The 72089-nt window shown below is 32.9% G+C and overlaps 3 protein-coding genes and 1 pseudogene across 5 annotated transcripts; all 4 read left to right on the top strand.

The window, feature by feature from the left end:
- The first annotated feature begins 12505 nt into the window (after positions 1-12505).
- On the top strand, positions 12506-27210 carry LOC124820421 (cysteine synthase, chloroplastic/chromoplastic). Of its 3 annotated transcripts, none has more exons than XM_088104398.1 (10): positions 12507-12952; positions 13496-13605; positions 14386-14443; positions 15531-15794; positions 17144-17281; positions 17503-17554; positions 17654-17733; positions 24185-24297; positions 25642-25701; positions 26019-26091. In XM_088104398.1, exons 1-9 carry the CDS (start codon positions 12725-12727, stop codon positions 25679-25681), a joined length of 1083 nt encoding a protein of 360 aa, XP_087960524.1. In that variant the 5' UTR covers positions 12507-12724; the 3' UTR covers positions 25682-25701; positions 26019-26091. The 3 variants fall into 3 exon arrangements, with proteins under 3 accessions (XP_087960523.1, XP_087960524.1, XP_087960522.1); XM_088104396.1 differs by lacking the exon at positions 24185-24297 and adding an exon at positions 26837-27210 and having other exon boundaries at positions 12512-12952; positions 26019-26099; XM_088104397.1 differs by lacking the exons at positions 25642-25701; positions 26019-26091 and adding an exon at positions 24400-24567 and having other exon boundaries at positions 12506-12952.
- A 16852-nt stretch (positions 27211-44062) lies between these two features.
- On the top strand, positions 44063-51672 carry LOC148206591 (uncharacterized). The gene is made up of 8 exons (XM_088108161.1): positions 44063-45233; positions 45737-46673; positions 46746-46830; positions 46907-47531; positions 48690-48889; positions 48981-49085; positions 49165-49354; positions 51614-51672. The coding sequence occupies exons 1-8, from the start codon at positions 44063-44065 to the stop codon at positions 51670-51672; spliced, it is 3372 nt and encodes a 1123-aa protein (XP_087964287.1).
- A 6684-nt stretch (positions 51673-58356) lies between these two features.
- Positions 58357-60647, top strand: LOC124841266 (NAD(P)-binding Rossmann-fold superfamily protein). Its single transcript, XM_047317513.2, has 4 exons — positions 58357-58626; positions 59048-59315; positions 59456-59641; positions 60064-60647. The coding sequence occupies exons 1-4, from the start codon at positions 58580-58582 to the stop codon at positions 60472-60474; spliced, it is 912 nt and encodes a 303-aa protein (XP_047173469.1). The 5' UTR covers positions 58357-58579; the 3' UTR covers positions 60475-60647.
- Positions 60648-61718: 1071 nt separating this feature from the next.
- LOC148206590 (BTB/POZ domain-containing protein At5g60050-like) lies at positions 61719-65629 on the top strand (annotated as a pseudogene).
- The last annotated feature ends 6460 nt before the right edge of the window (positions 65630-72089 follow it).

Raw genomic sequence — 72089 nt, 5'->3', positions numbered from 1 at the left:
CCAAGTTTGATAATCGATTATCTTAAGCTATTGTTGTTTTTAAGTGTCTCAACAATAATCAATTATCTTAAGTTGATAATCGATTACCTTAAGCTTCTTTAAAAATCACTTTTTCATTCACAAATAATCGATTATCACGACTAATAATTGATTATGTAAAGTAGTCATGCAACACATGTCCTTATATTTGCGGCAATAATCGATTATCCAAGATGGATAATCGATTATCCTTCAATTCTGAAGCACACTTAAGATATGATAATCGATCATAATAAATAATAATCGATTGTCACGCATTATTGTATAACGTCCACTTCAAAATTAGCCATTACAACAGCTATAAACGATTGCTTTCCCCTTAAAGAAGTCATTAGGCTTCATGGTGGGTATATATATATATATATATATATATATATAATCGATTATTTAACACTATAATCTATATGAGCTATCTTGATCCCCTACATTCCTTTCTCTTGTTCCTAAAACTTCGCATTTCTATGCTTCCCCTAAATGGTTGAACCATCTAGACGCAAGATACCTACTAGGTGAAGAAGTCGTATACATCCTCCTGCAATGGCTCTAAGACCCGCAATCCTTGAAGGACAGGTCTTTGATTTAGAGAAACACGAAAAATTCATTAATTTCTAGAAAGAGCGCAATGGTGGCTCCAAAATTCATCAATATCAATTGGTTTACCAATAATGGCTTCATATTCCCCAAAATTCTAGACAATATAGGCATGCAACTCGTTATGGAGCACAAGGATGCCTTATACCCATATTTAGTTCAAGTATTATATTATACTTCAAATTCAGAGATGAAGTTGCTTACGCAAAGGTGAAAGGAGTAGATATCATTCTTGACAATGATATCTGGACCAATGTTCCTCACCTTCCTGTACGAGATGACACGATCAAGGTACATCTTAGAGTTGAAGGATTCAACCGCATCCTTGCTTATCGATCCTTCGTAACCTTCTACCCATATTTAGTTCGGGTATTCTATTATGACTTCAAATTGAGAGATGAAGTTGCTTACACAAAGGTGAAAGGAGTAGATATCATTCTTAACAATGATATATGGACCATTGTTCCTCACCTTTCTCTACGAGACAACACGTACATCTTAGAGTTGAAGGATTCAACCGCATTCTTGCTTATCGATCCTTCGTAAGGAACCCGCAACAACGCATCAAGTGAAAACAACTATTGGTTAGTGGACTCAAGATGGATGAACGCCTCATCCATTATCTCGTTGTTTGGATTCTTGCTCGTTGTACCACTAACCATGTTCAATGTTCTGACAAGATTTTCTCTTTATATATTGGCTGCTAAACAAAATCATTATTGTTTGGCCCAACCTCATACTTGACAATATGCTTAAAGCTAAGAGGTATCCTGCCTATAGCCTTCCATACACCTTGCTCATCTCTCGCATATGTGAGTACAAAGTGTCAGAAATAAATCAAGTATAGCACCGTTTACGGAAAAACTCAAAACTGAAAAGCTGCTGACAAATCACGTTATGTAGCTTTCTTTGTGCTTAAGAAACATTTACTATTATTATATTGTAATTGTAACCTATAAAATAGGCAACTCTAATGTACGGAAATGCACAAGTTTGTCAAGTGAATGAAATATCCTGAGAGAGTTTAAGTTCTCTTCCTCTGTTTCTTTACTTTGAGTGAGTGTCTTTAGAAAATATTAATCCCACTGATATCACAAAGGGGCGAGTATTGAAGGAAAAAACGTCTCACAAACCTTGGCCACTCGTGAGATTGGCAACCAACCTTAAGAAAAATTAGCTTCATTCCACAAGAAATACCTTCATACATAAAGGTGATGTGGCTGCTGGAAGATGATGATATGATGGACGCTGCCAACATTGTTGGACCTTCAAGGGCTCATCAAGGCTCCTTCTCCTCCTCCATGGAAGAAAACATTGCAAACATAAATGGGAGGATGGAAGAGATGTTTACAGTCCAAGCAGCTAGACATGCAGAAGTCTGCGACAAACTTAGCAAACATTGATGTAGCTCATTCTACCCATATTTTGTACGGTTTATAACCTTCGCTTTACTATAATTACTTACTTAGTGTATATTAACCTTATTTTGTGACTTCTACTTTTACAAACAAATGATAAGATCTAAAATAAATAATTATTTTTAAATGTTGTTTGTATTTCTCGAATCCATTTTGAACGGGATGACTAAAAGATTTATATAGATTTGTCTATCACAGTCTCAATAATATATATTTACCTTATTATCTTTGCTGAGGCTTTATGGTACTATATTCTTTCAATTGTTAACTCTTAATAATACATTATTTCATCTTATAATTTTATCCTTTACTAAATACAAAGTGACTTATTTATTTAACAAAAAATAATTTGTCTTTATTTCAAAAGGATTGAATAACTTTTCAAAAATAATAGTTACATATTTTATTAATTATATAATGTTTAAATTGTATTATTTTTCTATTTTTAATTAAATATTAATAAAAAAATAATATTGTGTATAATTTTTAATATAATAAATAATTGAATAATTTTATTTATTTTAAAATAAGTAAATAAATTTTTAAATAATGATCACATAATTTTTTAATACTATTTTTATATATTTATATATGTATTTTTTAAATTGTATTTTTTTTAATATTTTAATTGATTATCCATAAAATGTATAAAATCATAAAATTATATATACTCTAATATATTAAAAAATGTAAGTACATATGTGAGAAATGTTTTCGCTAGTGTTAATATACAAATTCGATCAATTCTTTTAAAACACATTAACAATAATATATATATATATATATATATATATATATATATATATATAAAGTAAGAATTAATTTTATATTTAGAAATATAAAATTGGAGATAAAGTTTAATAAAATATATTAAAAATAAGGGTAAAATTTTATTAATATTTTCGTAAGCTTTCAAGTTTAGTTTATTAATATTTTAGTGAGATTCTATTTTTAAGTTACTAAATATGTTATTTTATATATTTAATTAAAAATAATAATTTATTATATTTAATATTTAATTCAGTATATTAGATATTTAAATAGAAATTAAGTAGCTAAAAAGTAAAGATGTTCATTATAAAAATTAATATACCAAACTTTAACATATATAGTTTTAAAAAAATTAATTAAAAAATATATAATATATTGAAAATAAACTAAATTTTACTTTTAGAATATATTTAAAATTAAATGTAAAGTTTCTTAAATAGTATAAGTTTATATAAAGTATAAAAAAAATGAAAAGAGAAAAATCAAAGAAGAAGAGACTGTGAAATTGAGTAAAAAGAGATAGAGAATTAAGTAAATTAGAGAAGACTTTTAACATGTAAAGTAATTTAGTATTGTTTTATTATTTATTATATAATTTTATATGTTCTGATTATGACTTTTATTCATTTTTAGCATGTTTAATTTTATAAGATTTCATATATTGAAAATATAACATTTTTATCTGATACAGCATTGAGATAAATAATAATTGAATACAAATTATTGATAGGTCATAATTTTTATATGAAAAAAGTTTTTAACTTTATTGAATTAGTGTTTAATGATTTTGAGGAAGGAAAGATATTTCGTTATTATCTATACAAATGTAACAATAAATTAAACCCATAAATTGATTTTCAAAACCTAAATAGATTTATCCTTTCTTCAAGTTTTTTGAAAGAATTTTTTATTATGAAATTGATTTAAAGACCTTTGATAAAAACTAATAAAAGGAGGAAATATTACAAAAGACATTTATATTAGTTTAGATCACCTCTGATTTAATCTCAACTATTCACCCTTAAATAACTGAAATCTACTATTGTTATATGTTAATACAAGCATTCACCACAACTCAACTATTCAACCTGGAATAACTGGAATTCATTATTGTTATGTTTATACAAGCATTTACCACAAGCAAAATATACACAAGACAACAAACAACAGAAAATCAACTCTTGAACATGTATTCTGTAGGGTCCAATACATCTAGGCCAAGATGGGTCTGATACATCTTGTCTAGGATGACTTGGTAAGTTTGGGATATAAGGCTGGATACATCTTGGTCATATATTGACTATCCTGATCAAGCCTAGTATGCAAGGTAGAAATCTAATACAGGAGACCAAATATATGAGACGAGAGTATCTAAAATAGGGACTTGCTAGCTTAAGGTAGTAATTTGTCTCTTTAAAGTTATGATAGTTACAACAAAGTATTCATTACTATTTATAAAGGATTTTAAATGTCTCTAGAGGTGAATTAATGAGGGCTAAATATATAAAGGTGACTCAGTTTCAAGTAAAGGGTATCTTAATCTTGTTATCATCACTAAAGTTACCATATAAGTGTCGAAGTAACTTAAGTGTCAAAGTACTTCCAGGTACCTGCTCTCCCGTGGTTCATTATATTAGACTTGGTGATGACATCCCAATCTTGAAAAAAGAGTACATCTCGACAAGTAGTAGAAGAATAATATCATACCTTGTAGGACAAATTAGTTCCATACAAGAACATAATACAACCAAGAAGATATGTTTTATCCTTGAATAACACCAAGAGTAAACTTCACTAAATCAACTTTTTGAACACTTGAGAGGATATACATTGGAAACATTCTAAGAACTCAGAAAAGGAAATATGTTGAAATTAATCACAATATCAACATCTTAACAAAACCTTTGACAATTTTTTACAATCTTGAAAACACTCTTTTAACCATGGAAAATAACTTTGAAAGATTTCAAATGAATGTTGTGAAATTGTTTTTCAAAAGTATATTAGATGTACGAAAGAGTGAATAAAAAAATTATTTATAAATTTTTAAAAATTCTAATTAAAAAATAATTCAAATCCATTTAATTGATTATCTTAAGTTGTTAATTAATTATTCTCAATAAAATTTGAAAAATAGTTAAAATGTTTTCTATTTTAGTCCATTGTTACATGATTTAATTGATTATTTTAGTTTTTAATCTATTTTAGAAAACAAAGTTAATTGTTATTTTATAAGACTAATTTAAAACACATTATCCTACCATCTATGTTAATGAATTAAAAAGCAAATAATTGTTAATCAAGAATAATTTAATCGATTACTTAAAGTCTTAATCTTACACAATCATAATGTAAGAACCTAGAAATTTGAGTATTAGAGTTGATAGGTGTTTTAAAATAATGAGACCGAGTATTTTAGTTTTAAAATAATTCAATAATATATATAGAATTTCTTAAACTCGTCTCATTACTTAAAACACAAACCATCTCTTTAAAAAAAACTCTTCTCTTGAGTTCTCTACCTTCTCTCTACCTTTTCTAACTCTTAAGTAATCTCTTTGACGATCAGGAAGTGTCCAAAGAACCACAACAACGAGGTCTACGTTTCTACCCGATCAATTTCTTTTATAGAGCAAGTAAGTTTATGCTCCTTTTTCCTTTCACTGTTTTGTTCTTAAAATCTCTAGTTTAAGGGTGATGTATGTGTTGCTCACCTCTCTTTTCTTGTTTATTGATGGTCAATGGTCCTAAGGACTCACTTTGATTTCAATTTCACGATTTGCAGGCGTTTCTAGGATTCCTTGAGTTGGAAGCAAGGACTTCGGCGTTTATAGAGCTCAGTAGCTTCAGTGTAAGGTAAGGGAAGCTAATGTTTATCTTTAAATTGGATTATAATGTGTGAAATTGTGACTGATGGTATGTATGTTATTGTATACGATTGACTATGTCTAAAATGCTCGTTTGGGTGTGAATTGTGTTTGATTAAGGATAATGAATGGTATGATGCTTTATTCTTTGTGTGAATTATGTGTGAACTTGTAGTAACCTTGTGAATGCAGTTGGTATTGGTGTTAAATTTGGTTGAAATGTTAAGAGGAAAGGAGTAAGTAGAATTATAGGTCAATTTTGGTCTAAAATGGATGTTTCAAAGGTGATTTTTTGAAATACTAGTCTAAGTAAGAAGTTATTGTTTAGGACAGTTAATTTGGTCATTTGTAACTTGTTTGGGATGAGAATTAACTTATATGTGTTTTAGAATGGAGTGGTAGTCAATTTTGCGTGTTTACAAAGTTGTTTAAGTGTTTTTTAGGGGTTTGGAGTGAATTTTAAAATCAAGAGGGCTGAGGCAAAATGGAGTGTTTAAGGTCTGTTTTTAAGTCATTTGTGACTTGGTCAAACCCCTAAATAGTTGATTTATGTGTTAAAAGTGGTAGATTTGAGTTATGGTCCATATGTTGAGGTTTAGTTGGTTTAAGTTAGAATTTCCTTACAAAATGAGTATAGAATTGGTTATAGTTGAATCATATACGCTTAGATAGGTCAGTTGTAGCTTAGATTATTAAATGGAAGTGTTGAAATTGGAAGAAGTACCTAAGAGAGGTCAAGTGAGGTTGGGAGGGTGCTTTTGGGGAAGTTTTGAAGTTCTATAAATTATGCAGAGTCGTTAGACGAACAAATGACTCGTTAGGCGAATAGGAAAGTGTTTTTCCATAAAAAAGTTTAGGTTGAATGAGTGTATACTCACTGGTGACTCATTGGGCGAGTAGTTGGGAATGAAATCAGTGAGTTGTAGTGGTTGAGCAAGATAGTTTGCTTAGCCTGCAAAACTCACTGCTTCTTGGCTCGAAGGGCGAGTTAGGGAGTCCTTAGGTGAGTTGTTAGAGGGTTTTGGCAGTGCGTTGCAAGGGCTAGGCAAGCCAGCTCGCTAAGTTGGAGAAGTTCCTTGGAGAGGCTCTCGTTAGGCGAGTAAACCTGCTCGCTGGGTAAGTAGGCTTAAGTTTTCTTGCTTGTTTTGCTTTCTATTTTCTACTGTCTTTGGATATAATTGGTGTGATGCTCTATTATATATTCAGTGATATGGTTTGAACATATGAGGGTTACAAGCATGGTTTATCAAGAGTTTCTAAGGTGGAATTCTTATGGTCATCTATTCTCAAATAGAGAGGTGAGACATGTAGCTGAAGTAGCAATGGGTCCTAGTCTAGAGGTTTTACCTGACCTTAACGGACTAACCATCTGTGGTAGCTTGGGGTGGGCTAGTTGTTTCACCAGCATAAACCACCATAGTTCTACAATAACACATGTATCTAGATGGTCTAAGTCAATAGGTATAATTTGATTGAGGTGTGATGTGGTTTCAAGATAAATAATGTGATATGTTTATTTGTGAAGATTATGTTTAATTCTTTGAAATTAGCTTACCCTTGTTGTGTTATTTTGTTTGTTGTGTGTTTTGGTTTTGGTCACTTGATTGGTGAAAGCGGTAGAAGATGAGGTATTTTTGGAACATCCTGGACGATGATGACCCTGATGCATTGTTCTTAGTTGTAGCTATTTTCCTTTTAAATATTTTTTTTTAGTTTGATAGTTTTGAAGGACTATTTGTAAATAGTTTTGGTACAGTGATTTTGAAAATGAAGTTTTATTTATACTTACGTGTGAATAACTATAATGATACTTTATATTTTCTTTATTTATCAATTCTTTTATCATATTGGATTTGTGAGACTTCCTTAATAGTATTTTTAAACTATTTTAATGGAATGTACACATAAAACCTTTTTCATATATTTTTAACCTTTTAAAAATTTGTTGATTAATTTTAATTTTGTTTGTGTCTGAAACTCTATTGAATATGTTGGCTGTAATAATTTCAAACACATACATCCGAAGTTATAATACTAAAAATTCACATGTCTCATTAATCCTCAATTTATGTTTACTATCAATAAAAATATATTTATATTTTTTCTTTTTTGTATACTTTTATTTGGAACACATGTCCCACCAATCACATGTAAATGAAATAACATTATGAATAATTGCTTTTATATATTATAATTGTATGGTGAAAAAAATATAAATAACAACATATGAATGAAAAAAAATCATACAATTAAATCTAAACTAAAAAATATTTAATATTTTTTGTCACTAATATTTTTAAATTTTTGTAGTACTAATATGTTAGAAAAATTAATCACTTATGATTTTTTTTTGTTCTTAAAGAACATAAACTTTTGCCATAAAAAGTTCAGAAAATCCAAATTATGAAATTGGCAGGGGCGATATTCCACTATTGTCCCACTAGCAAAACGCCCCATTGCTAACAACAATCATTGATATTTCAATATTAAAATTTTAAAATTTCAATGTTTAAGTTTATTTCATAAAATACTATAATGGCTACTCTGTAAATCATCTTTATATTTAGTATATGATACATTATTATACAGATTTGTCTAAATCATGAAGACTATATTGCTATACTCCTATAATATTGTTGTTCCCTTTATTATTCATTAAAACGAATCAAAATTATTAATGACGTTTCTAAGTAGTAGTATTAATTAAGCAACAAAAATGTCTGGTTTCGCTTTCTTGTTCTGTGATAGATTCTGTCTTTTAGTTGGGGAAAAAGGAAATACTTTTGTCTTGTATATATAGAAAAAAACGATTGTTTTACTTCCACACATATTTTTGTTTCCATACATTTGTTTCCTGGTCCCCATTCATTTGATTTATTTGGGTGAACCTGGACACTTTCATTGATTTGATTTTTTTTTTTGGGGTGCTTTTTAACTTTTCTTATGCAATTTCTTGATTTGTTTATAATTTAAGTAGTCGGATTCTCTGTATTGCATGTGATTTTTTTCTTCTAAATATGCGATATTAGTATTTTTAAAGCTCAGATATATTACTTGGATTTTTTAATTTTATTTTTTGCTGAAATTTGACATTAATAACTCACTCGCATAAAAAAAATATAGTTAATCATTGAAAGAAAACTTAATAAGAAAATAGTATATAAAAACACTTAAAATTGTGTATTCAATTTTTCAATTTAAAAATTGCATGTATATGTGAATGCGTAAAATTTTGACTTAATATTTATAAAATATGTTATCTTATTTATAGTAAAAAGACACTTTTACACAAGGCTGAAAATTAAAGAAAACTAAAAGGATAAGTGAACTTTACTAATAGTATGTAATATTTATTGTGAAGTCATATGTTATATATGAAAAGATAAAAGTCCCATATTAACTGGCTCACTCTTCAACATTTATATATTGATATGTTTTATACTTTCAAGATGAACTGCGAATCGTATACGTAGACATTTATGTGATTGAGCTTCATTTAAGTTTTCTAAGTAGAGTTTGAAATTTATTTAATTTTTATATTTTTAATATATTTTCTTATTTTATTTTCTAAATATATAATTATTTTGTTATTTTGAGTTTTTGTTATACTAAGCTTAAATTTGTTCACATAATGTTATTAGGATTAATCACCCTATCCTATCCAATATATTATTCATTTCGGAATTCAAAATTTTGTTACAATTTTATCTTTAGAAAATGGTTTGAGAAGGTTAATAGATGAATGTATATTTAAATTGTCTTTGGTCATGACTTTTAAGTGATATGAGACTATTAAAGATATAAAAAAATTCTTTCATTGAGATATAAGGGGAATGATGTTTCATCTTTGAAGTCACTTTTCTATTTTTATAGACGACATTAATGTTTTAATCTCAATTCCATTAAGATAATATTATTAGAATCAAACATCGCATATTCACTTTGAAAGTTGAAACTCTACCATGATTTTTTTTTCTTAAAAGGTGTATTACATGTTGAGGTTCAATTGTTTTTGAACTTGGCTTTGTGATGTATTTTTGCATATTAGAACAAACCTCCATCAAAGTTTAAGGAGAATGAGGTCTTGATAATTTTAAGACAATTCTAGTTTCAAGTAAGAAAAATTTCTTATAAAGCTTGCATCTCAAAAGAATCTTTGCTTTAAGTGACATGCTACATGTTTCCTCACTTAGAGTTAATTTAGTATGTGTAGCATCCTTGTGAAAATTGGGGTTAAAGTGTCATTTTAGTTTAATAAGATTGTTATGAAAAAAATAGTATGTTTGTGGAAAAGAAATATTGTGATCAAGTCCTATTTTTTTATTACTTTTTGAAGTTATTGATTAATGTGAATTCAAATTTTTTGCTTATATTATTAACTTTTATTGGTATGTTGCATGTTATTTTAGAAAACGTGAATATCACAAATAAATTGAAAAATGTGATATTTGTGAAACTAAACTCTAGTTTAATTCATATGATTTTGTTAACTTGAAACATAACATATATTGAAGTGATTAATTCATTTTGTAACCTTTGTATATGATTATTTTAAGTATGCTAAAGAGTACTTAAGTGTTTGACATATTTTTAACTTACAAAACAAAAGTAAAAAATCAATTAAATAGAAAAATTAATGATTTAGATTGGAAAATGATGATGAACTAATGACTATTGTGTGAAAGAACACATTATTAATGAAGTAATAATCCATACCATATTCATTTGAGTAAAACATAGTAACTTGACACTCTTATGGTAAGTATTATGCTTATTATTTCTATTGTTTCTTATGATTTTTATAAAGAAGCACTTTTCTTACAACATGTCTTTTTTACAAAAAATAGGACACCACTTATGAAAATTTACACAACACCCTATGATATGTGAAAAATTACCAAATTAAATACCTAAAAGTATGGGTTGCTTAACTAAAGTAATGTTAATTGATCTTAAGAAAAGATTACACATTCTAAAACTTTTGATTTGGTTACATGTTTTCAGGGTATGTAAAATATAATATTGTCTATAAGTTTATTGTTCTTAAAAATGATGTAATTGAGGATAATATAATAATAAATACGATGAATATAATTTTATTCTCACTTAGCACCTTTAATCTTAGGTTATTGGAATGTATTTATGTTTAAACTCATTATTTTAATTGAAATTGACCTAATTGGATTTATTTGGATTTTAATCAAATTGTTGTTTAATTCCATATTTTAAGTTTATTGATCTATTTGTTTTGTTGATATATAGAGATATAGGCTGATGATTTTGGTCATTGTAATAAATTTGGAAAGAATAATGAATATAATAGTGAGTATAAATGTCAGAGCATCTTTACTTATTAAATACATGTGTATTTATTTCTTTTATGTCTTTATGTAATTTAAATAAACTTATCAATTTGTTGATATATAGGATTAACATAATGAATATTAAAATATATAATAAACTGACAGTAATGAATATTTATTTAACTATAGAACTTAACACATTTAGGTCAGATATACACATAGTCATAAAATATAAATATTTTTATCAAATACATTTAAAAATCACTAAAATGTTATTTTCGTTTATTTCTTAAAAGTCAAAATATTGCCATTTTTATAGAAAATATCAATAATTTTCGTGATCTCTATTACGTCATCAACCCCGCGTCTATCCAATATGTCAAGACTTTGGAACAAGTCAACAGGTATATAATTTCAGGGTATTTATTTTTCCGTATAATGTTAATTTAGGTTTTAATTTGATAATTTATTCTTTGATTCCTTAATTTAAAAGAATGTTCTGAAGTGTTGTTCTACGCAGAGAATATCTTACCTCTAATTAAATCACTTCTGTAGGAATTAGCTTTTAGAAAATTTATAAATCATATTTATTTATCATAAAATATATGTTTATTTCAAACAATGTTCCATTTTTTTTAAAACGTTTAGTAACTTTACATTTAATCCCCACTTAAATAATTACTATTATGACGGGAAGCTTTTTTTTAATTAATTTTTGTCAAAATAAAACAAAATCACAATTTCCATGTCGCTTTTTTAATGAATGGTTTAAAATTTTCTGTGCGAAAAGTCTACTAAGTTTTTCTATTTTCTCCTAGCTTTTTCAATAATATTGAATTCTTAAGCCATTTTTAATACAATTTTGTTTGTCTTCTAACATGACAAAAATGTTGGACTTTTTTTTAATTAAAAAACTAACAAAAATGTTGGACTTTTTCTTTTAATTAAAAAACAACATTAAAATGAAAAGGTAAAGATGTACCAACAATAATTATTAGAATTTTCAAAAACACTTGAAAATTATATTTGTAGGTTTCTTCATCTTTTTATTATGTTAAAAACTATATAAGTAATTATCTGTGATTAGAAAATAATATAACAATTTAATATTATGCGAGCATGATCACTACATTTTAATTTTTAAATATAAATAAAATTTTACTTCTGCAAAATATTTAAAATGTTGATTTTCTACGGGGTAAAAATTTATATCCTTTTACTGTTTACATTTATCAAAAGTGATTTCAGTTATTAAAAAAATGAAACACATTTTATTTGGTATAATTGGTTTGAAAAACTTGAGTGATTGATAATGATTAACAGAGTTTTTCTCCTGACTATATGATTTTTCAGCTATTAAATATTTGTATTAGACTGATGTAATTCTTATTAGCCAGTAAAGTAATAATTAAAATCATATGCAGTGTGACAGTGAAGAACAATGGTGATATAATTACCACAGTAGTTGCGTTAAACGTTGATTTGTCTGATTTATTATATTTGCAAACTTATCATTGGCTCTTCTGCCAAGCCAACGGACCCTGCAATTGCGACCCATCTTCCAATGCCCATTCGTGGGAGCAACTACAAAAGGATACTGTGAAGTGAGTCCGAGCGATTCTGCAGTAACTTGCCATTTTCGTTCGGCAAATCAGTTTCGACTGCGCTCATCAAACGTCGTCGTTCTCCACTTCCTAACCTTCTTTTCGTTGTGACATTTCCCCAATCAACAACAATGGCTTCTGCTTCCTTCGTCAACTCGTTCACCTGTTCTTCGCGTGCTCCCACTCTCCACCCTTTCACCACCGTCTCCACCGCCACGTCACTCAGGCCCGGCAACGGCCGCTCTTCGAGACCACTCGTCACGAGGATCTCGTCGCCTTCCCCCGTTGTCTGCAAAGCTGTCTCCGTTAAGCCCCAAACTGAAATTGAGGGTCTCAACATTGCTGAAGACGTTACGCAGGTCAGTTTAACTGAATTTTCAAGCCTCTGAATGTGTTGCTGGAAATTTCTTCACCTTTTTTTCATTTTCTTTGGGATACACTTGCTTAGATGAGTTGCTTAGATGCTTTTACCGTTGTTCTTAATTAAAATTGGAGGTCTATTTTATCTCTCGTAGGGTCTGTTTGGAGGGTTGGCATTTTTGGAAGAGAAAAAAAAGAAGTAAATATTAAATTAGCTTTTGCATGAGCTAAATCACATGCTCCATGAGATGAAAACCAGATTTTTTATGAAGCTATCAGTCAATAACTTTAACAAATTAGCTGAGGTATGAACTAATTTTTTATCTTGGAGAAAATGATTTCATTTTTTTTTCTTTCCCCCCCTCTTACAAGTGCCTACGAAGAAGTTTCTCTAAACAGGCACATAATCTATACAACATAGCTTACCGAGGAGAAACTTTTATTCTATTAACGAACTTTTGTCGTTTGATTTCTGTGTGTGAAATCAACTTCAAGGATAAATCTTAATTTGTTTGGTTCTTTTTTCTGTTGACGTGGCACAGCTCATAGGGAAAACGCCAATGGTTTACCTCAACAATATTGTGAAGGGTTCTGTGGCCAATATTGCTGCAAAGCTTGAGATTATGGAGCCGTGTTGTAGTGTCAAAGACAGGTGAGAACTTGAATTTGATTAGTTGCTTGTTAAACATGTGAGATCTCTAATCGTGTTTGTAGTCTCAGTGAAAATGATTTTGTGAATATCTCTTGACGGCATGAAATAAAGCAGAAATTATTTGGCATTTTTAGTGACCAAGGAATGTTAATAAGATGATTTTTTGGCGTACTCTTTAAAATGTGAGAATTGTATTTATTATTTGGAAGTTAAACCAATTATAAAGAGTGTGTTGCTGAAAATGAAAATAGAATATGAAAACAGAAAATTTTTCTTAAACCAAACAAATCCAGAATGTTTCAAGTGACAAAATTAGCTGGTTTTGATTTTGTTATTGATTACTTTGCTGGATTTTATTCTTTTTGTTGCTATTGATTTAAAGCTTTCAATAAGTATTGGATATCATTAAGTATCTTAAACCAAACAAGTCCATGTTTCAAGTGACAAAATTATCTGGTTTAATTTTGTTATTGATTTCTGTGCTGATTTTATATTAATTTTGTTGTTATTTGTTGACGTGGATAGCCTTATGTATTGGATTTCAATATGGATGTACATTTAACTCCTTTTATGGTTCTAGTAAAAGACACTTGATTATGTATCTACTATTTGATGATAATTTCAGTTATCGTTAGGTATAAACTCAAAATTCAAGAGACTGATGCTGGTGCTTCTTTGCTCTTGCATAATTTATTTGGCCACATAAATTTGCATATTGGAGGTTTATTCTTTCTGTAGTATTTTTTTCTTCTTTAAGGCTTCCAATTTTTCATCTTGCAGGATTGGTTTTAGCATGATAAATGATGCTGAGCAGAGAGGAGCTATAACACCTGGGAAGGTATAAATGGTAGAAAGAAAATGTGGATGTCATAGTTTGTGACTTCTTATAATATTTGATTTCACTACAACTCTAGCTGCTTGTCAGCCATGGCTAATGCAGGCCTTTAAAAACTTATTCTTACCATGCTTGGCATTTTCTATTTAGGTATCAAATTGTTATATGATTGATCTTAGCAGTATTGTTCCAAAGTCACACATGTAATGCCTTAGCAAGCATTAATTGAAGCTAAAAATAAATTTTTGGATATAACTATAAATTTTTAAAAATAGTATCTGACCTAATTGACGTATATGGTGTATTATGTCGAAATCTCTATACTCCTGTGCTTCACCACTGTGCTACACCTTCCTGTGGACTATAAATAAAACTAACTGTGCACCTTGTCAATGACTTTTTTATATTCAAACCGAAAAGTTAAACTTCTCCATAAGAACTTATAGGGGATAAACATACAAAGAAAAAAAATGAAATGATCATTTTCGTAAGTTAAAATTAGTTTATGCATAAGCTAGTTTGTAGAAGATCTCTCATTGTTCTTTAATCATTTATGTTTTTACTTGTCCACAAGTTAATTATAATTTTTGAAGAAGTTTCACTTCATTTTCTTCTTCTTATTTATCTATTCTAGAAGTCTTTATGGTGATATTTTTCCAAATAGATCCTTTGTCAAGAAATTATACTACCATACTTTGGTGTATGTTATGCTTTTATAATGTGACTTAGTATGAGCAAATTTTTCAAATGTTGAGTCTTTATATGCCTTAATGAGTTTAATGCGTTCATTATAACCTTTTTTTTATTACCAAAATGACACTTTACACATCTTTGTGGGGATATTTACTGGTTTGACAATTCTAGAACCACGACTTAGTATGCACATTTTGTCAAGTCAAACATTTTGCTTTTGCGGTGCAATGAGGCAGTATTGTTTCCTTTACATTTATGTTTCATATTGTGGTCTACATAGGAGCTAGATGAATTTTTGTGTGATTTACTTTATTTTCATATTACCTGTGGCTATATAATTTTAATGTTGCTTGATCATTTCTTGTCTGAGTTAACTTGCTTCTCATGTGCATTTCAGAGTATATTGGTGGAACCTACCAGTGGGAACACTGGAATTGGTCTCGCCTTTATAGCAGCTTCAAGAGGATATAAACTGATTTTGACAATGCCTGCTTCAATGAGTTTAGAAAGACGAGTTCTTTTGAAAGCATTTGGTGCTGAGCTTGTTTTGACTGATGCAGCAAAGGGCATGAATGGTGCAGTTCAAAAGGCTGAAGAAATTTTGAAAAATACCCCTGACGCATACATGCTTCAACAATTTGATAATCCTTCAAATCCTAAGGTAAATTATAACAGCTTATTCTATGTTTAAGTCCATGAATTCCGTGTTCCTGGAAATAGGATTCTATATAGGGTGCACCATTAGCTCCAGTGTCCGGGTTAGAACTGTATGTTGTACAGTCGTACATAGATTTGGTAATTGATACGTCTTTTACTTATCTTTGGTTGGAAGCCTTATTTAAAGCTTTAGTCTAAAGTCCAGGTTAACGGAATGCAAAAGCAAAATTTTCCTTGAAGATAAATGCATTTTTCTCCAGCTAAAGGCACCAAATAACAAAGTATACCGCCAGTTGCCTTTCCACCACACTTTGACCTCAGTCCTCCGTTTTCTTATCAAGCCCATGAATATAATTATAAGAAAATATTCATAGCTGTGAGTATGAGAGCATAACCAAGTTTCTCCGAACATACCAATGAGCCTAATCCAACTTCAGCGCCCTTATGTATGTATCAGCTGTACAATGTGTTAGAATTTCCATAGCCATTTATCAAGTGTAGTTACACAGACAGATAACTATCCGGAGATAAAATGTTGCTTGGTCTGGGCAGCTGCAAAAAATCATTATTGTTGATTCTAGTAAGAACTGTTCTTCTACTGAAAACCTAATTTTAGAACCCGAGTGGGCAGCAATGAAGATTTCATCAATCTTGTTGGTGTTATTTATAGTAGGAACTGTTTTCCATAAATTATATTACCATAGAACTTAGCTGGCAGCAATGAGAACTTCATCAAACCCACTCTTGGGTTACTTTCTCCCATGGTATGATGTCCTTGGTAATGTTACTCGCAATAAACCGTTTCAAATTACTTTCACATGTACTTATTGTTGGAAAAAGCTTAATTTTATTTCAAACACTATTTCACTTGGCTTTAGAAAATAGTTGTCTGCCTACAATCATTTTTACTGTTGATTGATGGTATTTAGTCAAGGTAAAAGATGGCATGAGATTTTTTTTTTTAATTCTTAGCTTCTCTGTCTTTTCTTCTTGTGGTCTTTTAGAGGAGCTTCTTTTGTAAAGGAACTGCTTTTTTCTTTCCTGTGGTCATTCTCCTCCTTAATTCATTCTTCTGTTCTCGGTTTTCAGCAAAACTTTGTCTTGACACATGAAACTCACAAGATTGAACTTAGTTACAGGGTTCTCTAAAAGTAACAAAGTCATGTAGTTCAACCCCCCCCCCCCCGGTTTTAATTTTGGCTCCTAAATTTCCTAAAATTGCTACATAAAAGAAAAGTTGGGAAAGTGTTCAAATTGAGAGACAATATGACCAACTTGATTGAAATGTCTTACGTATTTAGTGTGATATGCTGCCGAATGATCTGATGTACAAAGTTTGATTCAACTATACAGGTTCATTTTGAGACAACTGGTCCAGAGATATGGGAAGATACAAGGGGAAAGATAGATATTTTAGTTGCAGGAATTGGAACTGGCGGAACTGTTTCTGGAGTTGGTCGATTCTTAAAACAACAAAACCCAAAAATACAGGTACATCTTTGTCAATGGCATTGCCTAACCCAAATTAATCTAATATTATCAATGAATATAATGACGAAAAAGAATCTTCCATACATAAAATACTAGCTCTATGTGTATATCAATCTATGCACTCCATTCACTGCTCATGTCTTATCATCCAAAGTATATTTCTTGTAGGAAAGCTTTCTATGTTGTTGGGTCCTGTTAAGCTTTTTTTCATTATGTATCAGGTTATTGGTGTAGAGCCTCTGGAAAGCAACATACTTTCAGGGGGAAAGCCAGGTACAAAACCAGAAAAAAGTTTCTACAGATTATAAATCCAATATTTTAATTTTAATTTCTTTTTAAGAAGTTGTATCTTTTCTGTTTTATGAACTACAGGACCTCACAAAATTCAGGGTATCGGAGCTGGTTTTGTGCCCGGGAATTTGGATCAAGATGTGCTTGATGAAGTTATAGCGGTCTGTTCTTACACTTTCCAGTTGTCTTTTACCATTTATGTTATAATCTAATGAGTTTTTTTGTTTCCTAAACTCAGTGCTTTAAAATTTAGTACTAATTATCTTCAAAAGCAGAATTCGTTGGATTTTGAAATTTGAATCATTGTGTTTGACTCTGTTGCATGTAATTCTTCTGACAAACATGCATGCATTATTTGCACAACAAATACTTCTTGTCTATCAAGCATTTGCGAAAATACTAGACGAGTTATACCTACAAATATCTACGGGTAAAACAAGATGGATACTTTTAATTACCAACTTCATACTAGAGAGGCTACGGGTATCACAATATCCTTATTTTGTGATACCCGCCATATGTTAATATTTATTTATCTAAATGTGCATGTCTACGTGTATATATATGTGTGTGTGTGTATATATATATATATATACACATATATATATATATATATATATATATATATATATATATATATGTATATATGTATGGATAAATATGTGTGTGTGTACCAAATTTACATTTTGCATCAGCTTCTAAAATCTACTTTTGTAATATTTAATTCCAAATTTAACGATAATGTCTTTATATCTTTTAGATATATTATCTTCATCTTCTTTTTATCTTTTATCTTTAGTTAGTTTTTATTATTTTTTATTTGTATTTTGGGCTTAACTCATATTGTTAGTGATTTTTGTTTAGGTATTTCTTTAGAATTTAGTTGTTTTCAAAGTATGAATTTTATTTAATTTTATAACTTGCAGTGCAACTTATTTGAATTTGTTTTTTAAAAGGTCTACTTTTACTTTTACTAATGATGTACGATGCAATTTTATTTGGACTACTTTAGGATAATTTTTTGATTTTTTTAAGATTTAAGTAATTTAATAAAAAATGTACAAAAAAAGAAAAATACAAAATTAAGAAGCATCCATGGATATCTTTTAGTATAAAATAATCTGCAAACAATTTTGAAGCAAGTATCCAATGGGTAACGTGGCAAAAAGTTTTCAGATAGAACGGGTACTACCCTTGTCACTCGAACTTGTTGTCATCTTCACTCTAATTATTTGAATATTGGTGTTAACCTGAACGAAAATGTTGTTGCTATCTCAACTCAATGTCCCCCATCTAGTGCCTAGTAGGTACTCAGTGTCATAACATTGTTGTATTTCCGATGATCGTCTTTGCTTATCGTGCAATGATCAGAGGTGACAATTCTGGTTTTTAATAAATGTAATGAAATGTTTAGTCTCACTTTCTAATTTTCCGATGTCTATTTCCTTGAAGTTTCAGTTCCTACTTACCCTTGTACAAATCTAGGTCCGTCTTTGTTAAAAAGGGCTAAGGGATATTTATTGATGTATTATTGGTCATTGTATCAAAATGGGAAATAATGTGTGAAGATTGGCTCACTGAAATCTTTTCTAATGGTTCCTGAACTGTTTAACTATACCATCTATACCAGACGGTTGAGTAGATGATATGCAACTTCTACCATATGTGGTGAGACTATCTATTTAGTCTCTTAGCATTCACTAAGATTTGGACCTTCTAGAGAAACTGTTTAAGTGACTTTCCTGTCCAATAGTGGGAAATACTGTTCACATGTTTTCCTCATTAGTTTAGGTCACGTAAGTTATAGAATTTGTTATAACGGTATTGTTGTATAAATAGGAACTTTATATCATCAGTTGTGTTGTGATTAAATTTGAGTTTTGCCTGATTGAGAGTTTACTGGGAGAGAAAAATTACAAGTTGTAAACTCTAATTATAGTGAATTATGTTGTGGACGGAGATTGAAGTTCGTTGATCCTTCAATTGAACCACATTTGTGATTCTTTCTTGTTCTTTGGCTTACCTTCTGCCTACTATGCTTGCGGGTTTCTGGTATCATATATTGTTTGTGTGGTAGACGCATCTGTAGTGGGCTTATTTGAGTTATTCCACAACATAATGTTTGATACATTGTTGGTAACTTAGGTGTTTCCTTCTGATTTTATCACATGCATACTTGTAGTATTTATCTCAAATGTAGGATAGAATACTTTCTTATTCTTTCTTATGAGGTTGTTAACCTCTATTTGTATACATAAGTCAGCAGCATATTTTAGGAAATATGGGCTGCTAATTCTACTGGACAAATCCCTAACATTACGGGATCAATCAAACATAAATAGCCTATTAATGGCAGCACCCAGCAGTTACAGAAATACAGCACATTTAAATAAAAGACTTCCTAAAATACACTGTGCCAATTAATACCACTCCAATCACGGTTTTGACACTCCCCCTCAAGCTGGTGAATAGGTATTTTCCATTCCCAGCTTGGAGACAATTCCTTCAAAGTTAATGCAATTCAGTCCCTTGGTGAGTATGTCTGCAAGTTGGTTCTGAGTAGATACATATGGGGTGCAAATCATGCCACTGTCTAGCTTTTCCTTTATAAAGTGTCTATCAACTTCAATATGTTTGGTTCTATCATGCTGCACCGGGTTATGGGCTATGCTAATTGCAGATTTATTGTCACAATATAGCCTCATAGGTTCATCCCACTTTATCTTCAAGTCTTCCAATATAATCTTCAGCCATAAAAGTTCACATATTCCGTGGGCCATTGCTCGAAATTCGGCTTCAGCACTTGATCTAGCCACTACACTCTGTTTTTTACTCTTCCAAGTCACCAAGTTTCCACCAAGGAAGGTGCAGTATCCTGTGGTTGATCTCCTATCTACCACTGACCCAGCATAGTCTGCATCCGTATATGCTTCAAGGCTTACACTCTTGTTCCGTTTGAACAAAATCCCTCTTCCAGCGGTCCCTTTCAAGTACTGGACAATTCTAAGAGCAGCTTGTAGGTGTGCTTCCTTTGGTTGGTGCATAAACTGGCTGACTAGACTTACAGCAAACGCAATGTCTGGTCTAGTGTGCGATAAGTAAATAAGTCTGCCCACAAGTCTTTGATACATTTCCCTGTCCACAGCAATATCATCCTCCATACTTCCCAATTTTATATTTGGATCAACTGGAGTACTCGCTGGTCTACAGCCTGTCTTCCCTGTTTCTCTAAGCAAGTCTGTAATATATTTTTGTTGAGATATGAAGATTCCTTTCTTAGAATGAGCCACTTCGATTCCCAAAAAATATTTAAGCCTTCCTAGTGTCTTGATTTCAAATTCCTTGGCAAGACATTCGCTTAACACTTGTTGTTCCCTTTTGTCGTCCCCACTCACTATAATATCATCTACATACACTAATAGAATTGTTACTCCCCCTGAAGCTGAATGTTTGATAAATAATGTGTGATCCCCTTGGCTCTGTTTGTAGCCTAGACCTGTCATCACTTTGGTAAATCTTCCAAACCATGCTCTTGGAGATTGTTTCAGCCCATATAGAGCTTTTCTTAATTTGCAAACAGTTCCAGCAGCAACCTGTTCCTTGTAACCAGTGGGCAACTCCATGTATATTTCTTCTTCAAGGTCTCCATGTAAAAATGCATTCTTCACATCAAACTGTCGCAGATCCCAATCATTATTTGCTGCTAGTGATAATAATACTCTGACCGTGTTCATCTTAGCAACTGGGGCAAATGTCTCCAAGTAATCAACTCCATAGGTTTGAGTGAAGCCTTTGGCCACCAACCTTGCCTTGTACCGTTCAATTGTCCCATCAGCCCTATACTTTATTGCATATACCCACTTACATCCCACTGGTTTTTTTCCAGGAGGTAGGGTGACAAGTTCCCAGGTCCTATTCTTGTTTAACGCCTCCATTTCCACATCCATGGCATTTTTCCATTTCCTGTCAGACAATGCTTCAGATACAGAGGAAGGTGTGTGTGTGGAGTTGAGGTTAGTGAGAAAGGTTTTATGGGTAGGTGAGAATTTTTCAAAGGATACGAAATTTGATAGTGGGTAAAGTGGCTGTTGGGTGCAAGTTCTAGTTCCCTTTCTAAGGGCAATGGGTAGATCAAGGGTTTGGTCCACCTGTGCTTCTAGATTTTCAGAAACAAACTCATTAGAATTATCAGAATTTATAGGATTTGAAGGCGTTACCTCATGTAGTGATGGTGGGTTGGATTCTTGGACATTGCTAGATTCTAGAATGGCCTTTTCTCTCCTTGAGTATACCTTTCCAAATTTGCCACCACCATCAGGTGTAGATCTCACGGGTTCAGCAGTCCCGGGTTCAGTAACAATGCTGCCATTTGTCCTAGTTTCAGGCCCAAACGTCATGTTTGGGAACATGAGAGTCTCATCTTCCTCTCTAACATTCTCCCCCTGAAGATGAGGCTGTTTGAAATAGCTTTCTTGTTCATTGAAGGTGACATCTCTGGACACATAGAATCGTTTTGAACCGGGTTGAAAACATTTGTACCCTTTTTGTGTGGTAGAGTATCCTAAGAAAACACATTTGACAGCTCTAGGATCCAATTTCCCCCTTTCATTACTATGAACATGTACAAAGGATACACACCCAAATATTCTAGGTTGAAGTTTATTTGTAGGGTCAAGGTGTGGGTAGAATGAGGATAGAACTTCCATGGGACTTTTTGAGTTTAAAACTCTAGTAGGTAGTCTATTGATTAGATAAGTGGCGGTAAGAAGGGCTTCCCCCCAAAATCTTTTAGGAACATGATTTTGAAAAAGTAAAGCTCTAGTTTGATCTAAAAGGTGACCATTTTTCCTTTCTGCAATCCCATTCTGTTGAGGTGTGTTCACACATGAGGACTCATGGATTATCCCTTCCTTTTGGCAAAAAGAGTTTAGTACAAGATTAAAGTAGTCCTTGGCATTATCAGACCTCATTCTTTTGATACTGACCCCAAATTGATTTTTAATCATAGAGACAAACTGGACAAACACAGAGCTAACTTCAGATTTTTGTTTCAATAAAAAAACCCAAGTCACCCGGGTACAATCATCAATGAATGTTAAAAACCATTTAGCACCGGAAATATTAGGAACATAAGCAGGACCCCATACATCAGTATGAACAAGAGAAAATGGGAAAGGACTCATCTTATTGCTCATGGGAAACGGTACACGTTTATGTTTTGCTAACTCACACACCTCACAATGAAGACTCTCCACACTTAAATTTTTAAACAAGGAAGGAAAGAGTACTTTCACAACTCGAAATGACGGATGTCCTAAACGGCAATGATAAAGTTGAACCTTCTCTTTATTGGTCATGGTGGATTTAGAAATGAGACTCTTGGTAGGCAGATTAGGATCCTCCATGTAGTATAGGCCATTCCATTCTCTAGCATGTCCAATCGTCCTCCCCGAGTTCTTGTCCTGCAATATACAAGTGTTGCTATAAAAAACAACATTACATGCAAGATCTTTAGTGAGTTTTTGTATAGAAATTAGGTTGGTGGATAATTTAGGGACATGAAGGACATTTTTTAAGGTTATGGATGGGCTTATTTGGACTTCTCCTTGTCCGGCTGCAGTTATGAGGGTTCCATCTGCTGTGGAAATTTTCTTGTTACTAGGACATGGGGAATATGTGGAGAAATATTTAGGTAATGGGGTCATATGGTCAGTGGCTCCAGAGTCTAATATCCAGTAATGTGTAAATGGTGTATCTGAAACATTAAGTCCAAACTGTAATGGAAACTTACCAGAATATGTCAAGGAGCACGTACCTGTAGGCTTCTCCAATTTACTGAGGATGGATCTTACCCGTTCTATCTCTTCATGATTCAACTGGACAGATTCTGCACCTTGTCCATTAGCAATGTATGCTTGCCCTCCTCCTTTTTTCTGTGGGCCTCCCTTCCATCCCCATTCTCGGCCTGAGGTTTTCCCATCTTCTCCTTTCGGCCCCCATTCTTTGCTTGAGGTCCTCCCATCTTTCAGCCCCCATTCTCGGCTTGGGGGCTTTCCATGTAATTTCCAGCACTTTTCCTTTGTGTGGCGTGGCTTGTTACAATGGGTACACCAAATCTCCTCATGTCTCTTCTCCATACTAGGACCCCAGTTTTTCTTCTGGTTGGCAACCATACTTGTTCCTCCTTCAGCTATCATTGCAGAGCTTTCGGTGGTTGAGGCTTCCAGCATCAGCCCTCTTCTGCTTTCTTCACTCCGAATAATGGCTACCACTTCATTTAGCCCTGGGACTTTCTCCTTTCCCAAGATTTGAATTCGGACCTGGTCATATTCAGGATTTAAACCCACCAAAAAGTCATAGACCCTATCTTGTTCAATAAACTCTTTTAGAATTGCTGAGTCTTCTGAACACTTTGCTTTTATAACCCGATAGTGATCCAATTCCATCCATAGGGACTTAAGTTGATTGGCATATTCCGTTACAGATTTACCTCCCTGTTTGGCAGCCACGGTTTTCACCTTTACATCATAAATTTGAGCAGCATCCTTGGCCTTAGAGTAAGTTTGTTCTACTGCCTCCCAGATTTCCCTTGCTGATTTTAGAAACATGCAGGTATCACTGATTTCTGGAGACATTGAATTCCACAGCCACGCCATGATCATGGAGTCTTCTTCATCCCATGACTTGAATTTGGGATCCATCTCATCCGGTGCATTACCAGTCAGGTGACTGATCTTCCCTTTCCCTTTCAGTATGGTCCTAATAATTTGAGACCATTTGAGATAGTTTTTTCCATCTAACCTATAAGCGGAATGGATATTTTGCAGTTCTCCAGCCGTCTGGATTCTGTCCCCAGTTTCCAAGTTCACCACTTCCGCCATGACTAGGTGCACTCACGATAAGCAATGAAGGCTTGACGGTGGCACAGCAATAAAGGCTGGTGCAGTTTTAGGTTAAAGGTCAAGCAACAATAAAGGCTGCGATTCAGAATAAATAACACGGTCAGAGACTCCCAAGAATCGGGAGCTCTGATACCATGTTAGTAAGTGGGTTTAAAGCCTAACTTGTTAGTAAGTGGGTTTAAAGCCTAACTCAACCCCACAAAACCGGCTTGTAAGGTGAGGTTTGCACCTCACTTATATATTATAAATTGGCCTTATTTCTAGTCGATGTGGGACTTCCAACACACCCCCTTCACGCCGAGGTATAGACATCTCGTGCGTGATAGTAGAAATTGGGTGGTCCAATAGCGGCCCGATTGCGGGTGGAATAGAAGAATAGAATGCCCACTTAGAACTCGCTAGGATAGGCTCTAACCATGACTCTGATACCATCTCAAATGTAGGATAGAATACTTTCTTATTCTTTCTTATGAGGTTGTTAACCTCTATTTGTATACATAAGTCAGCAGCATATTTTAGGAAATATGGGCTGCTAATTCTACTGGACAAATCCCTAACATTACGGGATCAATCAAACATAAATAGCCTATTAATGGCAGCACCCAGCAGTTACAGAAATACAGCACATTTAAATAAAAGACTTCCTAAAATACACTGTGCCAATTAATACCACTCCAATCACGGTTTTGACAATTTAGTTGAATTATTCACATATATTAATTGTCATCTGTTACTGAAGTTTTTAAGGACCTGGTTTGTTGACTGTTTCATGGCAAGCTTTATTGATATTCACAGTTGGGTTGTGAACATGTTATACTGCTATACATTGCACATATTAGTTAATAGAGATTATCTTTCATCCTGGACAGGAATGAATTATGCAAAATTGGTTACCATGAAACAGAGAGTTTATCTTTCATGGGCATTCGGTTTTTAGACTTGCTTTATCTCTGTAAGCATTTGCTTACTCTACTGTCAATAACGAACATTTTTTTATACACTGGCTTCTTATTAATTCAGGACCACTATTTCCACATTTAGAGCTCTGTTCAATTGGTCAAATTTGTCTGCCTGTGATATGGGAACGACCTGACCTGGATAGATACTGAATGTCATGATTTTCTTGATTTGTATTGTAATTAATATCCTCTTTTGTGAATTTTGTAGATATCAAGTGATGAATCAGTTGAAACTGCAAAACAATTAGCACTCCAGGAAGGCTTGCTGGTTAGTCCTTCATATTTTTCAACCCTTTGTGTATTTTAAGTTTCTCAATGTGTTTTGGTGTGCATGTCCTGTGCACTTACACACAACGAGACATGCCCGAGTTGGTTGAAACAATCATGCACAAGATCATGTTATTTAGTACACTCACCGTATTAAACGTTACTTATATTCAAGAATGATACTTACCAAACCCTGTTGTATAGAACATAAGAACATGTGTATTATCTAGTCACACCTTAATTCTGATATAAATGTAAAGCTCATATGCGTTTGCTTTATACTTTGCCTCTTACATGCTAATTTCAATTGGAGAACAGGTGGGAATTTCTTCTGGAGCTGCTGCCGCAGCTGCTTTGAAGGTTGGAAAGAGGCCTGAAAATGCAGGAAAACTTATTGGGGTATGCATATTTCCTACGAAAAAGATCAAAATCTATACATAGTTTGTATAAGGAATTTACTCCATCTAGAGAAGGATCTTTGCTGAATTTACAAAAGCATCATGCAGATAGAGTTCTCATTTTACCAATCTGATCATATTATGTTTTTTCTTAACAACCTAACCTTCGAGATAAGATCTAGATTTTGGTTCTTGAGGATAAGTGTGGTATTGTAGTCCTGTTCACTAGTATACGATATTATATAAGTATCCTGTTGCTTGCATTGTAGGACACTGTAATTCTTATCCATTTAGCTTATACATGGTTGTCTTGTCGTATTTGCTCATCCTTATGCATTCATGGTTATACATTGATTTTTCTACGGTGTGCTCAGTGTGAATCTACCGAGTATTCAGGCTTAAAAGGCTGCAAATGCTTTTCATTGTTTATTATGTACTTTCCCCCGCTATTATTGTGGGCTAAGTTTCTTTTCTCTTTCCTTTCTTTTATGGTTACTGGCCTGAATTATATAATTTAAATTAAATTTTTATTCTCCTATTGAGGGATGGATGGTTTTTTGGTACGTAGCCAGAAAGAGAATCACTTACATCCGCATTTTTTCTTTTGTTTGTTTAAACGTTTCTCGTTAGTTGTTTTCTGCCACTTTATCTTTTTTCCCTCTTAACGCTTCATATGATATTGAAATTTCAGTAAGAAGTTACTCTAATTCTATTGCGCAAAATATTTACTGCTTGCAGGTTGTCTTCCCTAGCTTTGGTGAAAGATATTTGTCTACTCTTCTTTTCCAGTCAATTCGGGAAGAATGTGAGAAAATGCAACCTGAGCCATGAATCGACTTTGCCTGTTAATGTTTCTTTCACATTTGCCTCGAGTATCTGTATTACATGCCATACTATGTCTATGTTTCTCATTTTTTACCTTAAAAAATTATATAAATCTATACAGGTCATTGATTTCACTTACAGCACATATTAATGATCCTTGATTGAATAAGAGTTTATTCTCTTCTCTCTTTGGGATAAAACTTTCAGATGTAGGAATTACTTGTTTTGCCCTTTTTCATGTATGACAGCTTCGCTTATATAAAATAACTGGGGAAATTGTTTATCTATCGCTTTCTGTGCATCTCTCCTCTGGACTCTCGCTCGTCTATTTTTACCGGTAAAAAAGGTTAAACTACTGTAATCAATAAATTATTTGATAATTTTAACTAGATTTTTGAACGATTTATTTTTCAATTAAGTTTTTGATCTTGTATTTGTCTTGTAGGTGGTTCTTTCTGTCTCTATTATATAAAATTAACTTGAGTCATTTCAGTCTGCAAAAAGATTGTTATAAAGGTGATATATGAAAAGTCCCTCAAAAAATTAACTCGAGTCATTTCTCAGTCTGCAAAACATTGCTATAAAGAAACACTTGAGAAGACTTGTATGTTGTGTTGAATGAGTTAATAATTTAAAAGGATAATTAATTTATTTCAAGAATTTATAGTTTTTCATTCTAGAATAACTTAGTAATTAGAAAGAAAATGAAATTTAAATTTTTGTAAAAGGTATTTCAAATTAATAAAATAAAAGAATTTCAAATATTTTAAAAGAGAAATTTGAAATTCCATTTTTTTTTTCTAGTGGACTTAAGCTAAAGGTTCATGTAAGTCGATTTACATTGAAAACTTAGTGGAGTCAGTTCAGATTAAAGGCTCAACAAACTTAGCTCGAGCCGAAAGTCAAATCAATTTGAATTGGACCAAAGGTCAAGAAGAATTGATTCGTAGTGATGATTGGCATGTGTTTTTCCGAGATAAAGGTCGAGACGGGTTGATAGAGGACTATCTATAACTCTATATAAGAAGAACTTGAGGAGGAGCCTTTGGCATTCAAAGGACATGAAAGAATGAAGATCATGACTTGAAACATATTTGAAGAATAATTCTTAAGAAAATTAGTTTATGTTTCTATGTTTTTATGCTTTAGGTTTTCTTTTAGAAATTAGTTTATGTTTTTGTGTTTTTGGGCTTGAGCTTTTTTTTAGGGTTTTTAGGTTTTCTTAAACTTATGTGTCCTTATATATAAAGGTACTAAAAGTTGATATAAACACTTTTGAGTCATATTATATGCATTTGCTTTCTTTGAGAGAAGATTTTCTTATTTCTTGATTTAGAACTTTGATTCTAATCAAAGATTAACATCTTTGTGACAAATTTTGATTTGACTTATCAATCCACTAGATTGTGGCATCCCTTATACTTATCTTACTTCGTGTTGTTCTCTTATTTATTTTTGTTGCGCCTCTTGAGGATTCAAATTCATAAGTGATCATACTCTTTCTTGGAAAAGATCATATCATCTAACACCAAAAGGTATAATCTGATATCCATATTATATCATCTCGTATCTAGAGCAAGGTTCTCGTTTGAATTTCTTTTTCTATCTTAATTTTTCTCATATAAAGAAAATCCAAAACAATTTTGGATGTTTGTGTTTTGTGCTTTGTTTTGAAATTTCGTTTGTTTCATTGTTCTTAGAATTTTGTAAGGAGTAAAACCCGTAAGGTTTTATCTAATTCCGTTGAGTTTTTATATTTTTTTCATCTTCTTCGATTAAATTTGTGCATTTCTACATTTGATTCGTGGAAATTATCTGTTGTTTTTTTTTTCTATTATTTATAGTCTCAATTAACTGTTTACTTCGATCTTGCATGAGTTTTGGTGTTTGGAGAACAAACTATTTAGTTTTCTTTGTTTGTGTTTTGGGAATGCAAAATTAAAAAGAAAAGAAGAGAAAGAATAGTGGATCCAAGTCAAAAGGAAACAAACATATATTGAAAAAAAAAAGAAAAAAAGAATGTAAGGGTGTAAGAGTTAAAAAAAATGTAGAGTTCAACACAATTATTATGTTGCACTATTGCTTATAATTATTAACTATTGAATTATATTCCTCATTTCTTAGAGTCTTTGTGTTGTTTAAATTAATTCTTTTTGGCAGTCTTATTTCTTTATAGCTTTATTGCTTTGATGTTTTTTAAAATTCCTTGAATTGTTTTTCTAGAGTTTTGGTTTTACCTTTAGACCTTTTGAGTCAAGATTTAGATCGCATAATGTTTTTCACATTGATTTGCCACTCTATGCTTAGGCTACTGGAGTTCTTTGCCAAGCATTAAAGGAAATTTGAGTGGAAAAAGGCAAGAGAGTACTTTAAAAAAAGTCTACAAATGTGACACATGAGTGAATTTTTGAGCGAAACACTTAGGAGAGTGGCGATGTTTTCTATTATTTTGAGAAATACAACATGTTTCAGCATATGCATCCTTCCAAAAGTGGTTTAACATATGATTTAACTTATCATACTCCTCACTGGGATCATTTGATCAGAGGAATTGAAAGTCCTAAGAGAGTTGCACTAAGACATACATCTTTGTGTAGTCTTGGAGGGGGAAGTCAATGAAATCGTGTGATCATAATACACGTAAATGGAAAAATATGCGAGTTTAGAAGAAGGCACAAGCATGAGAGAAAATATTTTCCAACCTATGAGACAAGTGTTCTAAGATGCACTAAATATGAACGCTATGGTCATGAAACTCATCAATGTCCTAATTGGAATGCAACTTCCATGACCAATGAAGACCTTAAGAACTACATTATATACTTGAAAGAGGATGAAGAAAGAACTTTGCAAAAGTTAGATTTGTTGAAAAGAAGACAAAAGTAGAAGCTAAAGAGAGTACAAGAAAAGAAAACATGTATAGAAAAGGAATCAAAATAAATAAGAGAAAAGGAAGAGAAAGAAAAGAGAGAGAGAAGAGAAAGAAAAGAGCGAAAGAGAAGAGAAAGAAAAGAGAGAGAGAAAAGAAAGAAAAGAAAGAGCGAGAAATGGAAGTAAAGAGAGCAAAATAAGAGAAAGAAAAGAGAGAAAAGGAAGTAAAAGAAATAAAGGAGAACAACAAGAGAGAAAAAGGAAAAAGAATGAAAAGAGAATTCTAATTTGTCATTAAAAGGAAGTACTAATTCATCTTGTTTTGTTTTGCTGCCTAGGGAAAAAGTGTTCATCAAGAAGAAGTGGCACCAACAATGGGGAGAAGAAAGAATGATATTACCATTTTAGCTTGTTTGTCAATTACTTTGGAAAGTCAAAGCCATTTTATTAGTTTGGACACAAACTTAGAAATAACCATACATGAGTTAGTTTGTTTGTCCATTCCTAACCAATCTATGGGAAAAGACTCAAGTTTGGAAATATATGCACATGAGTTAGCTTCTTTGTCCATTTTTAAGCAACCTAAGACCAATCAAAGTCATACTATAGTTTGAATGTTTATTCGATAAATATTTTTTTGACTTTCTTTGAGCAATGCATCTTTAATTTAAAATTGTTTCATGATTTGTGTGTGGGTATTTGACCTTAGAGGTAAACCTCCAAACTCTTTTATAATAATATATTAGCCTCTTCTAAGATCCAAATCTCATTTTAGTTGACTTTATATTTTGAATTATTTTAGATTTGTGTTCTTGATTTATGTTTGTGTTTTGTGTGTAGGATCTTCTAGAATTTGTGGTGGATTTTCTCCAAGAAGGACATGATAAAAGAAATTAAGGAGGGAGTTACTCCAAAAATCATCCACAAGTTGCTACTTAATAAAAATCCACTTCATGGAAGGATAAGGAGAAATCTAAGAAGGAGGGAACTACTTCTAAAAATACCAAACATAAGGAGAATGAACTTTCAAATGGTAAAATTTATTGACCAACTTCTTTATGTTGTTAAGCATAAATAAAACAAAGTATAAAGTTAAGGACAACTTCGCTTCAAGAAAGAGGATATGATAGAGGACTATCCCATAACTCAATACAAGAAGAACTTGAGGAGGAACTTTTGTCATTCAAAGGACATAAAGGAATGAAGATCATGGCTTGAAGCACATTTAAAGAATAGTTCTTAGGAAAAGTAGTTTATGTTTCTATTGTTTTTGGTTTTGGTCTTTCTTTTTTGGAAATTAGTTTATGTTTTTATGTTTTTGGACTTGGGATTTCTATTAAGGTTTTTAGATTTTCTTAAACTTATGTATCTATATATGGAGGTTCCAACTAAAGTACTTGAAAAATATTAGAAGATGAGTTGAATAGTGTTACTGGAAAACTATTTTTCAAACGATATAATATAACACTTTTGTCGAGGATTAAATGGTTTTACGTAAGTTGTTAAGCACTCGACTTCAGAGGTAAGTTTAAACAAAGAATTCTTTTTAGGAAGTGCTTTTCAATTGTTGAAAAAGATTTCCTACAACATTTTGATAAAGCTTGCTCTTTAATAAAGAGTCGTTTAGTATCAAAAGCTTTAATGTAAATTAAAATAAGGTGCAACTGCAGGATTTATAAAATGAGCGTTTAAAGAGAATAGAGCAATAAACATGTAGTCATTTTTATATTGGTTCGCTCCACCGAGCTACATCTAGTCTCCTCTAAAACCTTAGAAGATTCCACTATAATCTTCAACAAGATTACAACTGAGTATTCTCACTACTCTTGGTATCCCTAGACACTCCCAGTGTTGTCCAAATACACTTATCTAATTGAATTTTACCTACTCCTGGTTGCATAATATTCTTCACCACTTTTGGTATCCCTAGACAATCCAAATATCTTCTTAATATGTTGTCTAGTTGAGTTTAATCCATTCTCGGTTTTCACTAAACAATCCAAATATCTTCTGGATCTGTTGTTTAGCTATTGTTTAACTCCACCAAGTTAAACGTTAGGGTTTCACCAACTCATAATTTCCACTAGACACACTTGTCTAGCTACTGTTTAACTCCTCAAAGTTAAGCATAAAATGTTTTAATTCACTTTAGAATTTATAATCAAAAAATTGATTACAAGTTTTTAGATGATAACTCTCGCAAAAAGGATATAAGTTCAATACAAATTAATCTAATAGACTCACTGAGTGTTTTTCTCTCTTCCCTCTTCTTACAACAGTAAACTTATATATTGATAAAGCTTGAAAGTGTTTCTATTCTTTAGCTTTTTCTTTCTCAAAGATTCTTTTGAGTTTGTGTGCTTTATTGAGCTTATTTCTCGATGATGTTTGCTTGAGCTCTTTCTTTCTTTCTTTGTGTTATTCTCTTGCTTCTCTTTTCGAATCATTATTTAAAGGATTATTAGAAAAACACTTTGGAAAAGCCTTAGGAAAACACTTTGGAAAACAACTAGGTTAAAAGCTTCAAGACACAACGCTAAACGACTCACAAGTCAAAGTGTCTAAGAGAGTTATGCTAAACACGTAAGCTATACTATACCCAATGATAATCAGTTAAACTCTCAAAAAGCAAAAAGGTGTCGAGAAAATGTCTTTGACCAAACCCTCTAAAAGTCTAAAAGAAAAATCAAAAACCTATAAAAGAAAAAGCATGTTAAACGCTCAAGTTCTAAAAAGACAATATCCAAAAAGCGTTTATAACATAATAGACGACGATAGGAGCTAAATTATTTTCTTTGTCTACCACATAAACATACAACGATAACAAAAAAAACTTGAAATGTAAATAATAAGAGGATGAATGAAAAATATCCACACACAAAAATTAGTGTAGTTCAATAGATGTAGTCACAAACTTCAATCTATATTCTTAAGAGAATTCACCGAAGTCAGATATTACACTTTCCACGTTCTCCCATTAAAAGAAAAAACTCTCTCACTCAAGGACAACTCAAATGTTGACCTTATTTAATGTGCAAATGTTCTATTTATAACTGACATATGTGAAATCTAGACTAATGAGGAAGACCGATGAACAATGTTTCTCATTACTGAGGTGAAAGTCACTTGGATGATTTTATCATATAATCGAGATCTTAATGGACCTAAAAGACTAAATAGTCTCCTGAGTCCATCTACCTATAATAAAAATTGCATCTTCACAATTTTGAAATAATAATTTATGGAATCAATATTTACAAAATATAATTTAAAAAAAAAAGTTTTATGTTCTAATGTTGATAAATACAAATATAAATAATATTTCAATTTAAATACTACAAATTAATTTTAATCATTATTATAATTAAGTAATTTAATATATACAAATAAAAATTATTTTATTTTATTCTATATTAATTAACTAGTTAAACACTTGGATAATATATACATATATATATATTGTTGAGTTTATGTAGGAAAAGTAGCTTTTTGAGTTTTGAGCTTTGGGCATGTGACTTGCACTTTTTAAAAACGGAAGTGGGCTTCTGTTTCTAAGGTGTGAAAAAGTAATGTGCATATATGGTTTCCCTGTCAGTATACCAAACATGCCAATGCCTTATATTTTACTGCATCTTGAAGTCCACAGTCACCGCCAACCAAACACAAAGCCACTTCTTCTGTTATACAATATGACCACCACTGCCAGGGAATCTGTGGACCACAATCATAGCTAGAAAGGTAGAAGCTAGTAGTTAGGTAAAGGACATACTATGCTATTCATCTTTGGGATGTATATACTTTCAGAGGAAAGAAAAAGAAACATGATAAAAAATTAAAATAATAAAAGGAATATAAGAATTAAGTCTCAAAATATGATATTTAATTTATTTGGGCACTGTACATGTGCCATTTCTAATTGAACGCACTATGCCTCGTGGATTCCAACAACGCAACGCATAAACTGAAGGCACGGGTTGAAGGGGACCATTGAATTTTCTGTTAGGACTACCATCTACCAATAATTAATATATTAAGTTAACAAGCTTTTTACAAATCACTTTTCATTTCATAAGGACACATTAAATATACAGAAAACATTGGAAATCATAGGTTAATTTCTTCATCATCATTTTCCCTAATATTTATTTTATTTATTTTTTGTGAGGAATATCCCGAAACTCACTACTAAGAAGTTATATATATATAACAGAAATTCAGTAAAGGATTCATCATGTCAAAATTTGCATTTTATGATATGTTGTGTAGTGGGTCCTAGAAGATAGGAAGTGGCTGTATGGTCCAAGGACATAAAATATCATGAATAAAGCAAAATTCCGACGTACCAATCCGGACAATCCATCCATCATTAAGGGGCCGAACGGTTCGTATTGATAATCGATTTCTTTTAGAAATAAAATTAAAGGTAAGTGTTAATTAAGTGTAATGGATTAAGATTGAATTATAATTAAGATTTTGTTAAGAGTGGTGTAGGGAACATCACTCTTTTACTAATCACAAGCTCATTCCAAAATTTTTTAATAAAAATTAAAGATAAAAGATAAATGATCGTATTTATTATGCATTTAAGACTATTATTATGACCTTTATATAGATTGTTTGCTAACTTTAGCATCGGAGAACTTTTCGGAGAACTTTTGACGTATATTTCTTCGAACGAGTAGAATGAAAAAAAAACTATCCAAACGATTTTAGAAAAGAAATTATAAAATATTTATACTTACTTGACCTATTCACCTCAAACATTTTCATTTTGTAATTCATTTATAAAGTTAAAATGTTAAAATCACATTTTGAAAGAAGTTCAGTATGCTTGGTATGTAGGAGAACATTTTTATAATAAAAATATAGTTTCTTATAATAATTAAATATATTTAGTTGACAAAAATTCTATAAAAACTCTCTAAAACTCACAAGATAACGTTATACTTTTAATCAATAATTTAATTCTGTATAACATTAAATGATACAATAAAACTGTGACATTTGCAAATAAAAATTATTTGAAAAGAAAGTAAATTCTCGTTCATGTAAAACATCTAACTAAATACCCTTTAGAAAAGAACATTTCTGACAATGTTACTTTAAAAATAAACTAAAAAAAATAAAATGCTCTTTCGTCACCAAATTTCTAGAAACTTCTCGTGTAATTTTTAAGCCAATTTGCTTCATTCTCATTTTTCATTCCCTGTTTACTTTATTGTAACAATTCATAAATTTCTTTAATTTTCGTTCTCGAATGTGGTTATGATGACGTCACGGTGACGCGGTTCATTATGATTAGAATATAAAGAAAATTGAAGCTGATCTTAGTCCCTTTCATATACAACTTTATAAATATATGAAAAACGTTATATGTGTGTCCATGTGAACGATTATGCGCCACCATATCCCACCTAAAGATTCTTAAACTCTGTTCTGTTTTTTAATCAACGTTATTATTGTATGCATGCACACATGATTTTTTTTTATAGGCTTCTAAATATTTGATTAGCAAGGTTAATGTAAATTTCGGTCGGTCAACTTTTAGAATTAGGAAAAAGTCAAAATGTTAATTAATGTAAAAAAATACGTAGAAACCTGAATTATTGTTATATTTATAGCATAATTTTAATACTTATGGGTGGACCTAGGTGTGGACTCAATGGCTCAATGAACTATTTACCTTGAATGATGCGATGATTATCAAGATTTTTCTAAGTTACATAGTAAGCGGTATACCATTAGATGTGGTAGGTTGATACATACTCGGCTAGGCTGCTTAGTAGGTGGTTCACCATTGTATTTGGTAGGCGACACACTGTAATGGTAGAAGGCATGCAGCCCTTGGCAAACGATAGTTAGGAACCAGTAGACGGTGTCCAGTTCTGGTAGGTGGCATATATCCTTCGGCAAGAGGAACATGTCCATTAGTAGGTCACACTTAATCTTCGGCAAGAACTCGACCTTCAGCATGCAACATATATAACCTTTGGTAGGTAGTTCTTAACCTTCAACAAAAAACTCTTAGTTCTTGGCAGGTAGTCCTCGACCTTCAGTATGTAGCATCCAACCCTCGGTAAGTGGTACCCATGGTGTGCTCTATATTAACTTGTCCCAGGAAGATATCAATGTTAATGAGATTGAAGGGATATGATGAAATTACAAGAAAACACTAGAAGGGGAGGGAGGGTTGAATAACGCAATGCAAAACATCATAACGTTTCAAAGAACAAAAGTAAATAAGAAAAATGACATATCTATCAAAATATTGCTTAATGGTGCGTCTACTGTCATAATAGCGTGTTTACTAAAATATCATTTAATAGCACGTTTACTAAAATCATGTTGTGACCTTTTCATAATAAATCATCGTTTAGTAATTCCATGCTCTTTTGGCTATGCCTAACACTACCATGCACATTTGATTGATTAATACTCATGTTGTGAAGTTGTAAATTGTTTTCAGAAGTTTTTCAAAGAACTTTCACAAGCTATGAGTGAAAAGATTTTCACAAAGATTTCTTGTTTTTTTTTATTGAAAGATTTTTAGAAAGAAACTAAAGGTAAAGTTGTTCCAAGTAACTCAGGAAAGGTGAGTCACAATGGACAAACTTAGAAACCAAATCCTTCCTAGCCAGAGTTTCTTTATATTGTCTTTACCTAAGCTTCTAGGTAAAAATATTTCAAAAAAAATTTCAAATGCTAAGACAAAATGTTCCTAAACCAAAGGAAACTTGATTTAAGATGCAATGCAATCCTAGATATCATGGAGACTTATAAAAGGAAAACAAAGCACACAATTAAAGGAAGGTAAATGGAAATGTAAATGAAAATGTAAATGAAGTTTTTAATGCTAGACGAATGTAGCTGAAAGTGCAAGTAACACTTGGAGTGCCTTGAGACGCTTTCACAACTAATACACGATTTCAAAGTTATTACAATGTTTAATTGTGGACTTGGAATTGCACCAAGGGCATTTTTCCAAGCCACTTAGCAAAACTGTAATAGTGAAAAAAATATTTTTTCAATGGCAAAGATTTTGTGATATGAGTACAAAATTATTTCTCAATGATTTTTTTCAATGATTTGTCAATGATTTTTTTTTCAAGAATATTTCCCCATAGGATCTCATTTGACTAAATATTTATTTTATTCTAGAATAGTAGTCTTTAATGGTCTCAAATTCATTCCTTCTTATTAATTCAAATTCTCATCTTAGAGAACCTCATCACTTCCTTGAAACTCCTCTTGTATTGAGTTTCAAACTTGCTTTTAACTTGTCGCACCTATTATTCTCGAAAAGATTGTGTCATCAACTGTTTGTTAAAGAACAAATAAATCCCTTGAATCTTTTTGTTTGTTTTCCTTCAAGTACTTCTTCGAGCTATAGTAAGGATGGAGATATATTCTAGAATAGTGAATCTGTCTTCTATAATGTCCTATAAATATTGGAAGCAAACAAATGTCTTCATTTTAACAAATCAAAAATCATAATTTTCCTGTATGAGAATAGGTACTAGAATTGATCATGTTTGAATGGTAGTGACCATGGGTTAAGAAAATGTTTTCGAAGTAATGTAGAATGAAGTTTTCTTAAATTAGTTGAAAAAATTTGTTTATGTCCGCTAAATGACCGAACGTAGCTCTAGTACCACGGTTAGTATTTTGAGGTTGTAAAAAAAAAATAATTGATAAGATATAAAATTGTGGAGATAGTAGAATGTGGAAGTAGTAGTTGGAAGAAATATATTTTGTAGTTATGTATGAAGTATTAGATGTTTCAAATGATAGAGCACATGGTGTGTTGTATTAGATGTGTTAGATGTTGTCTTACATTAAATGGTATAGTATATGGGTATTTCTAGATTCAAATTATTCTAGAAAATGTTAGTCATCATAACTTATGTAGAACGTTCTAGATTTTTATCTATATAAAATGTTTTTGATTATTTTTTCCTATCTTATCAACCATATTTTTTAGTTTGTATTATTATATCTTATGATTTTTTATATTTTTTTAGAATTTACATTACACCCTAATAAAAAGACAGAAGGTCAGTCTTAAACCTTAATTTGTGATTATTTCAAAACATTTAACCTATAGTTGAAAGTATTTAAATTTTAAGAGACTCTAGAATTTGTTATGATAAATGAAGATGATAGACAGCTTGCAACCCTTGCAAACAACTTTCAAATTATTGCAAACATGGAAAATCCCATTAGTCGAGTGCTAAAACGAACTGAGGTAACAAAATGTTTGTTATAGCTTTATGTATTTATGTATGGGTAATAGTAGTTTTACATTGTGCTAAGTTAAAATTGAGTTCCTTCTATTTGTTGTATTTATTACAGATTTTAGTTTTATAGCAGTAGAGAATAATGAAATGGTTAATTTTATATACAAAGTTTGTATAAGAAAGCTGTCTGAACTCTTGTGTGCAATCTCTACTTAGTCAGAAAGTATAAGGTTTAAAAGTTTTCCATCCACAATTGATTGTTAATAATAGCCACTGATGTATAATATCTCTGACGATTTACTTTTTTATCTAGCTTGCAGAAAACATCATCACCTTTAGGTGTTCTTTTGATTGTTTATATTATTTATCTACATTCTAAGCCAGGAGCTTCGTGTAATCTTAACAGATAGCTTCTTTGGCTCCGAAGTGAGAACGAGCTTCTCTTGAAAGGAGCCAAGGAGTCTAACAGATCAAATCCCATTTTGCATAACTGTAGTAAACTTGTTCGCTTTGATCTTTGGTTCTTTAAAAAAAGCTACAGTGTGCCTTCTGCTTTTCTTTCAGTTGGATGATGTAATTGATTTGGTGATTCAAAGGCAGCAACTAGCTTGTCTCTCGTATCAACAATTCCACAAAAAATTCTGTTTTGGGTCATGTTGGTAAGGACCATGATATTTTAACAACTCTTTTTAACAATTTTTTGACAACAAATTATGTGTGACTATCACTACTAGAAAATCATTTATTACCGAAGGATAATTACCGAAGGCCGCTTGCCCCTCGGTAAAAATGATAATACCGAAGGATTTTTCGACGGTCATTGAAGTTGGTCATTACCGAAGGCTTTTGGCCCTCGGTATTACACAGAGGATTTACCGAAGGCTTTTGGCCGTCGGTATATGCATTCACTTAATGAAATTTGAATTTGGGATTTCCCTCTTCCATTTTCCCAAATACTTTCCGAAAAGCTTGTCCCAATCTTTCACTCCCGTCCCCGCTTTCCACTCTACCGTGCCCTAAGCTCTACCTCCCTCTGTCATTCACCATCCGAAACCAACATTTGCATTGATTCTCAACCTGTGGAGCTGCTATTTCTTTACGACGGTGGTTTGGCGGCGTGAGGAGGTGTTGTCGCGGCGTGGGCAGAGCTTGTACCAAGGGAGGCTAATCCAGGGGTTGTGTGACGAAGTACCTCTCGTTGCGTGAGAAGGGTTGCGCGACAGAGGGTATCGGAGGGTTGTCGCTACCGTAGAGGTGAGTTACTGGTTCAAATTATTGCTTGAAATTATGTACCTTTTGGTGGCTGCCTTGTTTGTGATGCATGTGTGAGTTAACCTGAATATGTGTGTATTGCCTGAAATTCGCATTGGAGATTTTGTTTAACAGTAAATATCATTGGATAAATATTCACAAGCACTACCCTTGTATCTCTGTAATATTGACCTCGCATGGCTTCCCTAGCTAGCTGGTCCCCATTAACAGTTAGGTTATGTTTCGTTTCAACTCCTGTGTCTTTCAGTTCTTGCCATTTGGCTCTTTCTCAGCTTCATATAGTGCACATCACAAAATCAACACTATAATTACTGTTCCAAAATATCCAATCTAAGAAGGATTTCTTTTTAAATGTTGTTGTTGCGTTTTACATTCTCTTTAGGTCTATATAACCAACCTTCTCTTCATAAGTAAAAAAATAGTAGGTAAAAACGGTGAACAGTCAATGATGTACTTTCTTCATGAAAGTTGAGACTATTTCATATACTGTATCATGCTGCCACGTCTATATCTATATATATATATATATATATATATATATATATATATATATATATATATATATATATATATATATATATATATATATATAGTATAGTATAAGTTGATCAACCAAATTATATGAATTATGAAGCTTTAAGAACAGAATGTAGTGTTTTTGTGGAAGGAAGAGATATTAGGTTGAAGTGTGATGGTGCATTGTTCCTCACTGAAAATTTAGGCCATATACAGTGCATCAGATTGATAGCTCTTGCCTAATTAGAATATTCATATATACGAAGAATGTTACAGATCCCATTATGGATTAAATTAGTACAATATTCATAAAAGTTATTTCATAAAAGATTACCAAATGCAGGAAGTTGAGCATTTAAGATTAGTCCAGAAAAATGTTTATACAGATTCTATGCACTCAAGTAGAGAACATAACATGCACAAGGTAGTAAGAATTGTATGTCATGTTAGGAAGAGGTTTTGTTCTATTAGTTAAGCAACCAATAATGTTTTCGTTGGTTGAAAAGTTATGGAGGGATATATATATATTGAAAGGCAACTAATCTACAGGACTTTGTTTTCTTATTTGGATTTAGTGAAAGTAAACATATAAGTAAAAATCTATGCAACCAGAGGAAGAGAAGTGATAACAACATGTCTGGTTTCATTGCTTTGGCAGAGATTAATTGATGCTTTCTTCATTGTGAAAGAAAGAATGTGACAATCCTTAGTGAAGTGGAGAGTTGGAGCAGAGGAAGAAGAGCTTCAGTTCCTCTCCCTGCACCAAAAAAATCTGTTTCAACATATTGTTTGGCTAACTGTTAATTGATTCTCATTTTTAATTCTCATTACTTATTTGAATTGTATGGTTGTAGAGCTTATGTGGTTTTTAATTACTTAAAAGTGTTTATTAGAAATGAAGTTTGATATTGATTGAATGGTTTAAAAGTGTTGTTGAAGTTAACCCAACACCTCACTCTCTTGGTACTTGTTCTAGTGCATTGATTTGGTCTGGAAAGTGATGGCTATCAACAACAATAATACTTGTAGGTGATTTGCTCTTGCAGCTGGTGGTGGAGCATAGTGAGTTGTTCAGTTTGCCTAAATTTTCACAATCATTCTGCACTTTTTTCAAACAGGTGTTGGAGCCTCAACCAGGTACTTACTTCCTCAAGTCATCACAAATTTAATTTCATGCATTCATTTTGTCTTTGTCAGTATGGTTTTCAGTTACTTGTATAGTGATTGCTGAAATTTGCTTATGGGTAAAGTTTGTATGATATTTAGAAGTGTTAGTTTTTTGTATGATGGAAAGTGAAACACATAAATGCAATTTTGCTCCTTCTCTTTTTGCTGCACATCTCATTCATGTCATGGCTATTTCTCTGTTTAATAATAATAGTACCTCAATAATCTAATTCTTTTAATACAAATAATTGATACAATAGAAGGAGTGAATTAAATACATTACTGAACTTAGGATTGATTTACCCTTAATCTTACTACTTGATGTAGAAGGATAAAAGTATTGATGTAGAAGGATAAAAGAGAGACTGTATACAGAGAGAGTATGAATAGTGTTTGATTTGTATTCCCCCTTCATGAGTGTACAGAGAGTATCAGAGACAACCAACGGGAAGCTTACAGTTAAAGTTGTTCCATTGTATATGCTGTCTGGATTATGGACAGTGAATTGCCAGTCTGGAACATACATTCCATAAAGTAAAGCCAAGTAAACAGCAAGTATGGAAGCCCCCACTAGGCTGAAATTTGAACAACTAAATGTTCAAAAGCATATAACATTTGCAATTAACCAGAACCATACTTTTGTATCAGACTAATCAGCTAAAATATACTGTAATAGAAAATGAGGTGGAAAAAATTAAAAAAATCACCTGAAGGATGCCACACCACCTTATTTGTTTCATGTGAACACCATATGTTAGATATTCCGGAGCATGAGAGAAACCACCTTCATCATTGAGGTCATCCATCATATCAAAACAAGGCATGCCTTAGATTGTTACCAGAATTAGATTTAGTAAACTGAAATCTAGAATCAATTATTATTGCACATTATAGAAGAATAACTTTCATAAGACCGAGTATATTTTAGCAGGGAGTAATGCTCAGTGAAGTGTCCGTAACATCAAATAAGAAGTTCCTGATGCCTTTTCTCACCCCCTCTTCAACAGGGGAACTCTTTAGTTATGCTGAAAAAAGAGGGCAAAAGGAAATGTCTGAGAAAAACTAACCTTGCAAGAGCAATCCCCATAAGAGGAGTTTGAGTTGGAGATATCATATACTGGAATATTATTTCTTGATAGACAATTTGAAAAGATTTGAAAATCACTTTTGAATTGTGTTGAGAAGGAAAGGTGGATAGAAGATTTTGTGTTGATTGGTATGTGATGGGGAAGAGGAACATAATATAAATATATAAGTAAAATACAAAGTTCCCCTTATAAAGTAATATGTGAAACCTAATTGGAAGGGTTTGTTTATGAATTATGGGTATAAAAAGAAAGAGAGAAGATGGAAATTGGAATTGAGAGTGACAGTTATGAGTAACAGATTGGGAATGTTTGGTGTGTGTGTCCGTAGTGGAGACATTGGCTTAGGCCAATATGTCACAGTGTCACCTTTCCATATTGGGCTTGGTTCAATGGAACTTCTTACCATCAAACTTGTCACCTATAACACCATTTGGGGAGGGAAGAAAAATAAATAAAATTTGAAAACCTCATGATGACAGCTTGCAAGTCAGACAAAAAACAATGCTACCATTTAAAATATATGATATGAAAGCCCATATAGCAAACACAACACCATTGCTTCCGATAGCTATACCTTTTGCCAAGCCTTGTCTGAGTCCTAACTTTACTGAACCTTGTAGAGCATCAAAGGAAGCATCTATGGTTTTGCTTTCCACCCACAAAGGAGTCCACTGTTGTGATGGAACATATTGCTTGTTATGCCACTGTACCAGCCTTGTTGTATTCTTGTCTCATCTGGCTGGCCAACCCCATTAGTGTCCTCCCATACATAAAACCAAGGATCATAAGTAGAACCACGAAAGGGAACCCCACAAGGGTCAATCTCCATAATAATGAAAAACTCACTATGTAGCTCGCCACAAACATAGAGGCATTCATCAAAAAATTTGGAACCTATAGTTTTCAAATTTGGGACAAACTGTTAAATCAATGGTTGATGTGACCACACACACACATAAGACATAAATGAGTAGATCTCAAGCACATCATCTATGAATTCTTGTTAAGATGAAACTTTATTTAAAGTTTTACAGTAGTACCATGTGATTTTGACTCCACTCAATACTTGACTTTATAGAAAGTATAGATGTTTGGTTTTTGTTTGTTGGAATTGATTTTGTCTAAAACAATGTTACATCAGCTTAAAGTAGTAAAACACTTTGTTTACGACAGTGAAGTTAAACACTTTGTTTAGTATCAAAATTGAAAGGTCAACAAAAAAACAAGTTACTGTTATGGTCACCATGACCACTGCCACCACCCATTTTTTGGAACCCTTTGGTTAATAATTTGGTCAAAAACAAGCAACAGTAAGATTCTTTGACAACTACTGTTGCTACTTCATCTTCTTCTGTGTTGCTTTAAAGAGCCTCTAAGTGGCCCTATTATTTTCACTATTGCTGCTGCAACGTTATGATGGAATTTATAGGCCCAAGATAAAGAAAAACAGAATTTGACTGTTGAACACCTATAAATTGACTAAAGTAGGTAAGAATTTTGTTTAACTTGCATAAATTTGTTAACAAACCTGCATTTAGACCATCACTGAATGTTCATCTATATGTTGTGTGTTGATGTATATATTGTATGTTCCTATATATTGTATTTTTATTTATTAGGCTACAACTTGATTAAGTTAAGTAGTCATTTAAAGTCCTATGGTACTAAAAACATTCTCATTAGAATGAGAAGGGTAATAGTACCTTAAACACTTACAAAGTACAATTTTTATACAAAAATACTGTATAAAAGAGAACTTTAGTAATGTCAGATTATTGACTCCCCCAAATTGTATACACAACCACTTAGGATGTTAAAGGCATTTCAATACTGAGGACTTCTGTTTGGATGCCCTTATTGAATGCCTATGACAATAGTGTTGAAATTGCCTTCCATGTTCGACTTGAGTAGTAATAGGTTTATTACTTATGTCACATGGAGTGTTGCTGTTTTGGCTAAGTTTTTATTTGTTTGGCTTGTCACAGAACATGGCCCATTTTCCCAACCATCGTGGATGGATGTACGACCGTTGTTATAGTGGAAGGAGAGGTTTGAAGGAATCTTTTGTCATTGGAGTTGAAGAGTTCGTGGAGACGGCCCGACGATCTCAATATTATGCCCTTGATGGAGGGATTCGATGTCCATGCTTCAAGTGCGAATGTACAAGTATTTTGAAAGATGAAGTCGTCAAAGTTCACCTTTACCAAAAAGGGTTCATGCCAAATTACACGGTCTGGACATTTCATGGTGAAGAAATTCCTTCGACCTCCACTGCAGCTGAAAAACGGCTTGCATCAGGTTCGAATAATATTGTACATACATCTGAGATAGATCAATTTGCCTATATGCAAGAGATGGTCGACAATGCTCTTCGTCAACATGCTGAAGAAGCAGACGATAGTCATGATGAAGAACCTCCAAATGAAATGACGCAGAGGTTTTACAATTTACTCACAGAGGCAAATCTACCTGTATTTGAAGGTTCATCTGAGTCAAAATTGTCAGTGTGCATTAGACTCATGGCTGGGAAATCTAATTGGAACGTTCCCATTCAAGCAGTGGACTTCTATACAAAACTGATGTTAGATTTGACACCACCAAACAATTTTATGCCGAAGAATTATTACCAAGCCAAAAAATGTGTTTCAAAGTTGGGATTGGATGTCAAGAAGATTGATTGTTGTGTTAATGGATGTATGTTATTCTATGACAATGACAGTGGCAAAAATGATGCATTGTTGGTGGAATGCAAGTTTTGTGGCTCACCTCGATATCAGACAATGCATGCTGGACGGAGGCAAAAAAAACCAATTCCATTAAAGTCCATGTTCTATTTACCTATAATTCCAAGATTACAAAGATTGTTTACTTCAATGCAAACAGCAGAACACATGACATGGCATGATGGTAACAAAACTCCGGGACTTTTGCGTCATCCTTCTGATGGTGAAGCTTGGAAGCACTTCAATCGTAAACATCCATCCTTTGCTAGTGAACCGCGTAACGTCAGACTTGGTCTATGCTCTGATGGGTTTACCCCGTACATTCAGGCGTCTGCATCACCATATTCATGTTGGCCCGTGATAGTTACACCATACAATCTACCACCTGAGATGTGCATGACAAAGCCTTACATGTTTTTATCGTGTATAATACCAGGTCCATCTAATCCCAAATCATTGATTGATGTTTACTTGGAGCCTTTGATTGATGATTTGAAGAAGTTATGGAATGGTGTTTGGACGTATGACGTTTCAAGGAGGCAAAATTTCCTTATGAGGGCAGCCTTGATGTGGACTATTAATGACTTCCCAGCGTACGGCATGTTATCTGGTTGGAGCACACATGGTCGATTAGCTTGTCCACATTGCATGGAACATACAAAGTCATTCCAATTGAGTCATGGCCGGAAAAGTAGTTGGTTTGACTGCCATTGACGGTTCTTGCCCATTGATCACCCCTTTAGAAGAAACAAAAAGGCATTTCGAAAAGGACAAGTTGAAACGGATATGCCCCTGCCAAAGTTGACTGGATCGCACGTGTGGAGAAGAGTGAAAGACTATCCAAAAGTCACTGAATTTGGTCAGAATAGGCTAGAAGGGTTTGGGGAATGGCATAATTGGACTAAAAGAAGCATATTCTGGGAACTTCCCTATTGGAAGGACAACTTGCTAAGACACAACATCGATGTGATGCACACAGAAAAAAATTCTTTGACAATGTCTTCAACACAGTTATGAATGTTAAAGGTAAGACAAAAGATAATGAGAAAGCAAGAAAAGATTTACCTTTGTATTGTGCACGAAAAGACTTAGAGTTGAAGGCACAAGGTAACGGCCGATTATTTAAACCAAAAGCAAATTACACCATGTCAAAAGACGAGACAAGAATAGTGTGTGGATGGATCAAGGAGCTTAGAATGCCAGATGGATATGCTTCTAACTTGTCCAGATGTGCCAATGTTCAGAACGGTACTATTCAAGGGTTGAAGAGTCATGATTGTCATGTATTCATGGAGACTTTCATCCCTCTTGCGTTCAGTTGTTTGCCAATGCACGTGTTACATCCACTGATAGAAATCAGTAACTTCTTTAAAGATTTGTGTTGCACGACACTAAAGGAAGATTCCCTTAAAAAGATGGATGAAAATATCCCGATTATTCTCTGCAAATTGGAAAGAATATTCCCTCCTGCATTCTTTGATTCAATGGAGCACATTCCAATTCATCTTGCATATGAAGCTTGGCTTGGGGGACCCGTGCAGTACAGGTGGATGTATCCCTTTGAAAGGTTTATGGGAGAATCCAAACGGTCAGTTAAAAATAAAGCTAGAGTGGAAGGCTCAATTTGTGCAGCTTACTTGCACAGAGAGACAACTTATTTTTGTTCACATTATTTCAAGAACTTCATGTTGTCTCTCACTCATGTCAGAAATGAAATGCAATGGCAAGTTGAACCACGTGAAGGTGCATTATCAGTTTTCCGACAATCAGGCCGTCACGCAGGGAAAGAATTCACTCATTGGTTAACTGATGCTGAATTCAACTCCGCTCATGTCCATGTCTTGATCAATTGCAGTGAAGTCAAGCCGTACCTTGAGTATGTCATCATCCATCTCTAATCTATCAAAAGGTTTAATTGTTATACACTAATTAATTTCATTTGTACCAGCTCATTTGTTGTGGCTGAGCAAGTCACAGAAGGAAATACTTCTGGTAGAATACACTCTGAGTTTCCCCATTGGTTTAGAAATCAGGTCCGTAGTTTTGTCCTCCGTTTAGAGCAAGGTTAATTTGACTATTGTTTTTATAATTTTGTTAGTACCTTTGTAGGTTTTTAATCAGGCATTAACTCCCACGGTTCAAGAGTTAAGACATCTCTCCAATTGGCCAATGAGATGTGTCAAAGAATGGCACACTTACTTCATCAATGGTTACAAATTCCATACACATGAATGGTCTAAAGGAAAGAAAACATCAAATTGTGGTGTGTATGTCAAGGGCCTAACAGAGGGGTCTTATGATGATTTCTACGGCATCATTCATAAAATATATGAGTTAGAGTACAACAGCACTACTTCTCCAAACAGAGTGGTACTGTTTTATTGTGAATGGTTTGATCCTTCTAGAGCTGGTACTAGAGTCGATCCACGCTTTAATATTGTCGAACTGAACCAGAGATTAAGATATGGGCCTTTTGATCCTTTCATTCTACCATCTAATGTCAGACAGGTTTATTATGTGCCATATCCACCATTTCGCAATATTGACAAGCGTGGTTGGGCCGTAGCAATACAAACGAAGCCTAGAGGTCGCATAGACTCAAATGAAGTTGAGGAAGATGTAGCCTACCAACTTGACCAAATGTCACAATCACAAGAAATTATCGAAGTTGAACGTATAACCGCATTGGTCGACCCTGATGGTGATGGAGATGAATTAGAAGCAACAATACAAGGTGATGAAGAACAAGAGGAAGAAGAAGAAGAAGAAGAAGAAGAAGAAGAAGAAGAAGATGAAGAAGAACAAGAAGAAGAAGATGATGGTGATGATGACGATGAAGAAGAACAACAAGAAGAAGAAGACGATGCTGAAGATGAAGATGAAGATGATGATGATGATGACGATGATTGAATGTTGAACATCTATTGTAGCAAATTGGACTATCATTTCATTACCATTATCTAAAATACCATCTTTAAGTTGTTTGCAATTACTTATACATTGACTTTGAAAACAATTCATCCTTCTTTATTTGTTTATATTTTTTTCGCTGTATTTGTAACCATTTGAGTGCAGTAATGACAGGACAAGGTTCAGAGCGTCCTGATAAAGGAAAAGGGGTAGCAAGGCCTACAAAGAGGCAACGGCAGGCACCAAAGTATGTACTTAGGGTGCCTGCTAGACTACCTACCCCTGCTCCCGATACTACATCATCTGTGGGGCCTTCTCCTACCCCTAGTATACAGACTCCTACACCTGCAGTAGACCCTACTCCTCCTCCTGCAGTACACCCTTCTACTACCACTGCAGTAGACCCTTCTCCTCCTCCTGCAGCACACCCTTCTACAACCCCCACTCCTCCCCCTATTGTTATTACCCCCACTCCTCTCCCTGACCCTACTTCTATACCTTCCTCATCTTCTGTACCTCCTTCTGAGACTGTCACACCACTTGGTCATCCAGATTCAAGTGGTGATGCTGAAGATCTTGACCCGCCCCTCCATGATCGACCATGGATTGAGCCCTATGGTAAAGGGTAAGTTTATAATCTGTTGATATCATTTGATGTTTAAACCATATTGTAATTGAAATGAGTTTTGTTATGCAGGTTTATTCCATCTAGGGTTGCTTCCCAGGCCATCACACGTTCAATAAAGCAACAGTTTTTAAGTCCATGGCCTACTTGGGGAGCAATACCTGACGACGACAGAAAGACATTCTGGGAGCGTTTTCAGGTGAACAATCCACTAAACTAATTGTCGCTCTTATTTTAGTATGTTCTGTAATCAATGTTTGTTCTCTTTAATGTTACAGATGAAGGTGCAGTGGAAACCTGAACATGAAACTCAGATACACAGAAATTTCCACATGAAAGCATCTCATCGGCTGTCAGAGATGTTTAGGGATGCCCGGAATGCAGCACAGCACCCTAACTGGCTGGGTGAGCACATTTGGAACTCTTTACTGGCCCATTGGAATACAGTAGAGTTTCGCAATAAGTGTGCCAAAGCCCAGCGAAACAGAGCGTCTGAAAGGGGTGGCACCCTGCATACTGGTGGGTCGATCACCATTCATGAGCATGCCATTCGTATGGTATAATCTCATTACATAACTTTTTCTTTCATACACAAGTTATGTATATTGTATTTCATATGTACGCTTGTAATTCTTAATTATGTTACAGGCACAGGCTCTAGGACGGGCGGTCCATGTTGATGAGGTCTTTGCACAGACTCATGTTCGGAAGGGAACTAATGAATTTGTTGATGAAAGATCTCGGAAGACTCATGTAAGCAAATAACACTATTACTAATTTTTTATTTCTGTTATACTATCGTTCTCTGACATTGCTTTTAATGTTTCAACAGGAAGACTTTTCTACGAGACTTTCACAGGTTAGATCTGAACATGAGTCAGCTCCTACACCGGATGATGCCAGTAATGCAGATGATGACATCCGTAGGACACAGTGCTGGATCGACATCGTTGGTGAGAAGAAAAAGGGACGAGTATATGGTGCGGGACAGCTTGCTGCAAACTATACAGCATCCAGAGGAGGTACTCTGAAGCACCAGCCTTCTTCTTCCACCACTACTCCTGACGAGGTTCTTCGCCTGAGGCAGGAACTCCATCAACGTGACCAGGAGATCACTGATCTCATAACAGAGTTTACGAACTTCAAGGCCCTGATCATGAGAGTCTTGCCTGAAACCTCACAGGAAGTACAAAATATCCCTCTGACCCAGCCACGAGCCTCCTCATCACCTGCTGCCACTCAGCAGCCCACTTCAGTCCAACCCTCATCAGTCCAACCCTCATCAGTCCAACCCACACCAGTCCAGCCATCAATAGAGGAGCAGGATGATGAAAATCATTCTGATGATAGTTATGTACATTATTAGGTTTCATTTTCTTATTACTTGTTAGACAAACATTTGGATATTAGAACATTTTCAGTTGATATCATTTCAATGTTAGATGTACTTACAGACTTTGGATGTTACAACATCCTTGTGTTACATTGTTTTATGTTTGAACTACCCCATACATTATTTATACATTAATGGATGTCTTGTGGATTATTTGATGTGCATTGGATATTGATCATTGATTGGATCTTTGAGATGCACATTATGCATGTTTGTATGTGTTTGAAAACTGTTATGCAGGTCTGTTTGTAATTGAAATTTGTTATACAGGTCTGGGTTGCACAAGAAAAACCATTTTGCTGAAACCTGCCCTGCATTTTACCGAAGGCTTTTGCCCTTCGGTAAATGCCCTCGTATGGCCATTACCGAAGGCTTTCGCCTTTCGGTAAATACCATCGTATGCTCATTACCGAGGGCTCCTGCCCTTCGAAACTTACCGAGGGTTTTCGCCCTTCGGTAATTACCGAAGGCTTTTGCCCTTCGGTAATTAGCGAGGGCTTCTGCCCTTCGGTAATTACCGAAGGCTTCTGGCCCTCGGTAATTACCGAAGGGCGAAAGCCCTCGGTAATGGTTAGCGACAGGGGATTTACCGAAGGATTTTTGGCCGCCGATAGGCCTTCGGTAAACACCCATTATCGACGGCTTTTGGCATTTTCCGAGGGCTTCTGGCCTTCGGTAATGTCCTACTTTTTTGTAGTGTATCTTATTGGTTCGTATATTTGAAACCGACCAATCGCAGACTACCACATATGTTGTTGTGAAAAAAAGTTGTTAAAGAGACTTTTTCCGGTTGATTGACGCAAAAGAAAAAGTGTTATATATATATATATATATATATATATATATATATATATGATATAAAAAGTCTATTTTTCTATAAATAGCTATCTGGGATTGATATAGATATTCCTAGAAATTTATAAGAAATTTTATCCTTGTACATTGAGAATATAAAAAATTATATGTATTTCGAAAACTATAATGTAAAATAGAACAAAAAAAACCATCAAATCCATTAAACAATGACTTAAGTATTTTTCTTTCGTATTTTCTTTCTGAAAATAAAACTCTTCCTATTTTTACCTCCATAACTCAATTTGAAGAATTCTAAAAAAACTAAAAAGAAAACCAAGCCTTTAGCAGCTATTTCATTTATTGAGTGGTCTCTACTCCCCTTTCTTGCCCGTGTTTCATGATTAGAACCAGTATAAAAAGTAATTTTTTTTATTTTTATGGCGAATGTAAAATGGGCATAGAAAGTAAAAATTTTCTATGTTGACTATAGTTATGTTCATAATTGACATAGAAAACCCTTTCTAATTGTCATAGATAGACTTCGTTGCAGTAGTGGTTGTTTAAACCATTTAAAGCTTTTGCCGTTTAATGTCTTATGGTACTTAGGTCATCTAACACCTTGTGATATTTAGGTCATCTAACACCTTGTGTTACCCATAGACTGAGTGGTATTCTAATGAAACCTGGTGATTATAGTTTGTGTCCTCGCCTAACAACTTGACTTGTCTAAAACTTATACTCATTTAATGCTAAGACATGGCCTTTGCATTTATTAGACATCTTGTTTTCACTAACATATATGAAATATGGACATAATTAATAATACAAATTGTATATTTTTATCTTCAAACCACGTTGGTCAATGATTGAACCTCGTTATATCTAATAGACGTTCTTTCTTGATCGTCTAACGTTACTTTACTTTTAACCAGAGACTTACTCGTCTAGTAAAGTGATTATTTTGTTATCATCAAAACATTATTTGTTAACGGAGCTAATCTATTACAACAACAATGTGGAATGCATATGTCACAAGGAACTTTGCAAAATCTATTACGTTATAAATAAAATTTGTTTATGATCTTTAATATAGGTCATGAATCAAAGTACATAAACCATTATTGCTATAATATGGTTCAGAAGAAGGGGTGAATAAAGTATAAAAACAAATTCAAAAAATACAAGCAAACTAACTATTCAAAGTAAAAATGTAGGGATAGGAAAAATGCATACTAGAGAATTATATTGGTTCACCTCCACCTAAGGTTACATCCAATCTCTTAAGAAATATGATTAAGAAATTACACTAATCAACACCTTTAACTATCAACAATATCACCCTCTCTAGATTACACGAGTTTCAACCTCTCTAGGTACACAAGTATAGACCTCTCCAAGCTACATTGAGTATTAAGCTCTCTAGGTTATAATGAATAATTAGAAAGACTCTCACAACAAGAGTGTACAATTAAACTCACATGTTACAACTTCACTCAGTGAAGGATATACAATATATAATAAAAATGTATAAAATTAAGCAAAACATTGTAGAGATTAAGTAATGTATATAGTTTGAAATCAAGTTAAGCAAACATGTATATTTATAATGATAGAATCTAAAGTTTACTCATACAACTTTCTACTTGATATAGACTACATCTTTTTCTTTCAATTTAAAGCTTGGCAAAACACAAGGGACCTTTTAATTTAATCATCCTTATCGTCCTCGTCATCATCATTGTCATCGTTACTCGTAATTGTCATCATCGTAATTATCATCATCATTATTTTTTTCTTCTTCATCGTCCTCATATTCTTGTTCTTCTTTGTCTTCTTTTTCTTCATCATCTCCTTTTCTTCTTCTATTTCTCCTTCCAGCTCTTCAGGATCATCATCATCATAATAATCATGCAATGCAGATACACGTTTTGTTAGCATAAAGTTGAAGAGTAGAAGTTTTGATAATGTCTTAAAGTCAAGTCTCAAGTGCTTTTGTTGTAAGAAGATCTTCATGAAGACTTGTTTTATACTAAAGCTTTTGTAATTTAGTAGATTGATGTATAGGGTTTGGTTTATATTTGATTCTATGTATTGTTTGCCTTAGGTTGCGTTTAAATATGTTTTGAATAAGAAAACTTCATTTTATATTCAAGATAATCGATTACCAATTTATGATAATCGATTATCAATAATCGATTACCAACTTATGATAATCGATTATCAATAATCGATTGCCATAATTGATTATCACGAGCAATTATGAGATTTTTCAAGCAAGTTTTTTACTATTGTGCATTCATTGATGAATAATCAATTACCATAACTGGATAATCGATTATTACACGCTAAATAGCTGACAACGGATTTTTGGAGGTATCCTTGAGTGAGATCTCTATAAATTAGATTGAGACTCTCATTCTAACATACAATATACGAAATAAGTGTATTTCGAAATTCTTATTTGTTGTGTGCAGTGATAAGTGTTTTAGGGTTTGTGTAACCCTTGTGACGTGGCTTTAAGAACTTCACGTGTTGGCATAGAGTGAGAACTTTCACTAGGAGTGTGATTGAGTGTTATTGTTGTTGATGAGTTGAAAGTTTGTCATCCTTTGTGAAAATTCAAAGGAGATAGTCATCCTTCGTGAAGCATTCGGAGGAGGTGTTCATCCCTTGTGAGTTTCAAGGGAAGTGAGTTTCATCTCTTGTGGTAACAAGAGAGGTGTTCTAACCTTCATGTTTATTTTCTTTGTGATTGTAATAGTTTGTTGGTTTGTGATAGTGAAGCATTAACTCTCGATTGAGATTAACAACTGGATGTAGGATCTGTGTGATCCAAACCAGTATAAAAATTACCAGTGCAATTTTCTCTCTTCCTTACTCTTTTAATTTGTTTAAATTGTTTTAAGGAATTTATATTTACTTGAAAAAATTATTAGAAGAACGATTTGTGATAAGAAACTAATTCACCCCCCTCTTGGTTTGTTGAACGTGTTAGCCATTCCGCTGCATCGCTTTGACAATTGGTATTAAAGCTTGCTTTGATAGTAATTCAAAATGACGGGCAACATCAAACTTTTGCTGAAGGTGCCTCTATCAATAGACCTCCATTACTTACTGGAGAAAACTATGCTTTTTGGAAAGTGAGAATGCAAATTTTCATGGAATCTATTCATAGTGAGATTTGGGAAACTATCACAAATGGTCCTTTTGTTCCTATTGTATTTATTAACAATTTGTAGGAACCCGAACTGCAAGAACAATGGAATGTTGAAGCTAGAAGACAATCCTAACATGATGTAAAGGCTCGTATAACATTATATCATCTACTCTAACTGTTGATGAGTTTTACATGATATCAACCTATAAAAATGCTCAAGAAATATGGGAGATGTTGAGAGTCACCATGCCAAGCATGATATTTTGTATAGTTCTTCTTTACGTGTCCAACTCTTTTACAAAAGAAACAGTTATAAGCTTATTTGTCTTTCTGTTGTGGTGGACCCTTAACAACTTCATTCTTGGGATTCTCAATTTTCTTCCTTTTGCCCTTGTCTTTAGAGGTACTTACTAAGTGAGCACTTTCCATTTTTTTTTCTTACTTCAGTCTTTCATTTTCTTGTACACAATATAAAATGAGCTCATTATGAGACCATTTCTCCTTCTTACAATTATAAAATACCTTAAATTGTCCAAACTATGCAAGAAGAGATATCAAAATTAAGTGTATGAGTAATTCTTCTAACATCTCAAGTTTTAGTGCCTTAAGTTTTGAAGCAATGTTCGACATTCCCACAATGTACTCTCTCACATTTCTTTTACCTTGATACTTCATGGAAATTAAGCTCTAAAGAAGCGCACTTGTTTCCTTCTTATCGTTTTTCACAAAATACTTTTCAATCTCAATAATGAAATCTTTAGCACTTGTAAATTTTTCATATAGAGCACCCTTGAAGACATCTGGAATGTTGTACTTAATACTAATCATACTCATGCAATTTGAGCAATTACACTTCCCATTATCTTTCCTTTCATACTTAAGTATGTAAGAGAAATAAGTTTGCAATCCTTAATGCAAGGTTGAGATCCATGAAACTAAGAACTATCTCCATGTTTTATTTCCAGTCCTTAAAATGTGTTTCATTAAAGACCAAAACTGAATTCAAATTAGCCAAGATATTGAAGCAATCATAACTAAATTTAGAACAAGAGAAATAAAGTAATTAATTTCACATCATAAAAATAATAATTATAAATATATTCAAATACTGGTGTATCTCATCTTAAGATACCTAATACACCATCGATATCAAGTCTTTAGACAATAATATTATCAGCTAAGGATATCTCATTTGATTGATTAAATATTAATAATAAAATATGTCCAGCAACAAACTTACTTTTGAATTAATTTATCATTAACAAACAAACGTTTACAATTATCACAAGTTTACCATGTGTATGTAATTCGACTAATATTTGTATAAATATATATAAACACAAATATTTAAAATTTCTTATAAATTATCCAAAAAAAAGTTACTTTAGTAATTTATTAGTTTAAATAACTCATTTAAAATTATATTAAGGAATAAAAAACTTGAGTACTTATTGCAAAACATATATATATATATATATATATAAACATAAGATTAAATATATGTATACATATACATATGTATATATATATAGATATATATACATATGTACATATATATGTATACTACATATATACATATGTATACATATACATATGTATATACATATATACATATATACATATGTATATACGTATACATTATGCATATGTGTACATATGCATGCATATGTGTACATATGCATATGCTTATGTCTACATATGCATATGCTTATGTGTACATATATATATACATATGTGTACATATACATATGCATATCTATACATATGTATATGTATATATATGTGTGTATGTATATGTATATATACATACATATATATATATACATACATGCATACATACATACATACATATATATATATATATATAAACATACATACACATATATATATATATATATATATATATATATGTTATATATATATATATACACATATATATACACATATACACATATATATGTACATACATACATATACATATATATGTACATACATATACGTACATACATATACATATATATATGTACATACATACATATATATATATATATATATATACATACATATACAAATACGTACACATACACATACGTACACATACACATACACACACACACATACACACACACATACACATACGTACACATACACATACACACACATACACATACACACACATACACATACACACATACACATACACATACATATACATACACATACATATGTATATACATACATATGTATACATATATATATATATATATATGTATATATATAAAAGAATGGTAACAATGTTTCCAAAATCACATTACGCTGGATTTGATAAAATCAAATACCAACTAATCATTCGAATCAAATCAATTCCAATTGGAATTGACATTTATAGTGGTTCCAATTACACACCTCATAGGACGTAATAATTACAATTCAGTTGCACAATTCAAGAATTAATAGTCGTAACAGTGGCAATGTTTTTCCAATTGCCCTAATTCATGCTTTCAATTCAATTTAAAAACATTCAGTACCATTTTAAAAGCAATTGAAGCACAGCGGAACAATTAATTATGAAACTAACCGAATTTATATGCATCATCAGCGTGCGTGTATGGAGCTGACATAAAAGAATTCCAGAATGCAATTAATAATTGGAATCGAAACTTCATCATACACGCAGGGAAAACATAAACTAGTCTGTGCGACACAGCAGAAGTGCCACAAGATCGCGTCTGTGCCACCACTGGTCACCGCCGCTGCTGCGAGTTCGAAGCAAGCCACCCATGACCCCTACAGATGCGACCAGCACCGCAGCTTTCTCCCTGCAGCATCACCGGACAGTCACTGCGACGAAGGCGCCACCACGACAGCAGATCGCGAGACAGAGAGACCACTAAATCGCGCCTTTGCCGCGAGTGCGTCATCGCTGCAAGAGCTCCACCGTCGCGCCCGTCGCCTGGGAAGAAGCCTCCACTGGATTACGCCATCATCACAACGCTAGGGAAAAGAGATTGCAGGTCATCAATGGAGGTTGCAGTTCGTGGGGAAGCAGAAGGAGATTGCGCGAGAAGAAGTTGGGGTTTTGAAGAGTTTGAAACCCAAACCCACGATAGAGTGGAAACGAGATTGGGATTTTCAAAACAAAATTAAAAGAAAAAACTCTAGATTTCACAAGTAGGATCATAAAATTTGGGAAAAATCAAATTAGAGGTAATGTGAATTGGGAAGAAAAACTTACAATAAATCTAATGTTTTGATACCCAATTGTTGGATTATCTATTCAAAATTATTAATGAACAATATATCTTATAATTAACTCAATAATCTTCTATATAACTTAGATTGACAATTGTAAATAACATATTAAAGATATACAACTTTTTTGGTTATTTTTTTCTAAAAATTAATATTTCTAATTTAGTGTTTCATCAAAATAAAATATTACTTGTAATATTTATATAATTAATACTTCATGACATAATGTAATTAATTAAATCATTTTAATTAATATTTTAACTAATAATATAATTAGCATTTAATTATTTATTACAAATATATAATTAATTAATTCATTAATTAATTTTAATACTTTCACGGCAACTACCAAACTAATCAAACTTGAAAGGACAACATATAAGATTATCTTTAGAATGTTAACATGAAGAGTTTTTTTATTTTAATTTACGATCTATTATTAGCATTATCAACTTCTATTTTTATGAAGATTATCACCTTCTATTTAACGTTAATAATAATAATAATAATAATCATTATCTTCCGTTATTTTTATGTCGAGTGCATAAATAAATAAGTGCATGTGAACGTAAGAATTTTATTAATTTGGTAAGACATGTCTATTTGAATAATATATATACACATGCATAAATATAAATATAATAAATTCTAACCGATAGAATCTATTTTAGTAAGAAAATATTTCTCGTTTTCTTATTTTAGTCAGGTTAGTTAGTTATCATTTTTTAAGGAAAAGTTAGTTATATAATTATTATCTTCTACTTTAATTATATTTAATACTGTCATAAAATATTATAAAATCCTGTAAGAAAAACAAAGATTTATCCTACTTAAATAAAATAAGTTTAGAATTTGACTTCTAAATTATTTATAACAAACATAAATACTAGAAAGAGAAAGCTCTGTCAGAACGGTTATGGGACATAAGCATAATTTTATATTTTGTGTGTAAAATACAGTTGTCATATAAGAAAATCAATGAACTTATTTTAAATAACAATTATTATGATCTCAAAAAATTTAAAAACTATAGTTTTTGCTCTTTAGCATGTAATCAAGAGTTCAGTGTAGGTTATATATAGAAAAATATATCTTTAAAAAAATATTCTTGATATACCTAAATTATTTATATTGATATTATTCTTTTTTTATTTTTTATATACTTTTTAAAAAAAAAATACAAAAATTTATATAATTATTCTATCTTTATACTATGTATGGAATGAATGTAAGAGTGTATCGTAATACCGTTTAGAAGAAATCAATCTTTACTTTGGTGGATGAATGACTTGAAAAAAAACATCAATAAATTGTAGTGACTTGATGATACGTGAGGTGGCCATTTTGACAAGGTGAAGTTAGATTATAAAATGCATTTAATGCATTTTATTATAAGAAGTTACGTCTGCAAGACTTGGCAACGCAGATTTAGTAAAAATATTGCAGGTTGCATCGTGCTTCTTATTTTATAGCTCCCACCGCCTCTGTTCCTTGCCAAGTCTAGTTTCGTCCTTTGATTGCTCCTTCATTTCCAATAATGAATGCCACTGTGTGAACCTATGTTATATAACTATATATATCCATTCACCTTCCATTCCTCTCATCACTGTCTTCCTTAATTGAAGGTCTCCTTCATATTCTCTCTCACACATGGAACCTGAGCATTACTTTCCTTCTCCCTCTCTCCTCTTAACCAGGTAGCCATCAATCTATGCATATGCATATGCATGTGTTTGATAATCAAGAATATCTTTAAATTTCGGTTCTAGACCCCCTCTTTTCCTGTCATTAGTTTATTCTACAAATTCAGAAGCTAATCTGCTTGCAAATGGATATTGGTAACAAAACAAGTTAGCAAAAGGTTTCAAATACTAATTTTTTAAGATTTCTATGTCTATGTATAACAAAGAGTTATTTTTTTACTTAGATCTTTTATTGTGTCCTCATGAATGAGAAACTGAGGGTATGGATGAAATTTAGATAGAACATAGTTTTCGGGAATGATTTGCATGTTTAAAGAAAGTTTGAATTGAAGGTGTTATGATTGAGATAAATTTGTGTTGCACATGTTGTGTACGTTGATTGTATCTATGATGAGTGAGTGATGAATGAATGAAGGTGGTGGACGAGGGAGACGGTGGCGGTGGTGACGGGAGGGAACAAGGGCATAGGGTTTGCATTGGTGAAGCGTTTTGCGGAACTTGGAGTGAGTGTGGTGCTAACAGCTAGAAACAAGCAGAGAGGGGAAGCTGCGGTGGAGACACTGAGAGAAGAAGGGGTTGGTGATTACGTTCATTTTCTACTCCTCGATGTCTCTGATCCCCTTTCTGTTTCCACCTTTGCCTCCTCCTTCAAAGCCAAGTTCGGACCCACCTTGGACATTCTGGTGCCATTCTCGTTCTACTATTTTACTTTTCTCATTCTATCTCTCTCATGTCATCACATGCTCTTTTCCGAGTCAAAGCAAATTAAATCTCACCAATCATTACAAAACTGAAGCATTAGTATGAATGTGTGTGTGATCAGGTGAACAATGCGGGGGTGTCGTACAATGAACTAGAGGAAAACTCGGTCGAGCACGCGGAAACTGTGATGAAGACCAACTTCCACGGTCCCAAGTTGCTCATTCAGGCTCTTCTTCCTCTCTTCCGTCGCTCTTCTTTTTCCATCACTCGAGTTCTCAACGTTAGCTCAAGGCTTGGCTCCCTCAATGTACCTCGTTCTTTTCTACCATTTTTTATTTTCCTCCTCTGTTAAAATCTTTCGATAAACTTCCCCATGAACAAAAAAATTCACTTTTCTTAAAGTTCAAATTATTATCTTTCTTTTTATTCGTTAAAACGTGACCATTTCGTGGTAGTATATTAACTATTGCGCTTTTAAAGTAAAAGACAAATGATGAAACAGGAAGAATCTCTCTTTTTTTATATACTTTTCTTTCTCCTTCCCCTTTTATTCTTTCTATGTATATGGGTCTTTGTTCACACTGGTTTCACACCTTCGGAAGGAGTGTGGGAATCATGGTCTGAGATTCCTTCACTAATGTTTCTTTTAAGGTTTGTAATATGAAAATTAGTATTTTCTAATCGTTTATACATTTTGGTAATACGTTGTTGAACTGTTTGCAAGAGCAGAAGGTGAGAAACGCAGATATAAGAGCAGTGCTAGAGCGCGAGGAGTTGATGGAGGAGGAGATAGAGGGAGTGGTGGACATGTTCCTTAGAGACGTGAGGGAGGGACGGTGGAGGAAGGAAGGGTGGCCGTCGTACTGGACGGAGTACGCCGTGTCGAAGCTGGCTCTGAATGCGTATTCGAGGGTGTTGGCTAAGAGATATTCTTACGAAGGAAGTGGGCTGAGCGTGAACTGTTTTTGCCCTGGTTTCACTCAAACCTCCATGACCAAGGGGAAGGGTACCCACACCGCCGAGGCCGCCGCCGCCTGCGCAGCAACCCTTGCATTACTTCCGCCGCACCTTTTGCCCACCGGAAAGTTCTTTTCCCTTGGAAGAGCCGCCACCTTCCTCAACGCTACTTCTAAACTCTGATACCCCACCCCACGCCTACGTAATTAATAAGTTTAAGCTAGTTCAATACTTTAATTACTACGTACTACCCACTAATTGATTAGTCCACTCAAATGTGTGTTTACATTGTATTACACTCTTTCTTTGTCTGTCTTACAACCGGCTAATTCTAGAATATCAATATTATGGGATTCTGTACCTGCCTTAAATATATGTTGAGAAAGTTTTGTTATTATATTTTTAATAAATAATATATTTCATATTTCTTAAGGCTGATTTGATAAATTATAATGAGGTATAATTATCATGATATTTGAATATATCTTTAATGTTTAAATTATTCTGAATTTTTTTTGTATATTTCAATAAGTTATCATAAAGAAAATATAAAATAAAAAATGATAATATCAAATGTAAAAAATTTGTGTGTTAAAATATCAATATTTAAAAAAAATTGAATATGTGAGTAGAATAGAAATGTTAAAGTAACATGAAAATAATTATAAAAAAATTCGAAACATATTTTGAAAAATGTCAGTTAGAAAAGTTATTTGATAAGGAGAATTTGGAGAGAAATAGAAATATTATACAAAATTGGATTACAAAAGGAGAATATATTCAAGAAATTAACTTTGAAGAAAATACATATACGTAATAGTAACAACATATACGTAATAGTTGAGGGAATTATCTAACCTAAAACAATTATCAACTTTAAATGTAACTAGTAAATAAACAGTTTCTTAACTTGCGCTTTGGTTTTAAAAAAAATCCTATTATAAGACGGTGATAATTTTGTAGTTTTTGTAAAACTATATGTCTCAGTTCAATTGAAATGCTAAAGGGTATATTGTTTCGATTCTTTGACCAACCGAGGCAAAAACTCATGCTTTCCCTCTGCAAATCAAACTTCTCACTTAACAACTTTTTCAAAATAGGCATATTGCCTTGGTTCTATACAGAACCGAGGAAGTATATCCTGTCAAAAGCTGACAACCTCTGTATCTGAACGTTCCAAATCCATTTTGTCAGTCTCTACTGCTTCGGTTTCATTTGAACTGATGTCATAGGGCTTTATGCCTTGATGCCTATAGTTAGACATATTTTCAAATTTTGTCATTTATAATTTTATTTTGAATTTTTTCTGAAAGGTTTATGCATTGGTTGTCTTTAGAACCGAGGCAATAGGATCTTATTATCTCAATTTTTTACTTAACCGAGGTAATAACCTCTTCGATAGTTAAAATTCAGAAACATAAAACAATAACCACTCTTCAAGGGAAGTATTAGTGATGATAAAGCAAGGTTTCATACCTCATCCAACCCTTTCATTCTCCCCTTCCTTCTTACCACCACCATCCTCAACTTGCCCCAATTAAACTCAACCTCAAACTCACCTGCACACGCAAACCCTCTTCAACATGATGTCGAAGGAGCACAAATTCTCCGATGACAAGCGTTGTAAGGTGCAAGATTGGCTCTCCAAGCTCCTTTGGGAGCTCACCTTGCTCGAGTGGGCGACAACTAGCTCACAGTAGTTGGGCGGGACGACTTGAGGGTGTCGATGGAGGTCCGAAAAAGCGTTGTGACCGAGAAGAGACAGTTCTTCGGGGAGAAGCTTCGCTGTGAAGGTGCAGTGTCGCACTCGGTAGAGATTAGCGACTACGATGATGTAGAAGTGTGTGTGGAAGTTGTGGTTTTGATGCACTGTGAGGATCTCAAGGTTAGGTTGCATTCCATGGACGATGAGGTTCCTAAAGTTTTTAGCTTGCTTTCATTTTTTTGTTCTTTGTTTTGTACATTCTTTTTGTTCTTGTTTCTTGACTGCAATTAGTTTTATGTTCTTACTTTTACTTGCATTATTTGGTAGGTAGCGGCATCAATCGTGTTTGATCTTAGGGTTTGTCATGCCTAGAATATTTGAAATTTATTCCATGAAGTGAGGATGAACAAGAAGATGTGATATCCCAACTAGAACATCTGAAGATTCATGACTCTGCAGCTGAAGTTCTTCTTAGAGTATCATTGGATCCATCTACTACAAGTAAAAGATGACAAATATCGTAGGAAATGAAAGCTTTGTTATCCAAATTACTTAAAGAGAAATAAAAAAATAAACTCTGATGAAAAAAATACCTCATACTGCCTCGGTTCAAAGGAACCAATGCAATAAACCTCGTAGGAAAAAAATTAAAGAAAAATATATTAAATACCCTCTACCGCTTCGGTTGCATTTGAACCGAGGTGAAAGACTATTCCTTTTTGTCTCGGTTCAGAACCGAGGCAAAAAGTTTACCCTTTTTTCCTCGCTTGTATATACCTCAATTTGTTAACCACTGCGTATAAGCAAAAATAACTGTTGTTGTTTTCCTTTACTACACTAGTGTGTATAAGTTACATTATGTATTATGAAGCACACTAGGAAATTATCAATTATTTTTAATAAAATTTAAGTTAGGTATTATAGTAAACGTTCACATCTAAGTTACATTAACGTTCTAAGGTTCAACAATTATATGTTATAACATGAAACAATTAATTGAAAAAACAAACAAAAGTACAAGGATCAAAACTAAATCCATGTTTAGAAACATACAAAACAAACTTCCTAACAAGTTATACAAAATGAAATGAACAAATTGATACCTACTAAAAAAAACTCTAAACCATGAGGAAGAAATTGAATCACTAAAATCGAATCTCTTATCAATTATAAAATTAGTAAGCCTAGTGTTAGTTTCATGATAAATATAAAATCTTAAACTCTATATCCTCACAACTTTTCATGTATTTCTTCCAAATACCTTTACGCAGTGTTCGCTTGAACAGATTTTACTGTTCAAAGGCGAATGCGAGCGATGAAATGAAGCGAACATGGTGTTTACTTTCGCCAGTTTGCGACGACGGAATTGAGAGGATTTGCGGGATACATGCTTTTTGTATCACTCGCATATATGAGATGATTTGCAGAGAATTGAAAGCAAATCTCATCTTTGCCCTTTGTAAATATCATGATATCAGCTGAGAAAAAGAAAGATGTATTCGGTTATGGGGTGCGTATTTGGTTACGCTATAGAGTGAGAAGAAAGCTGAGTGTTGTATTCGATTCTGCTTCGTTGTATTCGGTTCCAACCGTTGGTGTGTGAAAGTTGGGCGCATACGGAGGCCATTTCCGAGCAAGAAACTCAATCTGAGGTAGGTGTTGTTGTGTGTGAACCTGAAACGGTTGGGGAAGAGGTGGACCGGTCTACACCGGTTGGTTCTTCTTCTTCTGCAATGCGTAACGGGAGCTTGGGGAGTGAGACGGAGTCTTCATTTGTTTCTCCGGTGAGTCAGATGGTGTCGTTGAAGAGAATTTTGAGTAGAGAGAAAAAGGAAAGTGTTTCGGGGTGGTGGTGGGAGGGTGCAGCTCCACAACCACCGAGTTAGATGTAGAATGGGAAGAGTGTGCCTTGGGGAGTTGTTCATAAGGATAAATCAAAGGTGATGTGGTGGTGCTAGATTCTGAATTGTAGACTGGGAGGAATCCTCATGTCATTTACCACTTATATGAAGAAATTGGGAGTTTAATAATTATTTTTAATTATTTACTTTTTACAATTAAATATAACATTAACAAATTATTAAATAATAATTAAATATAAAATTAAAATAATAATAATAAGAATTAATGTTAATTTTTTATTTTTTATAAATATTTTTACAATTAAATATAACATTAAAATTTATCATTTTATATTACTTTAATAATCAGGGGCATTTTGATAATCTTTAATTTCTACCAATTAAACAATTCTTTTTATCTTTCACATCAATCAAATCCTACACTAATTCTCACAAACTTAACATCCCAGAAATATAGCACACAACTATATACAAGTGTCAACATTTAATAATATGATAGAACAATTACTACAATATTAAAGTCAAACTTACAATTATTACAAAAATAACCATAAAATTTTTCGAACTTTACAAGAGCTTCCTATACTACTATCGAACGTTCATTATATAACCAAACGGTTATATTTACAGAACAAAATAGTGAACGGTCGTTTCACAAAAACTATCTATATTATATGACCGAACGGTCATCTCCTATTCAGCAGGAGTCTCACCGTCCAGCTCCTGTTCCAACGTAAGCCCTTCCCCTTCTGCTCACATCCAACAAGGATGATCATTGCCATAGAAAACCGAACGGCAACATGATAAAAAACATAAAATAAGGGTAAGCTACTATAATTCAATTAAGCATGCATTCGTACATGAAATAAAACTACAATTCATTATAGACCGAACGCTATAGCATACAAGAGCCAACGTAGATATCACACATAACTTGAATATCATAATTCACGTATGACTGACACTTGACATGACCATCCGGATTGTATGAATACGTAGCTTGAGGTCGTTCGTGCACTCGGGTGGTGGAGTAACTGGAAAACCATCAGCTGCCACCCGAGGTTAGTCCGTTATAACTCACCCAAGAACCTATGGGCTAGGACCTTCCGCCATTCTCACACAATGACTTATCCATCTCTACTTGAGAACTGGTAATCATCAGAATATCAGGATGAACTCCGTGAATTTCACTATCCGTATTCATACTTTACCACCATATTATCCTTACATTGAGACATTCCTCCCCGGAATTCTCTTCCACATTACTTGAAACATAAACTTTTACTTGAATACTAATAATATTTCCCATACATAATAGATCATTGCTGTAATAAACAACCAGCACCAAGCCATAACATTAGCATTGAAAGATCAAACAACATTTCACATAAGAAGATCAAACGCTCAAACAACACCACCCTTAGTTACCAACGAACGGAAAGGATCTAAACAACAGACAAATATAACCGAACGTTTATATAATAGATATGACTTTGACATGAGCCGAACACAGCTTAAGAATAGAACACTCTAATTAAACCAAATACTTAATATAAGACTGAACCATATTTAACTATCCTCAATACTTGAACGAACGGTATTTCAATATCCTCAAAGTAATAACAAAGGATATTCTACTATACTCAAAACAAGAATGAACGCTATTTCTCTATCTGACAAAACCGAACGCCTAGAGCTTCTATCGAACACGTATAATTACTCCTACAAACTATTCATCAAACCTAGTACTTTTAAGGAAACCGATCGTTAAGACATTTTAGCTGAAATACCCATAAACTTGTATCTGATCATAAACGAACGTAATTTAAGCCTAGTCTAAGTACGAAGTCTACTAATAATAATATATGAGTTATCACAAACTAAAATACCTAATCCAATAAGACTGATTATAAAGGTATATAACCATCAACACGTGATATATTAATCACTTCCTATAAACCGAACAATTATACCCTGATAAGGCTAAAATGCTAACTCTATTGATAACTTATTCCCTAACCATAACCGAACGGTTGAGACCGAACACCCAACTATTCTACATAATTTTGTAGAATCCTTAAAGACTTATACAGAACCACCCAAAACCCATAAACATGCATTTCATACACTCATATACAAATCATCAATCAATTCATTTCATACATACACAAAATCATCACATGCATAATTAAATTTAATAGCTTCCCTTACCTCTTAACAGATCGATCGCTCACAATATAGAATTTGTACCACGACCAAACATTCAACCTCCCAGATTCACTGTTTGAGGAAAACAAACCACCCAAAAGACCAGAAACGTGATCAGAACCTTAGAAGAAGAAGAAGATAAACACATGCAACAGAAACTTGGTTTGCATGTGCCCCAAACTAGACTTTATTAGAATCAGGAAGACCTACCAGTTCAAACCACTAAACGATCGGTTGAAAGGAGGATCCTTGCCACCAGCAACCTTACATACACTCTGATGGATGATTAGATGGAAGAAAACGTGACATTTAATGGAGGAAAAGATGATAATTTTAGAGAGAAGTTAGAGAGAAGGAGGAGAAACGAGTTCAGAAGGTTTGGAGGAGAAGATTGCATGCAGAAAGTGGAACCAGCTTTTGAAATTTTAGCTTATATATTCCCTTAGAAAACCGATCGTCCACTCTCCTGCAGTCACCTGTCTTCCACTTCCTGAGTCTCGTTCCCCTCTTACAGACACATGTTTCCCATTAAGATGTGGAATTTAATGGTTCTGACATTTAGTCATATAAATATTTTTTAAGCCTGTAATTACTTAATTAATGCATCTAATCAAATAAATTAAAATAATTATTATATTTATATGTTAAATTACTTTATTATAACTAATAATCAAAACTTAATTTGTAGGTATTAATATTTAAGTTACAATGTTAATGTATATTTTCATCCTTAAAATAATATATTATAAAAACTTTAATTTTTAAAATTATTTTGTTTTAATGGGTTGTGGCCTTTTTGTTATTAAGATCAAATACATATAGATGTAGAAGAAATCATACGGATAATCTTCTAGCATCACATACATTATCTTTATTACTTACTTGGTCTATACTTATCATGTCATCACCTACATTACCTTCTACCATTTTAACACTTTAAAAAATGGATTTACAGATGACCAATGATATCATTAGGGTTAATCACCCTTCATCTGAGGTATTGTTCACTTTGGAGTTTGTGCTTTGTCATGGTTTTGTCCTTAAAAGGCGCCTTAGAGGGTGAAAGGAGGAATGAGTATTTAAATTTCCTTAGACCTCGACTCCTAAGCGATGTGGGACTATTGGGCATGATAGAAACATAAGCCCCTCTGTCAAGGTCTAAGGGGATATTTTTTTATCCTTAATGGAGGGCTTAAGGGACTGATAGTTCATCTTAAAACCTCGTTATCGGCTCCACGATGTGCGTCAATGTTTTGATCCCAAGTCCATCGAGTGACATCGTTAGGGTCAATCACCCCTCATTTGAGGTATTATGCACTTTGGACTTTGTGCTCCGTCACGATTTTGTCCTTAAAAGGAGCTTCGAAGGGTGGAAAGAGGAAGAAGTATTTAAATTGTTTTTAGCCTCAACTCCTCAACAATGTGGGACTATTAGGGGTGGTCGGAATATAATATCCCCAATCGAGGTCTAAGAGGAATGATTTTTCATCCCCAATTGAGGGCTAAAGGGACCGATGGTTTGTCTTAGAACCTCGTTATCGATCCCATGATGGGAACCAATGTTTTGATCCCAAGTCTGTTGAGTAACATCGTTAGGGTCAATCATCTCTTATCCAAGGTATTGTTCACTTTAGAGTTTGTGCTCCATCATAGTTTTGTCCTTAAAAAGCTTTTCAAAAGGTGAAAAGAGAAGGAGTATTTTAATTGCCTTTAGCCTCGACTCCTAAACAGTGTGGGACTATTAGGCATGGTAGGAACATTACCCATTCATAACATGTGTGAAACAGGGCATTGACATTGCTATCACTATTTGTTTGATTATCATCACTACCCTTAAGTGAGGATGAAGTCAACTTATTGGTGGTCTCATCTTCCTTAGAACTTGTTGTAATCACTAAAAAGGATTTATTCCAAGAATGGGTTTGAATTTGTCCTTAAAGATTATTTTTTTTCAGTTTAAAACTTATGAAAAAAGGTTTTATTACATCTTAATGACCACGAGATTCAAAACTTGCTACATTCCTGAATCAAAAATTTTAACTTATTAAAATATAAAAATAATTAATAAAAATTCTGACAATGAATTTTATAATATTTCACACAACAATCAGAAAACAGATATGATTTATATGATACTAAAGATCAATCACAAAAGTAACAAATACACTTATTTATTAACTAATTATGCAATTATACTAAATTTATTATTAAAGATCCAATTTATAGCATTTCTTGAAACAAACAATTAGAACTTTAAATTTGCAAACACTTAAAGACAATACATTAAAATTTTATACTGGTTCATTTCAAAGGAGCTACATCTAGTTAGTCAAGACAACCTTTGCTTGACTTTCCACTAATTTCAAGATATCACAATATCTTTACAACTGAACTCTTGTAATAGAAACTATACACAAAACACAAGTTTCGTGAATCACATAAGAAACAATCAAAGCATAATAAGAATCACTCTTGCAGACCTAGACTCACACAAGAAACAACATTTAAACACATGTGAATACATTAGAAGGATCAAACCTCAAGATTGACTCTTCCTAGTCAATCAAGAACCTTTTTACACATCTTCAACAAGGAGCAGTCACATCTTCAACATCTGCAAGATCAATCACGAACAACAATAACACATTCTTCCTCTAAGAGTATGAATTTTTCTAGTTTTCAAAACAAATTTTGTGCTTTTGATAAGTGTTGCTCATTTCACATAAAAGAAAGGCTATATAGCTTTCAAACTGACTTGTTTAATAAATTGAAAGTAATTCTTAATCAATTGATTTTAGTTATGTAAGTGAAATCAACTAATTGATGGTTATTTCAGTCAATTGAACATGATATTCACAAAACTATATGTGCAAGTCATTTAACCTATTAAACACCATTTTAACATGTTGAATAACTGCAACACACACTAAGACTTCTATCCTAAGTCAAACTTACACATTGGTTCCAAACATGATCAATCTTCAAGCATCAAGTCTCTTTTTGCCCAATAAAGTAGAGACTTATCTAAGAAAATTTCAATTTTTATTCTGATTTTTCTAAAAGAGAAAAAAAACAATTTATTTAAAGACATTTTAAGTATCTAAAAATAAAAAATTTGCAACATTCTTACAAAACTTCTATTTTTATATCCTAACCAAAATGTAACCTAATTCTAAAGATTTGGAAACTAAATGAGACTAAAAAGGAGTTTTAATGCAAGGAAAAATATTTTTACTAAATAAAAAGATGAAAATATAGAATTTTATCAACAACTTAAAAGAAGCTAAAAAGGAGTTTTGATGCAAGGGAAAGAAGAGAAAATACCGTGTTAAGAAAAATGGAGTTTCTTCCTTGTTGTAACTTATTCCTATAATTTATGAAGAGCTAAATCTCCAATGTAAGTATCTAAAAACAAAAAATTAGCAACATTTTTACAAAACTTTTATTTTTGTATCCTAACCAAAATGTGACCTAATTCTAAAGATTTGGAAACTAAATGAGACTAAAAAGGAGTTTTAATGCAAGGAAAAAGATTTTTACTAAATAAAAAGATGAAATATAGAGTTTTATCAACAACTTAAAAGAAGCTAAAAAGGATTTTGATGCAAGGGAAAGAAGAGAAAATACAGTGTTAAGAAAGATGAAGTTTCTTCCTTGTTGTAACTTATTCCTATCATTTATGAAGAGCTAAATCTCCAATGTGTTGAATGTGTGTTGAGTGACACTAGTGCAAAAATCGCGTACGACGTTGAATATTTTGGCCTTTTAACGGCGAATTCGCGAACGACGTCATATCGGGAGACGTTAAATTTACGTCGAATTTAAAAAATTCGACATTAAACTTATTGTCGAATTTTGTCAATATTCGACGTTAAAAAAATTTTTTAGTTGTTTTTTAATTAATTGTGATCCTTTTGTACAACTCTACGAGACTTGAAAAGCAAAAAAACAATAAATTTAAATTTTTGATATTTTATAAAGCATGAACTATGAACGTGTAGTGCAATATCAATAACAAACAATAATAACCAACAACAAACAAGTTCAATCAAACAACTAAACAACAAACAAGTTCAACTAAACAACAACAACAAACAAGTTCAACAAAAAAACAACAAACAAGTTCAACAAATAAGTTCTTCAAAACGAAAACGAAAACTAACCTTCAAAAGGTGGGTTTGTCGGAATAAAGTTTTGTCACACTGAGAGAGAAAGCAGAATGCGCCTATGAAGGACAAGAGCACGAAAATAATCGGTTAAAACAAACAAAAATCATACATAAAGTAATTAATTAATATGCATTTGTATCAAATGAAAGAAAGATTACATATGATGCTTGTCAAACTTCGTTCAAGAAAAGTTTGAAAAGAGAAGAAGGTATCACGCGCTAAGATAAAGTGAATGAATTTTCAATCTCCTACTCAAATTTTTATTGAATTCACTAACCTTTTGACGTCGAATTTAAAATCCATTCGACGCTTTATATTATTTTACGTCGAATTACAATTCTAAATGATATTTAATAATTGCATTTATTTACAAAAATTTCACCACTCATTTTTAACGTTTGTTATTCAGTGGTTGGACGTTGAACGTGTGACGTTATACGCTGTTTTTGTACTAGTGTGAGATGTAACTACTTGAACTATCTTTATTTGGTACCGTCTTTCATTTATGAATGTTTGATTTTGATTATAAGTTTGTGAATTGATTTATTCTTAACGTTGGATGAACTGATCACTCGTCGTAATTCATTGGCTTGAGATTCAGTGGGAACTAGTGTCAAGTTGTGGCCCAATCAGTTTTCCTGTGTGTTTCTAAATGCTAGGAATAGATATAGGGTTGCAGCTGGATATAGAGTCTTGATCTTAATGTAGGTTATTCTTTTAAGCAATCACTAAAGAATCATACTGAAGGGTGGTGATTCTAGCTCTAGGTGTTAGGAATGAACCTAAAGTTACATCTAACCAAACTCCCATGACTTGATCATTTGCAATTCCATATTTATTAATAAATCTAAATACAAGAGAGAGAAAAGTGGTGAAGTCAAACTAGAATACAATTTAATTATTTGAAAGTCACTCATATAGTAATCCAAACTATTTTCTAAACATATTTTATAATAACTTCACAACACAAATTTGTTTTAAACAACATCACCTTCACGGTTACTCTTTTATAAGGATCAAGATAGTTAGAACCTTGCATTTTCTGCCAAATTCATTTGGATAAAAAACTTTATATATGTTACATCTACCTATTATACTTGTTGGTGTGATTGGGTTGTATAAACCAGCGAATAGTGGTCTAGGTCGATGTTAACTAAAAATCAATCACAAAAAGCATCATTTATGGGTCAACTTAGAAAATTGACTTATGTTGACTCATATTGATTAAAACCCTACATTACTAATTAATATATATATATATATATATATATATATAACCAATAATTTAATTTTCAACATTTTAATTTTTTACTAGTACAAAAATATTGTATAATGTCGGTGTTTTTTGGCCTTTCATGTCGAATTCAAGGTCGATGTCATATCGGGAGATGTTAAATTGACATCAAAGAGAACAATTCGACGTCAAACAAAGTAACGTCGAATTTTGTCAATATTCAACGTTAATCAATTGTTTTTTGTTCTTTTTAATTAATTGGGATCTTTTTTACAAGTCTACGAGATCTGAAACGCAGAAAAAACAACAAATTTCAGTTTTTGGTATTTTATACAACATGAACGAACTATGAACGTCTAGTGTAGTATCAACAACAAACAACAATAACAAACAACAAACAAGTTCAATCAATCAACAACAAAAAACAAGTTCAATCAAACAACAACATACAAGTTCAACAAAAAAACAACAACAAACATGTTCAACAAATTAGTTATTCTAAACGAAAACGAAAACTAACTTTCAAAAGGTGGGTTCGTCGGAATAAAGTGTTGCCACCAATGAGAGAGAGATCAGAATGCGCCTATGAAGGAAGGGAACACGAAAATAGTCGGTCAAAA

This window comes from Vigna umbellata, chromosome 1 (assembly GCF_029865625.1).
Source record: "Vigna umbellata cultivar VRB3 chromosome 1, Vumbellata_1.0, whole genome shotgun sequence".
NCBI classification, from domain to species: Eukaryota; Viridiplantae; Streptophyta; class Magnoliopsida; order Fabales; family Fabaceae; genus Vigna; species Vigna umbellata.
This window is presented reverse-complemented; position numbering and strand designations above follow the sequence as displayed.

What these genes read in the sequence shown, in the direction of transcription:
- LOC124820421 (XM_088104396.1), top strand. Translation starts at nt 12,725, where the DNA reads ATGGCTTCTGCTTCCTTCGTCAACTCGTTCACCTGTTCTTCGCGTGCT. An exon ending in ATAATCCTTCAAATCCTAAG is followed by an intron (nt 15,795 to 17,143) that starts GTAAATTATAAC and finishes TCAACTATACAG; the next exon opens with GTTCATTTTGAGACAACTGG. An exon ending in ATGCAGGAAAACTTATTGGG is followed by an intron (nt 26,100 to 26,836) that starts GTATGCATATTT and finishes TACTGCTTGCAG; the next exon opens with GTTGTCTTCCCTAGCTTTGG.
- LOC148206591 (XM_088108161.1), top strand. Translation starts at nt 44,063, where the DNA reads ATGGCCCATTTTCCCAACCATCGTGGATGGATGTACGACCGTTGTTAT. An exon ending in TTTATCGTGTATAATACCAG is followed by an intron (nt 45,234 to 45,736) that starts GTCCATCTAATC and finishes CCCTATTGGAAG; the next exon opens with GACAACTTGCTAAGACACAA. An exon ending in GAAGTCAAGCCGTACCTTGA is followed by an intron (nt 46,674 to 46,745) that starts GTATGTCATCAT and finishes CATTTGTACCAG; the next exon opens with CTCATTTGTTGTGGCTGAGC.
- LOC124841266 (XM_047317513.2), top strand. Translation starts at nt 58,580, where the DNA reads ATGGAACCTGAGCATTACTTTCCTTCTCCCTCTCTCCTCTTAACCAG. An exon ending in CCCTCTCTCCTCTTAACCAG is followed by an intron (nt 58,627 to 59,047) that starts GTAGCCATCAAT and finishes GAATGAATGAAG; the next exon opens with GTGGTGGACGAGGGAGACGG. An exon ending in CAAGGCTTGGCTCCCTCAAT is followed by an intron (nt 59,642 to 60,063) that starts GTACCTCGTTCT and finishes TTGCAAGAGCAG; the next exon opens with AAGGTGAGAAACGCAGATAT.